The sequence below is a fragment of the Coregonus lavaretus genome (genome assembly GCF_964263955.1).
Source record: "Coregonus lavaretus genome assembly, contig: HAP1_SCAFFOLD_48, whole genome shotgun sequence".
Lineage (NCBI taxonomy): Eukaryota > Metazoa > Chordata > Actinopteri > Salmoniformes > Salmonidae > Coregonus > Coregonus lavaretus.
This window is the reverse complement of record NW_028163311.1, coordinates 3,500,594-3,572,682: the sequence shown is the minus strand read 5'-3', so window position 1 is coordinate 3,572,682 and position 72,089 is coordinate 3,500,594. Positions and strand designations below refer to the sequence as shown.

General features: G+C 42.9%; 1 protein-coding gene across 1 annotated transcript; it reads right to left on the bottom strand.

Moving 5' to 3' along the window:
• Positions 1 to 32,150: 32,150 nt before the first annotated feature.
• LOC311118285 (uncharacterized protein) lies at positions 32,151 to 46,510 on the bottom strand (the record flags this gene model as incomplete). The annotated part of the gene is made up of 5 exons (XM_084193113.1): positions 46,432 to 46,510; positions 45,162 to 45,408; positions 34,709 to 34,948; positions 33,307 to 34,275; positions 32,151 to 32,170 (listed from the first exon to the last, which is right to left on the bottom strand). Exons 2-5 carry the CDS (start codon positions 45,262 to 45,264, stop codon positions 32,151 to 32,153), a joined length of 1,332 nt encoding a protein of 443 aa, XP_084049239.1. The 5' UTR covers positions 45,265 to 45,408; positions 46,432 to 46,510.
• Positions 46,511 to 72,089: the final 25,579 nt, after the last annotated feature.

The following is a 72,089-nucleotide window of genomic DNA, read 5'->3' as shown; positions in this document are numbered from 1 at the left end:
TTGGATGTGATTTGGAAAGGCACACCTGTATATATGAGGTCCCACATTTACAGTGCATGTCAGAGCAAAAGCCAAGCCATGAGGTCGAAGGAATTGTCCGTAGAGCTCCATGAAAGGATTTTGTTGAGGCACAGAACTGCGGGAGGGTATCAAAACATTTTTGCAGCATTGCAGGTCCCCAAGAACACAGTGGCCACAGTGGCCTTCCAAGTAGGACAATCAACAATTACAGAAATACAATTGTTCTCATTATCCAATTGTATTGCAACAATCTCAGGCGGGTGTTTATGGTCTGTATCTGAGCTCTCGAGCATATCATACCCAGTCCTCTGCTGAAATATCTTCCTGCATATCTTGTATCCACTGAAGTCTCTTACTATCAGAGTTGTCTTCATGAGTAGCTACCATTTTCCCATATAATGATGTAATTTGACCTCTCCCATAACACATATTAACAGAGAGTATTTCTAAAGTGGTCAAAGTAGGTTGTAGGGCAGATTGTTTTAGACTGGAAAGTATTTGAAACAATTTTTTTGTGGTAAGTTAAATCTTCTCTTTAGTTCTACAAATGACATTAGCCCTTTTTTTATTGTATAAGTCCATTACTTTAACAATACCTTTTCTTCAAAGTTCTTTAAACCCCAAGTCATTTTTACCAGGTATGAAATTGTCATTTCCCCAAATTGGTGTAAAACTGGATAATACAGGGGATTCACCCAGATATTGCTGTACTTCCTGCCATATAGTTGGTGTTTTTAACAAAGGGATTAGTAGTCTTCTTCTTTAGTTTCTTAAAGGGAGCAGAGTACAAATATCCATCCAAAGTGAAGCCTTTTGTGGTTTCTTGGAGAACCAAAACATTGCAGCCCAGTAATACCACTGTAGGTTTGGAAGTTGCATCCCCCCTCTGTCATGGGGCAAATAAAGAAGAGAAAGTCTAAGCCTTGGTTTTCTGTTGCTCCAGATAACATTTGAGAGTATCTTTCAGATATTTGGGGAAAATAAAGGTGGTGGAGCCAGAGGAATTGATTGAAATGGATAAAGAAATTTGGGCAGAATATTCATGTTAATGATATTTATTCTACCAGTAATAGATATAGACAATGATGTCCATCTGTTGATGGATTCTGTTAGACTCGTCACCATGGGGACATCATTTGTTGAGCTCAAGGAGCTCATTTCTGGTGTGATTTTAATACCAAGATATGTGAAACCTTGTTCTGTATTCACAAATGGATGCTGTACAATTGGATTCAGTCTCTCTTGTTTGTTTAGGAAAAGGTTTTTAACTTTAATCCCAAAAAACCGACAAGTTATTAATTAAATTGGAGAGGGAAGAAAATTATTTAGATCTGTTAGGAATAAGAGGGTATCATCTGCATACAGGGCCACTCAATGTGCAAAATCTATTTTTATTCCTCTAATTGACGGGTGGGCCCTTACTGCAATGGCAAAGGGTTCTATAGCTAAAAGAAGGATGTCCGGCCAGTCCAGGAAAAGCTTAAAAGGTTGTGAAATCAAGTTGTTAGTGGCAACTTCTGCAGTGGGGTTGCTATATCATATCTTAATCCATTTACAGAAGTAGTTCCCAAACCCAAATTTCACATTTTGTTGGGTATTTATCAGGCTTCAGAATAAGATGAAAGCCTCCTTAGAGAGGAGGAGAAGCAACCTTGCTAAAAGGATTCTGCATACAGCTACAGTGGGGAGAAAAAGTATTTGATCCACTGCCGATTTTGCAGGTTTTCCTACTTACAAAGCATGTAGAGGTCTGTAATTTTTATCATAGGTACACTTCAACTGTGAGAGACGGAATTTAAAACAAAAATCCAGAAAATCACATTGTATGATTTTTAAGTAATTAATTTGCATTTTATTGCATGACATAAGTATTTGATCACCTACCAACCAGTAAGAATTCCGGCTCTCACAGACCTGTTAGTTTTTCTTTAAGAAGTCCTCCTGTTCTCCACTCGTTATCTGTTTAAAAGACACCTGTCCACACACTCAATCAAACAGACTCCAACCTCTCCACAATGGCCAAGACCAGAGAGCTGTGTAAGGACATCAGGGATAAAATTGTAGACCTGCACAAGGCTGGGATGGGCTACAGGACAATAGGCAAGCAGCTTGGTGAGAAGGCAACAACTGTTGGCGCAATTATTAGAAAATGGAAGAAGTTCAAGATGATGGTCAATCACCCTCGGTCTGCGGCTCCATGCAAGATCTCACCTCGTGGGGCATCAATGATCATGAGGAAGGTGAGGGATCAGCCCAGAACTACACGGCAGGACCTGGTCAATGACCTGAAAAGAGCTTGGACCACAGTCTCAAAGAAAACCATTAGTAACACACTACGCCGTCATGGATTAAAATCCTGCAGCGCACGCAAGGTCCCCCTGCTCAAGCCAGCGCATGTCCAGACCCGTCTGAAGTTTGCCAATGACCATCTGTATGATCCAGAGGAGGAATGGGAGAAGGTCATGTGGTCTGATGAGACAAAAATAGAGCTTTTTGGTCTAAACTCCACTCGCCGTGTTTGGAGGAAGAAGAAGGATGAGTACAACCCCAAGAACACCATCCCAACCGTGAAGCATGGAGATGGAAACATCATACTTTGGGGATGCTTTTCTGCAAAGGGGACAGGACGACTGCACCGTATTGAGGGGAGGATGGATGGGGCCATGTATCGCGAGATCTTGGCCAACAACCTCCTTCCCTCAGTAAGAGCATTGAAGATGGGTCGTGGCTGGGTCTTCCAGCATGACAACGACCCGAAACACACAGCCAGGACAACTAAGGAGTGGCTCCGTAAGAAGCATCTCAAGGTCCTGGAGTGGCCTAGTCAGTCTCCAGACCTGAACCCAATAGAAAATCTTTGGAGGGAGCTGAAAGTCCGTATTGCCCAGCGACAGCCCCGAAACCTGAAGGATCTGGAGAAGGTCTGTATGGAGGAGTGGCCCAAAATCCCTGCTGCAGTGTGTGCAAACCTGGTCAAGACCTACAGGAAACGTATGATCTCTGTAATTGCAAACAAAGGTTTCTGTACCAAATATTAAGTTCTGCTTTTCTGATGTATAAAATACTTATGTCATGCAATAAAATGCAAATTAATTACTTAAAAATCATACAATGTGATTTTTTGGATTTTTGTTTTAGATTCCGTCTCTCACAGATGAAGTGTACCTATAAAAAAATTACAGACCTCTGAATGCTTTGTAAGTAGGAAACACTGCCGATTTTGCAGGTTATCAAGTACTTGTTCTCCCCACTGTATATACAGTGCATTGGGAAATTATTCAGACCCCTTGACTTTTTCCACATTTAGGTATGTTACAGCCTTATTCTAAAATAGATTAAGTTGTTTGTTTCCCTCATTAATCTACACACAATACCCCATAATGACAAAGCAAAAACTTGTTTTTATCAATTGTTGCTAAAATGTTTAAACCAAATATAATAAAAAATACGAAAATATCACATTTACATAAGTATTCAGACCCTTTACTCAGTACTTTGTTTAAGCACCTTTGGCAGCGATTACAGCCTCAAGTCTTCTTTGGTATGACGCTACAAGCTTGGCACACCTGTATTTGGGGAGTTTCTCCCATTCTTCTCTGCAGATCCTCTCCAGCTCTGTCAGATTGGATGGAGAGCGTCGCTGCACAGCTATTTTCTGGTCTCTCCGGAGATGTTAGATCGGGTTGAAGTCCGGGCTCTGGCTGGGTCACTCAAGGATGTTCAGAGACTTGTCCCAAAGCCACTCCTGTGTTGTCTTGGCTGTGTGCTTAGGGTAGTTGTCCTGTTGAAAGGTGAACCTTCGCCCCAGTCTGAGGTCCTGAGCATTCTGGATTAGGTTTCATCAAGGATCTCTCTGTACTTTGCTCCGTTCATCTTTCCCTCGTTCTTGACTAGTGTCCTAGTCCCTGCCGCTGAAAAACATCCCCACAGCATGATGCTGACACCACCACGCTTCACCGTAGGGATGGTGCCAGGTTTCCTCCAGATGTGATGCTTGGGATTCAGGCCAAAGAGTTCAATATTGGTTTCATCAGACCAGAGCATCTTCCTTCTCATGGTCTGAGAGTCTTGAGGTGCCTTTTGGCAAACTCCAAGTGGGCTGTCATGTGCCCTTTACTATTCCAAGATGGCGTAGCAGTGCGGTCGCGTTCTTTGTTGTGTGTCTGTGTAAATAGCCAGTTTTTTTGTATTTTTTGTATTTTTCGTACATATTTTCCTATCATACTTTTCATCCTTCTACAACATATACTTTCCTGCAACCCGCCTCACTCAATGTGGAACGGATTCTATTATTGACTTACCTTTATCTGGAATCTCCAGTTGAAACTAGCTAGCCAGCTAACTAGCTACTTGCTATTAGCCATCGTTAGCGGTTTTCACCCAGAACATCGGATTCTACTTCCGGAATAACTGATTCACTGGACATTAACACCGGATCGCAACTAGCTAGCCGCAACCGATTGGATGTTGCTGTTTGGCTGTTCACCACTGCCCCAGAAGCAAGTACCAGTTAGCCGTGAGCTAGCCTCGAGCCAGGCCCATTTCCCTGCTGTCTACCTCTATCTACCGGACGGGAGTAGCCAGCTAACTAGCTACTTGCTATTAGCCACCATCAGCGGTTTTTCACCATTGTCTGTGGCCTGCACTACCAGCCAGCTCTAGCCTGGACTATTATCGGCCAGTCTGCACTGTCTGCACAGCGTGTTATCGACCCAGAACATCGGTTTTTCTGCCGGAATCACTGAATCACTGGACTTTTAACAACAAAAGCTGCAACCAAATGGGCGTTGTTGTGGGTAATCAGCCTTGAGCTATCCTAAAGCCAGGCCCATCGCCCGGCTATCTACCTCTCTGTCAACCGGACGGGACCTCCTAGTGTTGACACGGAGCCCCGCCGATCCAACACGACTGGTCTGCCGACGAAATCGTCTGATGTGGTTACAGCAGGCTTCCCGTTACGACGTCGACCACGAAGACCCATCTGCTAGCCCTGGCCCGCTAGCACACGCTAGCCATGGCCTCTTGCTCGCCAGTGCTATAGCAGCCTCCGAACTACCTCCGAACTCTCCTATTGCTGTTCACCGGACCTTATGATAACTCAGCTATACAGCTGATGCCTGCTGGACTGTTCCTTTATACGGTACCGCATCCTGTTTATGTTTAGCCTCAGCCCAAACTTTGTCGCCATTACCAGCTGTTGCCTTAGCTCTCTCGAATAACACCTGTGATTGCTTTATGCCTCTCTCCCATGTCAATATGCTTTGCTTATTGCTGTTTCGGTTATTTCTTATTGTACTATTTCACTGTAGATCCCCCAGCCCAGCTCAACCTACCTTTTAGATAGCTCCTTTGTCCCACCCCCATACACACGGAGACCGACTCAATCGGTGCCTCCAGTGATGCTATCTCTTTCATCGTTACCCAACGTTTAGATTTTAAAAAAATTAAAAAAATTAAAAACTTTTTTTTACCTCCACTGTACTCATATCCTTCCATATCCTTGTCTGTACATAATGCCCTGAATCTATTCTACAATGCACGGAAATCTGCTCCTTTTTTTCCTCTGTACTCAACGCACTAGAAGACCAGTACTTAAAGCCTTTAGCCGTATTCTTATTCTACTCTTCCTCTGGTGATGTAGAGGTTAACCCAGGCCCTGTGGCCCCCAGTATCACTCCTACTCCCCAGGCGTTATCATTTGTTGACTTCTGTAACCGAAAAAGCCTTGGCTTCTTGCATGTTAACATCCAAAGCCTCCTCCCTAAGTTTGAGTTATTCACTGCGTTAGCACACTCCGCCAACCCTGATGTTCTAGCAGTGTCTAAATCCTGGCTTAGGAAGGCCACCAGAAATGTCCATCTCCAACTACAACATTTTCCATCTCGATAGAACTGCCAAAGGGGGTGGGGTTGCAATCTACTGTAGAGAGAGCCTGCAGAGCTCTATTGTACTATCCAGGTCTGTGCCCAAACAGTTTGAGCTTCTACTTCTAAAAATCAACCTTTCCAGAAATAAGTCTCCCACTGTTGCCGCTTGCTACAGACCCCCCTCAGCCCAGAGCTGTGCTCTGGACACCATATGTGAACTGATCGCCCCCCATCTATCCTCAGAGTTCGTACTGCTTGGTGACCTAACTGGGATATGCTTAACACCCCGGCCAACTTACAATCTAAACTAGATGCCCTAAATCTCACACAAATTATCAACAAACCTACCAGGTACAACCCCAAATCTAATCTGGAAACATGGGCACCCTCATAGATATCATCCTGACAAATATACCCTCTAAATAGACCTCCGCTGTCTTCAACCAGGATCTCAGCGATTACTGCCTTATTGCCTGCGTCCGTAATGTGTCCGCGGTCAAACGACCACTCCTCATCACTGTCAAACGTTCCCTAAAACACTTCAGCGAGCAGGCCTTTCTAATTGACCTGGCCCGGGTATCCTGGATGGATATTGACCTCATTCCGTCAGTAGAGGATGCCTGGTTGTTCTTTAAAAGTGCTTTCCTCTCAATCTTAAATAAGCATGCCCCATTCAAAAAATTATCCTCAGACTTGACTGCCCTTGACTAGCACAAAAACATCCTGTGGCGTACTGCATTAGCATCGAACAGCCCCCGCGATATGCAACTCTTTAGGGAAGTCAGGAACCAATATACACAATCAGTTAGGAAAGCAAAGGCTAGCTTTTTCAAACAGAAATGTGCATCCTGTAGCACTAACTCCAAAACGTTTTGGGACACTGTAAAGTCCATGGAAAATAAGAGCATCTCCTCCCAACTGCCCACTGCACTGAGACTAGGAAACACTGTCACCACAGATACATCTACAATAATCGAGAATTTCAACAAGCATTTTGCTACGGCTGGCCATGCTTTCCACCTGGCTACCACTACCCCGGACACCAGCTCTGCACCCTCCGCTGCAACGTGCCCATGCCCCCCTCCCCCCGCTTCTCCTTTACACAAAGTCAGACAGCTGATGTTCTGAAAGAGCTGAAAAATCTGGACCCCTACAAATCAGCTGGGCTAGACAATCTGGACCCTTTCTTTCTAAAATTAGCCACCGAAATTGTCACAACCCCTATTACTAGCCTGTTCAACCTCTCTTTCGTAACGTCTGAGATCCCCAGAGATTGGACAGGTGCCGCGGTCATCCCCCTCTTCAAAGGGGGTGACACTCTAGATCCAGACTTTTAGACCTATATTTATCCTGCCCTTCAAAAGTATTTGAAAGCCAAGTTAACAAACAGATCACCGTCCATTTCGAATCCCACCGTACCTTCTCCGCTATGCAATCCGGTATAACCGCGATCGATAAAAGACAGTACTGCGCAGCCATCTTCATCGACCTGGCCAAGGCTTTCGACTCTGTCAACCACCGCATTCTTATTGGCAGACTAAATAGCCTTGGTTTCTCTAATGACTGCTTCGCCTGCTTCACCAACTACTTCTCAGATAGAGTTCAATGTGTCAAATCGGAGGGCCTGTTGTCTGGACCTCTGGCCATCTCTATGGGGGTGCCACAGGGTTCAATTCTCGGGCCGACTCTATTCTCTGTGTATATCAATGATGTCGCTCTTGCTGCTGGTGAAGCTCGGATCCACCTCTATGCGGACGACACCATTTTGTATACATCTGGCCCTTCATTGGACACTGTGTTAACAAACCTCCAAACGAGCTTCAACGCCATACAACACTCCTTCCGTAGCCTCCAACTGCTCTGAAACACTAGTAATACTAAATGCATGCTCTTCAACCGAACGCTGCTTGCACCTGCCCACCCGACTAGAATCACTACTCTCAGCGGGTCTGACCTAGAGTATGTGGACTACTACAAATACCTAGGTGTCTGGTTAGACTGTAAACTATCCTTCCAGACTCACATTAAGCATCTCCAATCAAAAGTTAGATCTAGAATCAGCTTCCTATTTCGCAACAAAGCCTCCTTCACTCATGCTGCCAAACATGCCCTCGTAAAACTGACTATCCTACCGATGCTTGACTTCGGCGATGTCATTTACAAATTAGCCTCCAACACTCTACTCAGCAAATTGGATGTAGTCTATCACAGTGTCATCCGTTTTGTCACCAAAGCCCCATATACTACCCAACATTGTGACCTGTACGCTCTTGTTGGCTTGCCCTCACTACATATTAGTCGCCAAACCCACTGGCTCCAGGTCATCTATAAATCACTGCTAGGCAAATCTCCATCTTATCTTAGCTCACTGGTCACAATAGCAACACCCACCCGTAGTCTGCGCTCCAGCAGGTATATCTCACTGGTCATCCCCAAAGCCAACAACTCCTTTGGCCGCCATTCCTTCCAGTTCTCTGCAGCCAATGACTGGAACGACCTGCAAAAATCTCTGAAGCTGGAGACTCTTATCTCCCTCACTAACTTTAAGCGTCAGTTGTCAGAACAGCTTACCGATCACTGCACCTGTACACAGCAATTCTGAAATTAGCCCACCCAACTACCTCATCCCCATATTGTTATTTATTTTGCTAATTTGCACCCCAGTATCTCTATTTGCACATCATCTTTTGCACATCTATCATTCCAGTGTTAATACGGAATTGTAACTATTTTGCACTATGGCCTATTTATTGCCTTATCTCCATAACTTACTACATTTGCACACACTGTATATATATTTTCTGTTGTATTTTTGACTTTGTTTTGTTTACCCCATATGTAACTCTGTTGTTGTTTTTATCGCACTGCTTTGCTTTATCTTGGCCAGGTCGCAGTTGTAAATGAGAACTTGTTCTCAACTGGCTTACCTGGTTAAATAAAATTACTGAGGATTGGCTTCCGTCTGGCCACTCTACCATAATGGCCTGATTGGTGGAGTGCTGCAGAGATGGTTGTCCTTTTGGAAGTTTCTCCTATCTCTACCGAGGAACTCTGGAGCTCTGTCAGAGTGACCATCGGCTTCTTGGTTACCTTCTTGACTAACGTCCTTCACCCTCGATTGCTCACTTTGGCCAGGCGGCCAGCTCTAGGAAGAGTCTTGGTGGTGTGTGTGTATATCTCAGTTGAAGTCGGAAGTTTAGTCATTAAAACTCGTTTTTCAACCACTCCACAAAGTTCTTGTTAACAAACTATAGTTTTGACAAGTAATTTTTCCAACAATTGTTTACAGACAGATTATTTCACTTATAATTCACTGTATCACAATTCCAGTGGGTCAGAAGTTTACATTCACTAAGTTGACTGTGCCTTTAAACAGCTTGGAAAATTCCAGAAAATGATGTCATGGCTTTAGAAGCTTCTGATATTCTAATTGACATCATTTGAGTCAATTGGAGGTGTACATTTGGATGTATTTCAAGGCCTACCTTCAAACCCAGTGCCTCTTTGCTTGACATCATGGGAAAATCAAAATAAATCAGCCAAGACCTCAGGGAAAAAATGGTAGACCTCCACAAGTCTGGTTCATCCTTGGGAGCAATTTTCAAATGCCTGAAGGTACCACGTTCATAATATAATATATAATATGCCATTTAGCAGACGCTTTTATCCAAAGCGACTTACAGTCATGCGTGCATAAATTTGTTTGTGTATGGGTGGTCCCGGGGATCGAACCCACTACCTTGGCATTACAAGCACCGTGCTCTACCAGCTGAGCTACAGAGGACCACATCTGTACAAACAGTGGTATGCAAGTATAAACACCATGGGACCACACAGCTGTCATACCGCTCAGGAAGGAGACGCGTTCTGTCTCCTAGAGATTAACGTACTTTGGTGCGAAAAGTGCAAATCAATCCCAGAACAACAGCAAAGAACCTTGTGAAGATGCTGGAGGAAACAGGTACAAAAGTATTTATATCCACAGTAAACCGTGTCCTATATCGACATAACCTGAAAGGCCACTCAGCAAGGAAGAAGCAACTGCTCCAAAACCGCCATAAAAAAGCCAGACTATGGTTTGCAACTGCACATGGGGACAAATATCGTACTTTTTGGAGAAATGTCCTCTGGTCTGATGAAACAAAAATAGAACTGTTTGGCCATAATGACCATCGTTATGTTTGGAGGAAAAAGGGGGATGCTTGCAAGCCGAAGAACTCAATACCAACCGCGAAGCACAGGGGTGGCAGCATCATGCTGTGGGGGTGCGTTGCTGCAGGAGAGACTTGTGCACTTCACAAAATAGATGGCATCATGAGGAAGGAAAATGATGTGGATATATTGAAGCAACATCTCAAGATATCAGTCAGGAAGATAAAGCTTGGTCGCAAATAGGTCTTCCAAATGGACAATGATCCCAAGCATACTTCGAAAGTTGTGGCAAAATGGCTTAAGGACAACAAGTCAAGGTATTGGAGTGGCCATCACAAAGCCCTGACCTCAATCCTATAGAAAATGTGTGGGCAGAACTGAAAAAGCGTGTGCGAGCAAGGAGGCCTACAAACCTGACTCAGTTACACCAGCTCTGTCAGGAGGAATGGGCCAAAATTCACCCAACTTATTGTGGGAAGCTTGTGGAAGGCTACCCGACACGTTTGACCCAAGTTAAACAATTTAAAGGCAATGCTACCAAATACTAATTGAGTGTATGTAAACATCTGACCCACTGGGAATCTGATGAAGGAAATAAAAGCTGAAATAAATCATTATCTCTATTATTCTGACATTTCACATTCTTAAAATAAAGTGGTGATCCTAACTGACGCAAGACTGGGAATTTTTACTAAGATTAAATGTCAGGAATTGTGTAATACTGAGTTTAAATGTATTTGGCTAAGGTGTATGTACACTTCCGACTTCAACTGTACATTGTGTAGTGTGTACTTTGTAATGTTAATTATTTGTTGTCAATTCTTAGCTACCTGATCTATTAAAATGAGATCAGTGTTTGACTTGGACAGAAGCTCAACAGAGCTGAATATCAGCACCTGAAATGTCTACTGCTTGAGCTCATGTTCCTCTTATAGAATATTAGCTCAAAGGTATTGTGGGGCTCCTGCACCTAAATATATACCGTACCGGCACCCAAAATTAGTACTTTTTCAGTCAAACACTGAATTAGATGATTGAAAAATACAAAATATTTTTAGAGAATAAAGAATGTGCCTAAATTGTCAAGACTAACTTTTGTTTCCGTTTCTCTTTATTACTACTTGCCAACTCAGGTATGAGGCCGGTAACATCAACAGTGAGGACAAACCCAGCCTGCCCCTCTCCTTCCACACTGAGTCCAAACCTACAGTCACTGGGTCCTGATTGTGACAGTGGAGCCCAGTTTGCACTGCAGGATCCAGAGATGGCATCAGTGAAGCTGGAAGACTGCAGTCAAACACTGGAGCTGAATGTCAACATTAAAGATGAAGAGGAGGAGAAGATTGGGAAATCTGTTTCTCATGGTAAGAGCAGGTTCTATCTAATTAAGTTTGTGTTTGTTCCAACTTCTCACTGTGCATGAAAAGTTGCAGTCGAACTGTTTCATGATGATCTGTTTGTATGAAAAGGTAGATGTTATTTTGTGCTACTGAGACTTGCATGGTTTGACACCAGTATTGCCAGCATGTGTTTTATTCACTGGGCTATCTGGAGTGATCAGAGAGTAGACTAAAGAAGTGAAGTAGTCAAACTGCCAGTGTTTTAAGTTCTATGAAATGAGTCTGTGTAGTTACTAACCCTTGTGATAGTGAGTGGAGGATGATATGGCTCATACATTTCACGACTTTTGACCCTTTTTAGCTTTTGACTCTTACCAACTTTTAGAATAGTCCCCCCCCCCCTTTGTATTGTACAGCCTACTGATATGTAAACATATGTCACCTGGTACAGCCAGAAGAGGACTGGCCACCCATTTAAGCCTGGTTCCTCTCCATGTTTCTCCCTGGGTTCCTGCTTTATACTGAGTTTTTAGTAGCCACTGTGCTTCTACATCTGCATTGCTTGATCTTTCGTGATTTTAGGAAGTGTTTCTGTAAAGCACTTTGTGACTTTGCGGATGTAAAAAGGGCTTCAAAAAATAAATGTGATTGACATGTACATTACCAGTCAAAGGTTTGGACACCCCTACTCATTCAAGGGTTTATCTTTATTTTGACTATTTCCTACATCCTACATTGTGTAATAGTAGTGAAGACATCAAAGCTATTCAACAACACATATGGAATCGTTTAGTAACCAAAAAAGTGTTAAACATATCAAAATATATTTTATACTTTAAGTTCTTCTAAGTAGCCACCCTTTGCCTTGATTACAGCTTTGCACACTCTTGGTATTCTCTCAACCATCTTCATGAGGTAGTCACCTGGAATGCCTTATCAAAAGTTCATTTGTGCAATTTCTTTCATTATTAATGCATTTGAGCCAATTAGGTGTGTTGTGACAAGGTAGGGGTGGTATACAGAAGATAGCTATTTGGTAAAAGACCAAGTCCATATTATGGCAAGAACAGCTCAAATAATCAAAGAGAAACGACAGTCCATTATTACTTTAAGACATGAAGGTCAGTCAATCCGGAAAATTTCAAGAACTTTTCAAGTTTATTCAAGGGCTGTCGCAAAAAACCATCAAGCGCTATAATGAAACAGCCTCTCACGAGGACCGCCACAGGAAAGGAAGACCAAGTTACCTCTGCTGCAGGGGATAAGTTCATTAGTTACCAGCCTCAGAAATTGCAGCCCAAATAAATTATGCAGAGTTCAAGTAACAGACACATCTCAACATCAACTTTTCAGAGGAGACTGTGTGAATCAGGCCTTCAAGGTCGAATTGCTGAAAAGAAACCACTACTGAAGGACACCAATAATAAGAAGAGACTTACTTGGGCAAAGAAACATGAGCAATGGACATTAGACCAGTGGAAATCTGTCCATTGGTCTGATGAGTCCAAATGTCCGATTTTTGGTTCCAACAGCCGTGTCTTTGTGAGAGACAGAGTAGGTGAACGGATGAACTCTGCATGTGTATTTCCCACAGTGAAGCATGGAGGAGGATGTGTGATGGTGTGGGGGTGCTTTGCTGGTGACACTGTCTGTGATATTTTTAGAATTCAAGGCGCACTTAACCAGCATGGCTACCACATCATTCTGCAGTGATACGCCATCCCATCCCATCTAGCCGGTGCCCCCGCACATTGACTCTGCAACGGTACCCCCCTGTATATATAGCCACCCTACTGTCACTTTATTTTACTTCTGCTCTTTTTTTTCTCAACACTTTTTTTTATTGTTGTTTTTACTTTTTTGTTAAAAATAAATGCACTGTTGGTTAAGGGCTGTAAGTAAGCATTTCACTGTAATGTCTGCACCTGTTGTATTCGGCGCATGTGACCAATAAAATTTGATTTGATTTGCGCTTAGTGGGACAATGACCCAAAACACCTACAGGCTATGTAATGGCTATTTGACCAAGAAGGAGAGTGATGGAGTGCTGCATCAGATGACCTGGCCTCCACAATCATCTGACCTCAACCCAATTCAGATGATTTGGGATGAGTTGGACCACAGAGTGAAGGAAAAGCAGCCAACAAGTGCTCAGCATATGTGGGAACTCCTTCAAGACTGTAGGAAAAGCATTCTAGGTGAAGTTGATTGAGAGAATGCCAAGAGTGTGGAAAGCTGTCAAGGCAAAGGGTGGCTACTTTGAATAATCTAAAATATAACATATTTTGATTTGGTTAACACTTTTTTGGTTACTACATGATTCCATGTGTGTTATTTCATTGTTTAGATGTCTTCACTATTATTCTACAAGGTAGAAAATAGTAAAAAATAAAGAAAACCCCTTGAATTAGTAGGTGTGTCAACTTATGACTGGTACTGTATATTACACCAACTGACTGGTTCTTCTGATGTTGTTCACACAGGAGACCATGTTGAGACATTCTCTACATCCAGAGAGCAACAGCAGGAAGATCACAGAGCTAAGAGGTCTCACCACTGCCCACATTGTGAGGAGATTTTCCCAATTCTATCAAAGTTAAAAATACACCTACAAATACACACAGGAGAGAATCTGTATTTCTGCACTGACTGTGGGAAGAATTTCACAACATCAACTAAGCTAAAAGTTCATCAGAGAACACACACAGGAGAGAAGCCTTACTCCTGCTCTGACTGTGGGGTGAGTTTCTCTCGACTGGGCCACTTAAAACAACATGAACGTATACATACAGGAGAGAAGCCCTACTCGTGCGCTGACTGTGGAAAATGTTTCTCTCGACTGGCGGTCTTAAAACAACATGAACGTATACACAAAGGAGAGAAGCCTTACTCCTGCTCTGACTGTGGAAAATGTTTCTCTCGACTGGCGGTCTTAAAACAACATGAACGTATACACAAAGGAGAGAAGCCTTATTTCTGCTCTGACTGTGGAAAATGTTTTAAATCATCAGCTGAACTAAAAGTTAATCAGAGAACACACACAGGAGAGAAGCCTTACTCCTGCTCTGACTGTGGAAAGAGTTTCTCTCGACTGGGTGACTTAAAACAACATGAACTTATACATACAGGAGAGAAGCCTTATTTCTGCTCTGACTGTGGGGTGAGTTTCTCTCAACTGGGCAACTTAAAACAACATGAACGTATACATACAGGAGAGAAGCCTTATTTCTGCTCTGACTGTGGAAAATGTTTTAAATCATCAGCTGAACTAAAAGTTCATCAGAGAACACACACAGGAGAGAAGCCTTACTCCTGCTCTTACTGTGGAAAGAGTTTCTCTCGACTGGGTGACTTAAAACAACATGAAAGTATACACACAGGAGAGAAGCCCTACTCGTGCTCTGACTGTGTAAAATGCTTTACAACATCAACTAAGCTAAAATGTCATCAGAGAACACACACTGGAGAGAAGCCTAACTCCTGCTCTGACTGTGGGGCGAGTTTCTCAAAACCGGGCAACTTAAAACAACATGAACGTATACACACAGGAGAGAAGCCTTAATACTGCTCTGACTGTGGAAAATGTTATAAAACATCAGTTGAGCTAAAAGGTCATCAGAGAACACACACTGGAGAAAAGCCTCATCAGTTGTCTCAGACCAGTTAAGATTAAAGTCACTTCATTCTCATCTCAGAAAGGAAGTGGTAACAGTGAATTTGATAACATTAAGAAACAGTAACACTATATTGTAATCCGATTGTTTCTCACTGTGAGATAATTGTTCAGAGGAAAGGGAACATTATAGAATGTTAGCCTGTCTTGACTTTACTGATCAGTGTTCACCTGGTCAGTTTTGGTGTGTTTTGTTAGCTTCTGCTGTAAAGATATTGAGATGACCTTGGATTTGCCCTTAGGGTTGAATACACTCAGTGAGGTCTGATAGATGACTGGGTGGTACTGCTTTCCTCTGCAGTTTTCTGTGGGAATGAGCTAGTTCGGACACTCATCGGTACAACACAAGACATGCAGCAAGAGGTTTCTTCACAGTCCCCAGGTCCAGAACAGATGCTGGGAAACACACAGTATTAAATAGAGCCATGACTACATGGAACTCTCTGCCAGGTAACTCAAACTAGCAATAAAACCAGATTCAAAAAAACATAAAATAAAATAAACCTTATGGCACATTACAAAAATAACAACAGGAACTTTTAGCTCAGCTGATGTTGTGAAGCATTTTACACATCTCATATGTATATACTGTATTCTATAATATTCTACTGTATTTGCCGCTCTGTCATTGCTTGTCCATATTCAGTTGAAGTCGGAAGTTTACATACACTTAGGTTGGAGTCATTACTTGTTTTTCAACCACTCCACAAATTTCTTTTTAACAAACTATAGTTTTGGCAAGTCGGTTAGGACATCTACTTTGTGCATGACACAAGTAATTTTTCCAACAATTGTTTACAGCCAGATTATTTCACTTATAATTCACTGTATCACAATTCCAGTGGGTCAAAAGTTTACATACACTAAGTTGACTGTGCCTTTAAACAGCTTGGAAAATTCCAGAAAATGATGGCATGGCTTTAGAAGCTTCTGATAGCTAATTTACATAATTTGAGTCAATAGGAGGTGTACCTGTGGATGTATTTCAAGGCCTACCTTCAAACTCATTGCCTTTTTGCTTGACATCATGGGAAAATGAAAAGGAATCAGCCAAGACCTCAGAATACATTTTGTAGACCTCTACAAGTCTGATTCATCCTTGGGAGCAATTTCCAAACACCTGAAGGTACCACGTTCATCTGTGCAAACAATAGTACGCAAGTATAAACACCATGGGACCACGCAGCCGTCATACCGCTCAGGAAGGAGATGCGTTCTGTCTCCTAGAGATGAACGTACTTTGGTGCAAATCAATCCCAGAACAACAGCAAAGGACCTTGTGAAGATGCTGGAGGAAACGGGTACAAAAGTGTCTATATCCACAGTAAAATGAGTCTTATATCGACATGACCCCAAGCATACTTCCAAGTTGTGGCAAAATGGCTTAAGGACAACAAAGTCAAGGTATTGGAGTCGCCATCACAAAGCCCTGACCTCAATCCTATAGAAAATGTGTGGGCAGAACTGAAAAAGCGTGTGCGAGCAAGGAGGCCTACAAACCTGACTCAGGTACACCAGCTCTGTCAGGAGGAATGGGCCAAAATTCACCCAACTTATTGTGGGAAGCTTGTGGAAGGCTACCCGAAACGTTTGACCCAAGTTAAACAATTTAAAGGCAATGCTACCAAATACTAATTGAGTGTATGTAAACTTCTGACCCACTGCGAATGTGATGAAATAAATAAAAGCTGAAATAAATCATTGTCTCTACTATTATTCTGACATTTCACATTCTTAAAATAAAGTGGTGATCCTAACTGACCTAAGACAGGGAATTTTTACTAGGATTAAATGTCAGGAATTGGCTAAGGTGTATGTAAACTTCTGACTTCGACTGTATGTGAATAAGGTATTATTGTTTTTAATAAATGTGAAAACATTTCTAAGAACCTGTGTTTACTGTTGAGGATGATATGGCTCATAATTTTCACGACTTTTGTCCCTTTTTAGCTTTCGACTCTTACCAACTTTTAGAATAGTTCCCCCCCCCCCCTTTTGTATTGTACAGCCTACTGATATGTAAACATATGTCACCTGGTCCAGCCAGAAGAGGACTGGCCACCCCTTTGAGCCTGGTTCCTCTCTATGTTTCTCCCTGGGTTCCTGCTTCATAGGGAGGTTTTAGTAGCCACTATGTTGTCTCTCCTGGCTATCAGAAGATGAATGCACTAGCTGTGGGTCTCTCTGGATGGGAGCATCTGCAACATGACTAAATTGTAAATGTAGTGCTTGATGATGTATTTGATGTATTTTTTGTGTTTCCTGTTTGTACCCCAGGAAGAGTAGCCGCTGGGGATCCTAATAAAATACTCCATTGTACTGAATGTATCAGATAGAGATGATGTGATGATCAGTTTTCACCATTAGTCTGTTTTTGGGCCATTTATGAATGTGTTATTCAATGTGTTTCAATTGGATATAGTAGTAAAGGCCAAATTCATTTTTAAATATATATTTTTATAACTAAAGGGGTCCTAAAATTCAAAAATCAAAGGGAACGTTATAGAATGTTAGCATCTCTTTACTTTACTGATCAGTGTTCACCTGGTCAGTTTTGGTGTGTTTTGTTAGCTTCTACTGTATAGATATTGAGATGACCTTGAATTTGCCTTTAAGGTTGAATATCCTATTTGAGGCGTCTCACAATGGAGTCTGATGGTTAACTGGGTGGTACATTACATTTACATTTTAGTAATTTAGCAGACGCTCTAATCCAGAGCGATTTACATGAGCAATTAGGGTTAAGTGCCTTGCTCAAGGTCACATCTGCAGTTTTCTGTGGGAGTGAACTAGTAGACACAACATACACTGAGTGTACAAAACATTAAGGACACCTGCTCTTTCCATGACATAGACTGACCAGGTGAACCCAGGTGAAAGCTATGATCCTTAATGATGTAGTTGTGGTGTATTTATTATGGATCCCCATTAGCTTTCAGCAGAAAACAAGAAACTGCAGTGGGCTAAGGAATGAAAACACTGGACACTGGAGAATTTGAAAAACATTGCCTGGTCTGATGAATCCCGGTTCCTGCTGTTTCACACTGATGGGAGGACTAAGGTATGGAGAAAACCATGAGTACATGCACCCATGCCGTGTGTCAGCATTGCAGGCTGGTGGTGGTGGTGTGGTGTGGGGTGGGATTTCATGACACACATTGGGCCCCTTGATAAAAGTGGAGCAATGTTTGAATGCCACAGGATATCTAAACATCGTTACCAATCAGGTGCATCCCTTCATGGCAGCAGTGGATCCATCTGCAAAATACACTGCTCAAAAAAATAAAGGGAACACTTAAACAACCCATCCTAGATCTGAATGAATGAAATAATCTTATTAAATACTTTTTTCTTTACATAGTTAAATGTGCTGACAACAAAATCACACAAATTATCAATGGAAATCAAATGTATCAACCCATGGAGGTCTGGATTTGGAGTCACCCTCAAAATTAAAGTAGAAAACCACACTACAGGCTGATCCAACTTTAATTTAAAGTCCTTAAAACAAGTCAAAATGAGGCTCAGTAGTGTGAGTGGCCTCCACGTGCCTGTATGACCTCCCTACAACACCTGGGCATGCTCCTGATGAGGTGGAGGATGGTCTCCTGAGGGATCTCCTCCCAGACCTGGACTAAAGCATCCGCCAACTCCTGGACAGTCTGTGGTGCAACGTGGCGTTGGTGGATGGAGCGAGACATGATGTCCCAGATGTGCTCAATTGGATTCAGGTCTGGGGAACGGGCGGGCCAGTCCATAGCATCAATGCCTTCCTCTTGCAGGAACTGCTGACACACTCCAGCCACATGAGGTCTAGCATTGTCTTGCATTAGGAGGAACCCAGGGCCAACCGCACCAGCATATGGTCTCACAAGGGGTCTGAGGATCTCATCTCTGTACCTAATGGCAGTCAGGCTACCTCTGGCGAGCACATGGAGGGCTGTGCGGCCCCCCAAAGAAATGCCACCCCACACCATGACTGACCCACCGCCAAACCGGTCATGCTGGAGGATGTTGCAGGCAGCAGCACGTTCTCCACGGCGTCTCCAGACTCTGTCACGTCTGTCACGTGCTCAGTGTGAACCTGCTTTCATCTGTGAAGAGCACAGGGCGCCAGTGGCGAATTTGCCAATCTTGTTGTTCTCTGGCAAATGCCAAACGTCCTGCACGGTGTTGGGCTGTAAGCACAACCCCCACCTGTGGACGTCGGGCCCTCATACCACCCTCATGGAGTCTGTTTCTGACCGTTTGAGCAGACACATGCACATTTGTTGTCTGCTGGAGGTCATTTTGCAGGGCTCTGGCAGTGCTCCTACTGCTCCTCCTTGCAAAAAGGCGGAGGTAGCGGTCCTGCTGCTGGGTTGTTGCCCTCCTACGGCCTCCTCCACGTCTCCTGATGTACTGGCCTGTCTCCTGGTAGCGCCTCCATGCTCTGGACACTACGCTGACAGACATAGCAAACCTTCTTGCCACAGCTCGCATTGATGTGCCATCCTGGATGAGCTGCACTACCTGAGCCACTTGTGTGGGTTGTAGACTCCGTCTCATGCTACCACTAGAGTGAAAGCACCGCCAGCATTCAAAAGTGACCAAAACATCAGCCAGGAAGCATAGGAACTGAGAAGTGGTCTGTGGTCACCACCTGCAGAACCACTTCTTTATTGGGGGTGTCTTGCTAATTGCCTATAATTTCCACCTGTTGTTTATTCCATTTGCACAACAGCATGTGAAATGTATTGTCAATCAGTGTTGCTTCCTAAGTGGACAGTTTGATTTCACAGATGTGTGATTGACTTGGAGTTACATTGTGTTGTTTAAGTGTTCCCTTTATTTTTTCGAGCAGTGTAGATTTTTTCAGCAGGATTATGCCCCATGCAACAAGCCTTGTCCAGGAATGGTTCCAAGAACATGACAGTGAATTCAGCTTACTGCAGTGGCCTGCCGAGTCACCAGATCTCAATCCAATTGTGCATCTGTGGGAGGAGATGGAACAAGCTATTCGGAGTAGAGATCCACTCCCAGCCAACCTGACACAACTGTGGGAAGCATTGCAGTCAACATGGGCCAGCATCCCTGTGGAACGCTCTCAACACCTTGGAGAGTCCATGCCCTGACGAATTGAGGCTATTCTGAGGACAAGGGGGGTGCAACTCAATATTAGGAAGGTGTTCCTAATGTTTTGTACACTCAGTGTATATCAGATAAAGATGGTGTGATGATCAGTTTTCAGCATTAGTTTGGGTGGATTATTTTATATTACTAAACAACTTTTATTAATGATAAAAAGGCTATGAATCGACTACTTGTGTTTTTTAAATTATCTTTTAAAATTAGATTCATTATTTTATTCATTGATGATGAATGTATTTGAATAACTGTATTGAAGTTAATTGATCTGGCGGCATGTAGCCTAGCGGTTAAGAGTGTTGGGCCAGTAACTAAAAGGTCGCTGGTTTTCAATCCTGAGCCAACATATTGAAAAATCTGTCGTTGTGCCCTTGATCAGGGCAATTAACCCTAATTGGTTCTGTAAGTTGCTCTGGATAAGAGCATCTGCTAAATGACTCAAATGTAATGAAAAATACTGTTTGTACATTAATTTGATCTGGGCAACATCTTTTTGTGTATAATTAAATGAAACAAACTGTTTTATATCAAATAGTTAGTGTCTATATATGAACCAAATTTGATCCCATTCACATTCTCCCAAACAAATGACCTATACTGTATATACAAAACACAACATTACCTCTTTGTTTACCCTGGCCAGAGGGACAGGGCCATAGTAGGCTAGACTATGTAGCTGCTGTTGTTAGTAGCCTGCAGTTTCCATTCAATACAGCATGTCAGATCACTAGTGTTTAGGTGTATAGGCTTCTACATTTATGCAAGAGTTTTTGCTTGTGTCTGTCGGGAGTGATGTGTTATCAGGCTTGGTAAATAACTACAGGAGGGAAGTGGAGAGCGCTCCTTGAGCTTTGTGCCCGGTCCACGCGACATGGTCAAGAGACGCAAAGAGCCAGCATTAGCACTCCGATGTGAAGGACAGCTCTTACAAAATGAACAACAACATTCCATGGTACTATGATGTGTTTTGGGTCACTACCAAGGCAGGAAAATACTATGGCACTGGTGCAAATACCATGGCATTTTCCTGCCACTGTAGTGACCCAATAAACATGATAGTACCGTGGTATATTTTTCATTGTAATACCATGTCAGGGAAATACCATGGTAGCTGCACCAGTAACATGGTATTTTCCTGACATGGTAGTGAACAAAAAACACAGATTTTTGTTTTAAAAAATGATACTAGGCCAAGAAACATGGAGAGAAGAAACTGCCAGATGTGTCATAATAGGACACACATTTGATATGGAACATTGGATACATTCAGCAGGGTGGGAAAAAACACAGTCAAACACGTTTTAAATGGATTGGCGGAAGTGCTGTGGTCACCATTCATGTAATACATTAAATATATACATCAGACGGTATTGGGGAGCTATTTCATAGGGTGTTCACAGGTACATTATTTTCCCATTTCAATCTTATACCAACCAGATTGAATTTACAATATAGGGGGGTTGGCAACTAGGTTTGGCCTCCAGTCAATGTGTTGCTGAGCTTGTAGCTAGTCTGCGGGCCAGAACATAATTAGCCTATTAACAAATAGCCTATAGCTGCCCAATTCATAGTCCTACACAGTGTAGGTACACTACACATTTAACACGTGGTTAGTGGGCTAATCAATTCAATGACCATAACATAATAATGTCCATCTGGTTACAGTGGTAAAATCACCAATGTCTATATTAATTACATTTTAGTCATTTAGCAGACGCTCTTATCCAGAGCGACTTACAGTTAGTGAATGCATACATGTTTTTTTGTTTGTTTTTTTCATACTGGCCCCCCGTGGTAAACAAACCCACATCCCTGCCGGCCAAACCCTCCCCTACCTTGGACGATGCTGGACCAATTGTGCGCCGCCCATGGGTCTCCTGGTCGCGGCCGGCTGTGGCACAGCTAGCATTGCGATGCAGTGCCTTAGACCACTGCGCCACTCGGGATATATTAATAGTCCTACCTGTTCTATTAAAATATATTCATCGTATTTCTACAATATCAAACCAGTGTGTCTTGTTTGCAACGAAACTTTCGCTGTTTGCGAAGAGTTCAATCTGAGATGTTATTATGCATCTAAGCATGGTACTTTCAGAAGTAGATTTTCCACCCCAGACATGAGGCCGAAGTCCGACGCAGAAAGGAAGGTAGGCCTAAGGAGTGAACACCCTGTGTGTTTTACAGTGGAGATTTTAATATGTACATATTTTATTAATATTATTGAACCTTTATTTAACTCGGCAGTTCCTATTGACTTACACAAATCCAGAAGGAGTCAGTAGAAACCATATTTGTTTAAGCAAGTCAGCCATATCAGCTATGTTTTTTAAGGCCGTAATTGAGGCTGAATAAACGTTTTCGCTGCCAGACTTTGCTCCGGTGGCTGATAGCCAGGTGTAGCAGTGGTAAGGATTCACTCCATGGTGTTGAAAGGAAATCTCAAACTTTATGCTGGGCCAACAATAATTATGTTACAAATGGTTTAAGCGTTCTGATATTGTCACTAATCTGGATTTAGACTGTCTGCTACTTCAGGTCTAAATAGGGGTATAATCTATACCTTGTGACAATGTAGGACTACTGAAACCATTGTAAGACAGACTTTGTGTTAGCCTTTAAGGCGTCAGCATGCTTTCCAGCCGAAACAGTTCGGAAGAGTTTGTGCATATATTATGACAACATTTTGTGAGGTTTTCGTTTTGGACTTTCGGTAAGGGTTTTTTCGGCTTTTCGGGAATACAACATTTTTTCCTTGAGGCAAGTCGGTAGCCGAAGTCTACGCCCCTGCGTTGGTGATTAGTCAACAGTAGGGATTCTTCATTAAAGTCTTTGTTGTCATTAAACTTGAGAAGACTCGTTTTCATGCAGGTTTTTTCATTGAGAAATACTGAACCAAACATGTTAGTTAGATGTAAAATTGCACGACTAAGATTTCCTCTGCAAAAACATCAACATTAAAGACGGAATTCTTGAGTTTTCTGACTATTTTGAGGAAGTGGCTATAGACCCTTTTCCAGGACATGACACACTGACGTCACAAACAGATGCGTGCGACTCTTGGCGGCAGTAGTCTAGATTTACATTTTTATTACTTCTAAACAAAATAACTTTTTTTGGGTTCTCATATGCTTACAATTATGTTTTGATTCTTGCTTGAACAGCTGCTATGATTATATTTGGTTGTGATCTTTGCAAAATAACAATTTTGGATGCAGCAGTTGTACTCCTGAGTGGCGCAGTGGTCTAAGGCACTGCATCGCAGTGCTAACTGTGCCACTAGAGATCCTGGTTCGAATCCAGGCTCTGTCGCAGCCGGCCGCGACCGGGAGACTCATGGGCGGCGCACAATTGGCCCAGGGTAGGGGAGGGAATGGCCGGCAGGGATGTAGCTCAGTTGATAGAGAAATGCATTGCAACGCCAGGGTTGTGGGTTCGATTCCCACGGGGGGCCAGTATAAAAAAAATATATATGTATTCACTAACTGTAAGTCGCTCTGGATAAGAGCGTCTGCTAAATGACTAAAATGTAAATGCTAACGATTATTGATATAGCCTATAGCAAAATATAGCCAAAGAGCCATTTTACTGGTTGAAGTTGAAGTGTTTTTTAAGTATAATGCAGTTGATTTGTGATGATGACACAAACATTATATTAAGCAGGGCATTCATATGAACCTTAAAATCCAAGTATAATCCAAAGTAGTGTGAAATGCACTCATAAGCAACATGTAAATAGAGGCTTTTTTTTTGCTGCCGTTCTATAAGAACTCCCCCTTGTTCTGCCACCAACTCGCGCCCATCCCCCTCTTGCAGCTATGTTTGTTAACACAGAAAGGGGTCTATGGCGTCTCAAAATTGACAAACCGTACTACTGCCACTTTTTTCTCGTTTTTCAAGCAAAGGTCTTTTAAGGGAGTGTGGAAGCACTCGTTCGGTTGGCCTATCCTTCTTAAGAGATGACAAAATACGTTTTCTTTATCAAATAAAATAATGTTTATTTATAGCACATGCTTAGAGCAAATGCACCTCTGACTAAATGTAACTCCAAAATAACTCTAATTAAAGGGATAGTTCAATCAAATTACAAATGTACACATCGGTTTCCTCACCCTATATACAATCCCCAAAAATGTACAGTGGGGCAAAAAAGTATTTAGTCAGCCACCAATTGTGCAAGTTCTCCCACTTAAAAAGATGAGAGAGGCCTGTAATTTTCATCATAGGTACACGTCAACTATGAAAGACAAAATGAGAAAAAACATTCCAGAAAATCACATTATAGTATTTTTAATGAATTTATTTGCAAATTATGGTGGAAAATAAGTATTTGGTCAATAACAAAAGTTTTGTCAATACTTTGTTATATACCCTTTGTTGGCAATGACACAGGTCAAACGTTTTCTGTAAGTCTTCACAAGGTTTTCACACACTGTTGCTGGTATTTTGGCCCATTCCTCCATGCAGATCTCCTCTAGAGCAGTGATGTTTTGGGGCTGTCGCTGGGCAACACGGACTTTCAACTCCCTCCAAAGATTTTCTATGGGGTTGAGATCTGGAGACTGGCTAGGCCACTCCAGGACCTTGAAATGCTTCTTACGAAGCCACTCCTTCGTTGCCCGGGCGGTGTGTTTGGGATCATTGTCATGCTGAAAGACCCAGCCACGTTTCATCTTCAATGCCCTTGCTGATGGAAGGAGGTTTTCACTCAAAATCTCACGATACATGGCCCCATTCATTCTTTCCTTTACACGGATCAGTCATCCTGGTCCCTTTGCAGAAAAACAGCCCCAAAGCATGATGTTTCCACCCCCATGCTTCACAGTAGGTATGGTGTTCTTTGGATGCAACTCAGCATTCTTTGTCCTCCAAACACGACGAGTTGAGTTTTTACCAAAAAGTTATATTTTGGTTTCATCTGACCATATGACATTCTCCCAATCCTCTTCTGGATCATCCAAATGCACTCTAGCAAACTTCAGACGGGCCTGGACATGTACTGGCTTAAGCAGGGGGACACGTCTTGCACTGCAGGATTTGAGTCCCTGGCGGCGTAGTGTGTTACTGATGGTAGGCTTTGTTACTTTGGTCCCAGCTCTCTGCAGGTCATTCACTAGGTCCCCCCGTGTGGTTCTGGGATTTTTGCTCACCGTTCTTGTGATCAATTTGACCCCACGGGGTGAGATCTTGCGTGGAGCCCCAGATCGAGGGAGATTATCAGTGGTCTTGTATGTCTTCCATTTCCTAATAATTGCTCCCACAGTTGATTTCTTCAAACCAAGCTGCTTACCTATTGCAGATTCAGTCTTCCCAGCCTGGTGCAGGTCTACAATTTTGTTTCTGGTGTCCTTTGACAGCTCTTTGGTCTTGGCCATAGTGGAGTTTGGAGTGTGACTGTTTGAGGTTGTGGACAGGTGTCTTTTATACTGATAACAAGTTCAAACAGGTGCCATTAATACAGGTAACGAGTGGAGGACAGAGGAGCCTCTTAAAGAAGAAGTTACAGGTCTGTGAGAGCCAGAAATCTTGCTTGTTTGTAGGTGACCAAATACTTATTTTCCACCATAATTTGCAAATAAATTAATAAAAAATCCTACAATGTGATTTTCTGGATTTTTTTTCCTCAATTTGTCTGTCATAGTTGACGTGTACCTATGATGAAAATTACAGGCCTCTCTCATCTTTTTAAGTGGGAGAACTTGCACAATTGGTTTCTGACTAAATACTTTTTTTCCCCACTGTACGTGTCAGCAGTGAAGTTCTCAAGATGGAGGACTTTCAGTACAGCAGTGTTCCCCAATCCTGGTCCCATAAGGCTCTGTCGTAGCCGGCCGCGACCGGGAGACCCATGGGGCGGCGAACAATTGGCCCACCGTCGTCCAGGGTAGGGGAGGGAATGGCCGGCAGGGATGTAGCTCAGTTGGTAGAGCATGGCATGCCAGGGTTGAGGGTTCGATTCCAGTATAAAAAAAATAATAATGTATGCACTCACTAACTGTAAGTTGTTCTGGATAAGAGCGTCTGCTAAATGACTCAAATGTAAAAATGTGTACTTGTTTGTTTTTGCCCTCACATACCTTATTCCCTTCAAAGGCTGGAGTTGCTTAGTTGAGTCCACTGTGTGAGTGTTAAGGCAAAAACTAAAAAGGGCACCCCTTTGTGTTCCCTGGACCAGGATTGGGAAACACTGTAGTACATTGCAAAAAGTGTGATGATGCAAATTGTATGCAATTATCATTTTCCTCATTTGCATCATCACACTTGTTTCTCTGTACTTAAATCTTGAAAACTTAATTGCTAACATGCAACATTTTTGCCGTTGTATTAACAGTGGACTAATAAACAAAATACAACATATCGTTGTTGTTTTTTTACATCCCTTTCATAGCACCTACCACTACATTAAAGGAGTTGTTCACTATTTTACAACTTGAAGTCCTATATGTAAGTTTTAATACAGGGGACGTCGGTGTGTACTCAAGATTCGAAGGTATGTACTCAGGAGAAGAATCTCTGATTTTAGCAGTGCCATTTTTTACACCTTCGCGGCATTGCACTGTGGTTCTTCAATGTTTTCCTGCCCCTGTTGAAAAGATAAAACATTTGTGGATCTTTAGAAAATGTCTCCTGTATCTGCCGTTTCCATCATGTTGCAATGATTTCTTTGCTGAATGTTTTTTTGTCAAATAAACCTAGGCCAATGGAAAACTGTCTACTGATGCCATCTCTAGATCCTGCAATGCAAACTAGGCTCCACTGTCACAATCAGGACTAGGTGACTGTAGGTTTAGAATCAGTGTGGAAGGAGAGAGGCAGGCTGGGTTTGTAATCTGTCAACTCTGAATAGGATCCCAGTCCTAAATAGAAGTCTGAGATCAACTTCCTGGTCCCCTGTGAAAGCCACACCCCCTCCCATTGTACCGTATGTATGAACACATTTTGAACAATGGCTGCCTAATATGCTGTGGTCCTTACTAACACAATAGGAAAGGTTGGGGTTTATGTGGGCCATCACATGTGAGTACTCAGGTCTTTCACTCTGAGCATTCATATCAATGAAAGGTACATCACTGCCACCATCTGGTGGTTCTGTCCTGGTGAGATCACAGGGTCAAAGAAAACTTGGTATGACTGGAGTCACTCCAGGCACTCAGCCCATAAGAACCATTCATACGGTCAGATCTAATATAGAAGAACTGAATACAACCATAAGAACCATTCATACTGTCAGATCTAATATGGAAGAACTGAATACAAAAGAGGAGGAGAGGTTGACCAGTACAAATTCATGTACAAACATTATTTTTCATTGGCAGATCAATGCAGTTTTCCAAACATATTCATCATCAGTTTTTTGGTAAGATTTTAACTGAACAAAAATATAAACACAACATTCAACAATTTTACTGGGGTACAGTGCATATAAGGAAATCAGTCAATTGAAATACATTCATTAGGCCCTAATCTATGGATTTCACATGAATGGGCAGGGGTGCAGCCATGGGTGGGCCTGGGAAGGCATAGGCCCAACCATTTGGGAGCCAGGCCCACCCATCAGCCAATAAGAATGATTTTCCCCACTAAAGGGCTTTATTACAGATAGAAATACTCCTCAGTTTCATCAGCTGTCCGGTCTCAGCTGATCCTGCAGGTGAAGAAGCCAGATGTGGAGGTCCTGGGCTTGCATGGTGACACATGGTCTGCGGCTGTGAAGCCAGTTGGACGTTCTGCCAAATTCTCGGTAGAGAAATGTACATTCAATTCTCTGGCAACAGCTCTTGTGAACATTCCTGCAGTCAGCATGCCAATTGTGCACTCCCTCAAAATGTAGACATCTGTGGCATTGTGTTGTGTGACAAAACTGCACATTTCAGAGTGACCTTCTATTGTACCCAGCACAAGGTGCACCTGTGTAATGATCATGCTGTTTAATCAGCTTCTTGATATGCCACAACTCGCAGGTGGATTGATTATCTTGGCAAAGGAGAAATGCTCACTAACAGAAATGGAAACAAATTTGTGCACCAAATTTGAGAGAAATAAGCTTTTTGTGCGTATGGAAAATATCCTGGATCTTTTATTTCAGCTCATGAAACATGGGACCAACACTTTACATGTCAAGTTTATATATTTTTTCAGTATAGTTTTAGAAGACTAACTAAATACGTAGTCATTTCATTTTGTCACATGTTTGGTAAACAACAGGTGTAGACTAACAGTGAAATGTTGACCAACAATGGAGAACACAATACAACAATTATAATAATAGGAAAAAGATTGTAGCACAAGGAATTAATACATGATGAGCAATGGTAGCTTGGCTATATACATGGGGTGCCAATACCTAGTCAATGGTAGCTTGGCAATATACATGGGGTGCCAATACCTAGTCAATGGTAGCTGGGCTATATACATGGGGTGCCAATACCTAGTCAATGGTAGCTTGGCAATATACATGGGGTGCCAATACCTAGTCAATTGTAGCTTGGCTATATACATGGGGTGCCAATACCTAGTCAATGGTAGCTTGGCTATATACAGTGCAATCTGAAAGTATTCAGACCCCTTAACTTTTTCCACATTTTATTACGTTACAGCCATATTCTAAAGTTGGTTAAATCGTTTTTTCCCCTCATCAATCTACACACAATACCCCATAATGTCAAAGCACAAGACAGGTTTTTAGACATTTTTCCTAATTTATTAATAAAAAACTGAAATATCTAATTATTCAGACCCTTCACTCAGTACTTTCTTGAAGCACCTTTGGCAGCACTTACACCATCGAGTCTTCTTGGGTATGATGCTACAAGCTTGGCACACCTGTATTTGGGGAGTTTCATTCATTCTTCTCTGCAGATCCTCTCAAACTCTGGTCAGGTTGGATGGGGAGCGTTGCTGCACAGCTATTTTCTGGTCTCTCCGGAGATGTTAAATCGGGTTCAAGTCTGGGCTCTGGCTGGGCCAGGTGAACCTTCGCCCCAGTCTGAAGTCCTGAGCGCTCTGGAGCAGGTTTTCATCAAGGATCTCTCTGTACTTTGCTCCGTTCATTATTCCCTCGATCCTGACTAGTCACCCAGTCCCTGCCTCTGAAAAACATCCGCACAGCATGATACTGCCACGACCATGCTTCACCGTAGGCATGGTGCCAGGTTTCCTCCAGAAGTGACGCTTGGTATTCAGGCCAAAGAGTTCAATCTTGGTAACAACAGACCAGAGAATCTTGTTTCTCATGGTCAGAGTCCTTTAGGTGCCTCTTGGCAAACTCCAAGCGGGCTGAACTCTGGAGCTCTGTCAAAGTGATCATCGGGTTCTTGGTTACCTCCCTGACCAAGGCCCTTCTCCTCCAATTGCGCAGTTGGCCGGGTGGACAGCTCTAGGAAGAATCTTGGTTATTACAAACTTCTTCCATTTAAGAATGGAGGAGGCCACGGTGTTCTTGGGGACCTTCAATGCTGCAGACATTTTTTGGTACCCTTCCCCAGATCTGTGCCTCAACACAATCCTGTCTCTGAGCTCTACGGACAATTCCATCGACCTCATGGCTTGGTTTTTGCTCTGACATGCAATGGTGTGTGCCTTTCCAAACCATGTCCAATCAATTGAATTTCTCTCAGGTGGACTCCAATCAAGTTGTAGAAACATCTCAAGGAAGATCAATGGAAACAGGATGCACCTGACCAAAATTTAGAGATTCATAGCAAAGGGACTGGAATACTAATGTGAATAAGGTTTTGCAAAAATGTCTAAACCTGTTTCCACTTTGTCATTATGGGGTATTGTGTGTAGATTGATGAGGTGTTTTTGTTGTTGTTGGTAAAAAAAATAAAAATACAATAAGGCTGTAACTATTTTTTTTTTTTAAAAAGTCAAGGAGTCTGAATACTTTCAGAATGCACTGTATAGACACTAACTATTTCACTTTAAACACTTTGTTATATTTATGCACAAGAGAAGAAGAGGTTGCCCAGCACAAATGAATGTACAAACATGATTTTTCATTACATATTTGTAATTTAGCAGATGCTCTTATCCAGAGCGACTTTTAGGACCAATTGGGGTTAATTGCCTTGCTCAAAGCCACAATGACAGCTTTTTGACCTAGTTGGCTCAGGATTCAAACCAGCGACCTTTCAGTTACTGGCCCAACACTCTTAACCGCTAGGCTACCTGTTAAATACATAACAATACGTGACATAAGTAGAATACAGAACACTTGAAACATTACAGGACATGTTTCATGATGGAAATTGAAATATTAAAATGTAAAAAAAAAAAAAAGCAGTGGGTAGAGTGGCGTTTCGCAGGCGGTTTGTACGGGCAGTTATACAGGACAGTTTGTGGCTGTTTCTCAGGAGCCTGGTGGTGCAGTTACCTCTTCTTGGAGGGAGCAGGTCATTCAGTGGATGGTCAAGAGTGTGCATGTCCTTCACCAGGTGCACTGCAGCCTGTTCTCACCTTCTCTGCAGTGATGGGAGCTGTGGTTGGACTGCTCCACCTCTGGAGATGATCCTCAAGGCCCTCCTCTGCACCCTGTCTAGTTGGGCCTGCTGCTTTTTACTGCATCCAACTAACAGCACTCCACCGTATTCCAGAACAGTCAAAAAGGCGTTTCGAGGCATTTCTCACTGGCTGCTCCACATGTCACCACTGAGGTTAGAGTCTAGATTAAAATCAAGATACTTGGTTGTTGTTGTTACCACTGGTACTTCCTGTCCTCCTAGGATTAGTGGTGCAGGTTGTGGATGGTCCTCTGACCAAGGGCTAAATGTGCCAGTTGCCATCACCCTCTGCCCTCTTTTGGTGGTGTAGCTGTGGAGCCAGGCTAGTAACCTTGGACACAGTTCAATGTCAGACAGATGTTGCAGGAACTATGGGTGATCTACTCCATCAAAGGCTTTGGACACATCAGCAAGTAACACCCTCACCATTGTTGGGTTTATGGAGTCTGTAGCTGTCAGCCAGGAGTATGTGGCTTTCACAAGGGCGGTAGTAGTGCTGGACTTTGGGAGGTAGTCATACTGAATCGTGCACTCAGATAACACCTCCTACTGGCAGGGGACAGTTTTAACAATGTGTTTGATGACAGGGGCTAGATCTTCTGCATGCTCTTTAGTAGCCAGGCTGGAATTCCATCAGGCCCACATGCTTTACGTGCTCTGAGTCTGTTCAGAACTTGCTTTAACTGGCCAATGCTGCACAGCTCAACCTGCTTTGTAGACATGGGCAGGGGGAAGATGGCAAGAGGTGTGGTGCTTGTCCATGCCTCAGCAAAGAAGCCATTCAAAACATCAGCCACGCCGTCGTCTTCAATTCCCTCGACCTGTATTCTCCCTCCTGATGTTTTCTTTGGTCCCAGTCCATTGTTAATGAAGTCCCACCATTCCTTAGGGTTTTTCTTCTTTAGGTCCTGGATTTCAGTTTTGTAGAAGATTGTCTTTGCTTCCTTGATAATCATTTGCACTGTGTTTCTGTATTTTCTCCATGTCATTGTTTCTCCCCATCTGTTGAAAATATTCTGCATTTTCCTGATGGCAGCCTTTATTCTTTCAGTCATCCAGGGCTGGTCCAGTGTTGTTGTTTTCTTATTTCTTATTGACATGCATACATCAAGTGCAGTTTGAATGCAGGAGTTGAACGTCTCCACCTTTGCATTGATGCTCTCCACCTCATATATGGCAGACCAGTCAGTACTGGCCATACATCGTGCAAAGGTCTCCTTTCTGTTCTGGGTTACCAGATGTCCTTTTTTCCACTGCACCTCACTTCTCCCTCCTGATGTTGTGTTTGGAGAGAACAGCAGACATTTGTGATCACTGGATCCGAGAGGAGCAAGTACAGTGGGTTGTGTTGATCAGATCTAGGATGGAGTCCTCTCTGTGGTCTTGTCTTTGACCACTTGTTTCATGTCTGGATGGGAGTTTGTCAGCATCTTGATGGGCAGGTGATTAAAGTCTCCACACAGGATGAGACCTATTTGAGGAGAGGACATCCTGATCACATGGACAGTGATTATGAGATAATCCACAGTGTTCTGCTGCAGTGTTTTGTCATGTGTCCATGGTGGATGTTAGAGCACTCCACTACCAGAGATGAAACTGAGCTGGGGTGTTGTTTAGGACGGAGCTGAAAACACTCAAACTCTTCTTTCTCTAGGTCAGTTATTCTTCTCTTTGCCTGCATACTGTGATTCACATACATAACCACGCCCCCTCCTCGCATCCCCTCTCTGGACCTGTCATTTCTGAACAGCTGATAGTCTTTGTCATCCGAACAGCCTTAATTCGTCGGGGCATGGACTCTACAAGGTGTCGAAAGCGTTCCACTGGGATGCTGGCCCATGTTGACTGCAACGCTTCCCACAGTTGTGTCAAGTTGACTGGCAGTGGATTTCTACTCCGAATAGATCGTTCTATCTCCTACAACAGATGCACAATTGGATTGAGATCTGGTGCCTCGGAAGGCCACTGCAGTAACCTGAATTCACTGTCATGTTCGTGGAACCATTCCTGGACAAGCCTTGTGGCATGGGGCATAATCCTGCTGAAAGAATCTATTTGCAGATGGATAACTTCTGCCATGAAGGGATGCACCTGATTGGCAATGACGTTTAGATATCCTGTGGCATTCAAATGATGCTCCACTTTTATCAAAGGGCCCAATGTGTGCCATGAAATCACACCCCACACCACCACCAACAGCCTGCAATGCTAACACACGGCATGGATGCATGTACTCGTGGTTTCCTCAATACCCTAGTCCTCTCAATATCTTTACAGTAGGAGCTATCTAAGGACTGCAAAACTGACAAGGTGCACACTGATCATTAAAGAGATGCTACCATTCCACAACGTTCCCGTTCCTCTGCACAGTTCTCTCACAGTGAGAAACAATATGATTACAATAGAGTGTTCTATGCTTTCTTAATTTGATCCAATCCACTACTACTTCTTATGTATACGTTGGTGTCTTTTTAAATTGCCCAACATGTAGAATCTCATGTTACAGTCAGAGCAGGAGTATGGCTTCTCTCCTGTATGTGTTCTCCGATGAAGTTTTAGCTCATTTGATGTTGAGAAGCATTTTACACAGTCAGAGCAGGAATAAGGCTTTTCTCCTGTATGTATACGTTCATGTACTTTTAAGGTGCCCAGTCGAGAGAAACTCTTCCCACAGTCAGAACAAGAGTAAGGCTTCACTCCTGTGTGTATCCGTTGGTGTGATTTTAAGTGGCCCAGTCGAGAGAAACTCTTCCCACAGTCAGAGCAGGAGTATGGCTTCTCTCCTGTGTGTGTTCTCTGATGAACTTTTAGCTCAGTTGATGTTGTGAAGCGTTTTACACAGTCAGAGCAGAAGTAAGGCTTTTGTCCTGTATGTTTAGGTTCATGTTGTTTTAAGTGGCCCTGTTGAGAGAAACTTGCCCCACAATCAGAGCAGGAGTAAGGCTTCTCTCCTGTATGTGTTCTCCGATGAAGTTTTAGCTCATTTGATGTTGAGAAGCATTTTACACAGTCAGAGCAGGAGTAAGGCTTTTCTCCTGTATGTATACGTCCATGTTGTTTTAAGGTGCCCAGATGAGAGAAACTTGCCCCACAGTCAGAGCAGGAGTAAGGCTTCTCTCCTGTGTGTATACGTTGGTGCGATTTTAATCTTTCCTGATGAAAGAAATTCTTACCACAGTCAGAGCAGGAGTAACACTTCTCTCCTGTATGTGTTCTCCGATGAACTTTTAGCTCATTTGATGTTTTGAAGCACTTTACACAGTCAGAGCAGGAGTAAGGCTTCTCTCCTGTATGTATACGTTCATGTACTTTTAAGGAGCCCATTTGAGAGAAACTTGCCCCACAGTCAGAGCAGGAGTATGGCTTCTCTCCTGTGTGTATACGTTCATGTACTTTTAAGGCGCCCAGTCGAGGGAAACTCTTCCCACAGTCAGAGCAGGAGTAAGGCTTCTCTCCTGTGTGTATTTTTAGGTGTATTTTTAGCTTTGATAGAAATGTAAAAATCTCCTCACAATGTGGGCAGTGGTGAGAACTCTTAGCTCTGTGATCTTCCTGCTGTTGCTCGCTGGATGTAGAGAATGTCTCAACATGGTCTCCTGTGTGAACAACATCAGAAGAACCAGTCAGTTGGTGTGATATACATGTTAATCAAATGTATTTTATGAGAAGTAGTCACAAAGTGCTTTATAGAAACCCAGCCTAAAACCCCAAAGAGCAAGCAATGCAGATGTAGAAGCAATATCATCCTCCACTCACTATCACAAGGGTTAGTAACTACACAGACTCATTTAATAGAACTTTAAAACATTGGCAGTTTGTCTACTTGACTTATTTAGTCTACTCTCTGATCACTCCAGATAGCCCAGTGAATAAAACAAATGCTGGCAATACTGGTGTCAAACCATGTAAGTGTCAATAGCATGAAATAATATCTACCTTCTCATTGAAACAGTTCTACTGCAACTGTTCATGCACAGTGGGAAGTTGGAATGAATAACACAAACTTAGTTAGATAGAACCTGCTCTTACCATGAGAAACAGATTTCCCAATCTTCTCCTGATCTTTAATGTTGACATTCAGCTCCAGTGTTTGACTGCAGTCTTCCAGCTTCACTGATGCCATCTCTGGATCCTGCAGTGCAAACTGGGCTCCACTGTCACAATCAGGACCCAGTGACTCTAGGTTTGGACTCAGTGTGGAAGGAGAGAGGCAGGCTGGGTTTGTCCTCACTATTGCTGTTACCGGCCTCAGATTTAATTCTAGTAGTCCTGTAGTAACAATGAGAAACAGACACAAAAAGTTATTGTCTTGACAGTTCTGGCACTTTCTTTATACTCTTAAAATATACTATTCTTGCTAAATTATCTAATTACGAGCTTGACTTGGACTGAAATAGGTGCCAGTACTCATTTTGAGTTATTGCACACGAGCGCTTCACAGAGGAGGCGTTCCCTAACAGAAATATGCAGATGTGTGCTAGAACACACCAATAGGATCTCGCTAGCTCGTGCTTGGCTCTGCCCACTATGACACATCTGTTCCCATTGGAAACGACCAGCTGTGGTCTATCTTGGCTTTGCTATAAAAAATAATTGGTGCAACCGTCCGTGCGTTCAGGGATCCTTGGGATGGCCCTACCCCATTATATGAGAAGGGCGGTGCTTAATTTGAGCTGGATCCTCCGGTACCTCTCAGTTTTGTAGTCTTTCGTTCCGGAACCCATTTGCCAGGATCAGGTAGCCTACCTCTTGTGGCAAGAAAAAATACTAATAAAAGCAATCAGAGTAATTACATTTAGATTCCTCTGTAATTGTCATGCCCACAAAAAAAAACGTAATGTGAAAACGTGCATGATATTCTAAGAATTGGTTCATGTTGGGCCGTCTTGGGTTTATGGTTTGCGCAACATTGTAGCCTAGACCAAGGCGTGGCCATTGCTGTGGTGAGAGAGAGAAGCACGCCTGTATCTCTCACAGAAATACAATGACATTCACTTTCTATGATCTCTCTCCCTCTCTGTGCTGTTATAGACATAAGCCGGCAACTCTCTTCTCTCCAGCATTGCACTTCATCATTTATCTCCTAATAGAATAATAGCTGTGGGAAGTGTGCTGGAGGTGCTGCAGCACTCTGCAGTCTGTTCAGAAAGAAATTAAATAATTTCCAATACTATACCAGGAGTAAGCCTAGAACTTCGCCACAGAGGATCCATAGCTAATTTAAAAAAATAGCCTAGCTGCGGATTGTGTGTAGCCAAATCACAAGGCACGCCTAACGTGTGGCAAATCTGTCAGTTAACAGCATGCAGCCAAAACAGGCCTTTCGCAAATATTCATAATACAATCGCTGGAAAACAGGTTGTAAAGCAAATGGATCCTGCTGAAAATAAGACTAATTTATATTTAAGTCATTTAGCAGATGCTCTTATCCAGAGCGACTTACAAATTGGTGCATTCAACTTAGGATAGCCAGTGGGACAACCACCACTGGGGGAGTGGGGGGTGTAGAAGGATTACTGTTATACTTTTCCAGGTATTCCTTAAAGAGGTAGGGGTTTCAAGTGTCTCCGGAAGGTGGTCAGTGACTCCGCTGTCCTGGCGCCGTGGGGGAGCTTGTTCCACCATTGGGGTGCCAGAGCAGTGAAAGCGGGAACTGTGCTTCCGTAGAGGTAGGGGGGCTAGCAGGCCAGAGGTGGATGAGCGTAGTACCCTCTTATGGGTGTAGGGTCTGATCAGAGCCTGAAGGTAAGGAGGTGCCGTTCCCCTCACAGCTCCGTAGGCAAGCACCATGGTCTTGTAGTAGATGTGAGCTTCAACTGGAAGCCAGTGGAGTGTGCGGAGGAGCGGGGTGACATGAGAGAACTTGGGAAGGTTGAACACCAGACGGGCTGCAGCGTTCTGGATAAGTTGTAGGGGTTTAATGGCACAGGCAGGGAGCCAAGCCAACAGCGAGTTGCAGTAATCCAGACGGGAGATGATAAGTGCCTGGATTAGGACCTGTGCCACTTCCTGTGTAAGGCAGGGTCGTACTCTGTGAATGTTGTAGAGCATGAACCTGCAGGATCAGGTCACCGCTTTGATGTCAGCAGAGAACGACAGAGTGTTGTCCAGGGTCACGCCAAGGTTCTTTGCACTCTGGGAGGAGGACACAATGGAGTTGTCAACCGTGATGGCGAGATCATGGAGCGGGCAGTCCTTCCCCGGGAGGAAAAGCAGCTCCGTCTTGCAGAGGTTCAGCTTGAGGTGGTGATCCGACATCCACACTGATATATCTGCCAGAGATGCAGAGATGCGATTCACCACCTGGTTATCAGAAAGGAGAAAATGAATTGTGTGTCGTCTGCGTAGCAATGATAGGAGAGACCATGTGAGGATATGACAGAGCCAAGTGACTTGGTGTATAGAGAGAATAGGAGAGGGCCTAGAACTGAGCCCTGGGGGACACCAGTGGTGAGAGCACGTGGTGCGGAGAGAGATTCTCGCCACACCACCTGGTAGGAGCGACCTGTCAGGTAGGACGCAATCCAAGAGTGAGCGGCACCGGAGATGCCCAACTCGGAGAGGGTGGAGAGGAGGATCTGATGGTTCACAGTATCAAAGGCGGCAGATAGGTCTAGAAGGATAAGAGCAGAGGAGAGAGAGTTCGCTTTAGCAGAGCGGAGAGCCTCCGTGACACAGAGAAGAGCAGTCTCGGTTGAATGACAAGTCTTGAAACCTGACTGGTTTGGATCAATAAGGTCATTCTGAGAGAGATAGCAGGAGAGTTGGCTAAAGACGGCACGCTCAAGAGTTTGAGAGAAAAGAAAGAAGGGATACTGGTCTGTAGTTGTTGACATCGGAGGGATCGAGTGTAGGTTTTTTGAGAAGGGGTGCAACTCTCGCTCTCTTGAAGACAGAAGGGACATAGCCAGCAGTTAAGGATGAGTTGATGAGCGAGGTGAGGTAAGGGAGAAGGTCTCCGGAAATTGTCTGGAGAAGAGAGGAGGGGATGGGGTCAAGCGGGCAGGTTGTTGGGCGGCCGGCCGTCACAAGTCGCAAGATTTCATCTGAAGAGAGAGGGGAGAAAGAAGTCAAAGTATAGGGTAGGGCAGTGTGAGCAGGAGCAGCGGTGTCATTTGACTTAACAAATGAGGATCGGATGTCGTCAACCTTCTTTTCAAAATGGTTGACGAAGTCATCCACAGAGAGGGAGGAGGGAGGAGGATTCAGCAGGGAGGAGAAGGTGGCAAAGAGCTTTCTAGGGTTAGATGCAGAGGCTTGAAATTTAGAGTGGTAGAAAGTGGCTTTAGCAGCAGAAACAGAGGAAGACAATGTAGAGAGGAGGGAGTGAAAAGATGACAGGTCGGCAGGGAGTCTAGTTTTCCTCCATTTCCGCTCGGCTGCCCGGAGCCCTGTTCTGTGAGCTCGCAATGAGTCATCAAGCCACGGAGCAGGAGTGGAGGACCGAGCCGGCCGGGAGGATAGGGGACATAGAGAGTCAAAAGATGCAGAAATGGAGGAGAGGAGGGTTGAGGAGGCAGAATAGGAGATTGGAGGGAGAAGGATTGAGCAGAGGGAAGAGGAGAGAGTAGCGGGAGAGAGCGAGCGAAGGTCGCGATGGCGCATTACCATCTGAGTAGGGGCAGAGTGAGTAGTGTTGGAGGAGAGTGAGAGAGAAAAGGATACAAAGTAGTGGTCGGAGACTTGGAGGGGAGTTGCAGTGAGATTAGTAGAAGAACAGCATCTAGTAAAGATGAGGTCAAGCGTATTGCCTGCCTTGTGAGTATGGGGTGGGACGGTGAGAGGGTGAGGTCAAAAGAGGAGAGGAGTGGAAAGAAGGAGGCAGAGAGAAATTAGTCAAAGGTAGACGTAGGGAGGTTAAAGTCACCCAGAACTGTGAGGGGTGAGCCATCCTCAGGAAAGGAACTTATCAAGGAGTCAAGCTCATTGATGAACTCGCCAAGGGAACCTGGAAGGCTTCAGAAATGATACGGACGTTAAGCTTGAATGGGCTAGTGACTGTGACAGCATGTAATTCAAATGAGGAGATAGACAGATGGGTCAGGGGAAAAAGAGAGAATGTCCACTTGGGAGAGATGAGGATTCCTGTGCCACCGCCGTGCTGACCAGATGCTCTCGGTGTATGCGAGAACACATGATCAGACGAGGAAAGAGCAGTTGGAGTAGCAGTGTTTTCTGTGGTAATCCATGTTTCCGTCAGCGCCAAGAAGTCGAGGGACTGGAGGGTAGCATAGGCTGACATGAACTCTGCCTTGTTGGCCGCAGAACGGCAGTTCTAGAGGCTGCCAGAGACCTGGAACTCCACGTGGGTCGTGCGCGCAGGTACCACCAGGTTAGTGGCAGCAGCCACGCGGTGTGAAGCGTTTGTATGGCCTGTGCAGAGAGGAGAGAACAGGGATAGACAGACACATAGTTGACAGGCTACAGAAAAGGCTACACTAATACAAAGGAGATCGGAATGATATTAACTAAACATCTGGGGAAGCGAGAGAGCGGGGCCTCCCTCACTAACCTTTCACTGAAACACTCAAATATAACTCTTCCAGCTTCCACTTTAGAAATTATAATTGTTGTAAACAATGTTTCCAGGAATAGACTAACTTAGTTTATTGAGCTAACTTGGTACAGTATTCTTCCGTGAAAACCGCCCAGGACACCGTATCATATGACGCCATAGCTAACTAGCATGCTAGCATCCAATAACACACGGTTTAGCACCAATACTTGGTTACAACAAACTACCAATGGATCATTCGTGTCCGTGTCTAATTCCTTTCATAACGCAGAAGTAATTAAACATTGGCTAGCTAGCACAAAGTCAGTCATGCTAGCTATACAAGTGGACTACACATCTCGAATGTTCAGAAAGTGAAGCTTACGTTGCAAAATTCCCAATGACTAAAATGCTACAGTACTGCTAGCTGGTACTGTTGGCTAGCTAGCAGTGGCTGCGGTGTTGACTTTGTTTGAAAATGTAGCTGGCTAGCTAACCTTGATAGCATCTCTATACTACACCTTTATCTTTGATACAAAGACAACTATGTAGCTAGCTAACATTACACTAATCAAATCGTTCTGTTGTAATGTATTTAGTTGCTACAGTACTGCTAGCTGGTAATGTTGGCTAGCTAGCAGTGGCTGCGGTGTTGACTTTTATGGAAAATGGCGTCGCTGCGAACGAATGTAGCTGGCTAGCTAACCTCAATAGTTAATCTATATTACACCTTTATCTTTGATACAAAGACAACAAAGACAACTATGTAGCTAGCTAACATTACACTAATCAAATCGTTCCGTTGTAATGTAATGTAATATTACCTGCGGAGCGAAGTACAGCACGACTACTCACTCCAACTCCTCCTGTGTGTTACCAAGTTATCAACTTCCAAATAGGCCTATTGAGCGAACAGCATTGTTTTAAAAAGTAAAGCAAGAGAGAGATAAGCTTTTGGCCGGTGAGTGAGCTGCACATCATTGGGTGAGTCAGTGAAACTGGAAAGCTTTTTCAGGACAATATCTTCCTCCTCATATTGTACAATGTGTTTCTCTGCACACTTAGGGGCCTCGGTTATTGATGGATTCAAGACAAGGTCGTTTTAATTGATCTCAGATTCTCAGTGTCAAAGTAGCCTGTCATTTTGGTCATTTGTGAGGTATTAAAAAAGATACTGTGAAAGTCTCCAGTCATCTAAAAGGATGTAGAATTGCATGAAATCAATTTATAAAAAGAAAACGTTTTTCCCAAACTCTAGGCTACAAAAAATATATTCCATGTGTGTAACTTCTGCAAGCGGCTCCACACCACTGCTCTATGCCCGTACGCGAAAGCCATGATAATGCATGCAATGCTTTGTTATAAAGATTGTTTGTTTTTATCCGTTCTGGTACCTCAGAGCCCCCCAGGTCACCCCCCTCTCGGGCTCACTTTTGGTTCCGGCACCGCCCAATTTACAAATGAAGCACTGGAGAAGTGGGTAGCTGCCGCTGCCTCCTCCGGGACACTTCTCCTTTGCATAAAGTTAATCAGGCTGTTGATTGTGGACTGTGGAATGTTGTCCCACTCCTCTTCAATGGCTGTGCAAAATTCCTGGATATTGGCGGGAACTGGAACAAGCTGTGGTACACGTCGATCCAGACCATCCCAAACATGCTCAAAGGGTGACATGTCTGGTGAGTTGGGACATTTTCAGCATGTTCGATTGTGTACAGATCCTTGCGACATGTGGTCATGCATTATCATGCTGAAACACGAGGTGATGGAGGTGGATGAATGGCAGGACAATGGGCCTCAGGATCTTGTCATGGTATCTCTGTGCATTCAAACTGCCATCGATAAAATGCAATTGTGTTAGTTATCTGTAGCTTATGGCATCCCATACCATAACCCCGATACCACCATGGGGCACTCTGTTCACAACATTGACATCAGCAAACCGCACGCCCACACAACGCCATACACGGTGGTCAGCAGTTGTGAGGCTGGATGGGCATACTGCAAGATTCTCTGGAGACAGCTAATGGTAGAGAAATTAACCTAACATTCTCTGGCAACAGCTCTGGTGGACATTCCTGCAGTCAGCATGCCAATTGCATGCTCCCTCCAAACTGGAGACATCTTTGGCATTGTTTTGTGTGGAAAAACTACACATTTTAGAGTGGCATTTTTGTATTTGTTAGGGATCCCCATTAGATGCTGCCAAGCACCTACTCAGCTACTCTTGTCCCCAGCACAAGGTGCACCTGTGTAATGATAATCATGCTATTTAATCAGCTTCTTGATATGCCACACCTGTCAGGTGGATGGATTATCTTGGCAAAGGAGAAATGCTCACTAACTGGGATGTAAACAAAAATTTTTTGTAAACAAAATTTGTGCACAACATTTTAGATATAAGTTTGTGTCTGGAACATTTCTGGGATCTTTTATTTCACCTCATGAAACATGGGACCAACACTTTACATGTTGCGTTTATATGTTTGTTCAGTGTATACAGTATTTCTAAAAAAAATCATACAAACTATCAATAACGAAATTTAATTGAACTAAATCAGCCTGCTTTTCTGTTCTAATCAGGTCCCTACACAGGCTCAGAAGGATCCTGTGAGGGCGGAACATTTTCTGGGAACAGTAGTCCTTGCAGGGCTTCTGCCGTGAAGTCTTGGAGGCCCAAAAACGTCTCAGCTGCAGATATAATGATGTCTAGCTTCTTGGACTTCTTGTGCAGTACAATTAATAACTGTGGCTATAAATACAAAAAAATAAGTGTATCCAGATCACTTGATAGACGTACAACATTTGCAACTGGTTGCAGTGCATCCACCGCCATATCTTCTTCAGAACTGTGGCCTCTTGCTACTATAACTCTCTTCACCGCCTCCACATAGGAGATTGGCTGTACAGCCCTGATCCTTGACACCTCAACCTCTTTCACTCTAACAGGGCACTCTGGGAATTCAGGAATATGACCCCCACCACAGTTACAACATTTTAAATTCACATGCTCTTCAATAACATATTCCTTCCGTCTGCAAACACTTGACATGTGGCCAAACTTTTTACATTTCTTGCATTGCATCAGGTTTTACACAAACTCTCTTATGGGGTATATTATATATCCCAGCTTTACATAGGGTGGTAGATACTCTTCATCCAACATCAATAATAAAGATAAACTTTGCTCCTTTTTCACATTCTCCATACGGGTCAAGCGACGTGCATTTGCATCCTTCTTCTTCTTTGGGATTTGGTTGGCGGAGTGCATCCAACTTTTAGGTGCATACACCGCCACCTACTGTTCTGGTGTGTGAGGCCATTCACAGCCTACACACATTAAATCCATTGATACGGTAATTAATACAAAATTGCCCTGCCAAGTATTAGCTCACTCTAAAAAATGTGAGGGAAAATGTTCTTGGTTTGAGCAGGTGACTGACCTTCTCAGACCAATTGGCAGTACGCCCAGAACATTGTTCTGGGAACCAAAAGGGATATCTCAGTTTCAAGGTCTCAGCTTGGAGAGAAGAAGCCTTGTGAGGTATTGGTCGGTCACATGCAGGAACCAAATGTTAATGATGAATTAATTATTAATAAAGCTAAAATCATGCAAATATAACTTGTCTGTGTAAGCAGTATATAGGACAACTAACGGGACTGCCCCGGCAGAGCTCCCGACCAACGTGTACTATGGTGCTTTTAAGTTTGTTGGAACTTCTCCAGCTTGCTGATAAAAAATAATTATTCATTTAAGTTTGACTTTCAGTCCCTTCGTGGCGATTTTCCACGACAAAAACCGACCACCCCATTCCACTATTTAACCCCATCTAGTCCTACGCCAGACCACTACCACTCAACACCCCCTGCAGCTGTTCTGCTGTAAATCCTCGCAATCCCAAGTAGTTCTCTGCCGCTGCCACCACTGCCTCTATTTTATGGGACTTTAGATCGATTTCTGCAGTACAATTGACAACCATTGCTATAAATGCTAAAACTCCCACCTTACTGAAGCACATATTCTTCCCATCACTCTCTCTTGGTCTCTGCCTACTCACAGGAATCCTCTCAAGATCCCTCACCCTGTACCCATCTTCCTCTACATTTACATTACATTTTAGTCATTTAGCAGACGCTCTTATCCAGAGCGACTTACAGGAGCAATTAGGGTTAAGTGCCTTGCTCAAGGGCACATTTACGTCATTTAGCAGACGCTCTTATCCAGAGCGACTCACAAATTGGTGCGTTCACCCTATAGCCAGTGGGATAACCACTTTACAAATTTTTTTTTGGGGGGGGGTAGAAGGATTACTTTATCCTATCCCAGGTATTCCTTAAAGAGGTGGGGTTTCAAATGTCTCCGGAAGGTGGTGAGTGACTCCGCTGTCCTGGCGTCGTGAGGGAGCTTGTTCCACCATTGGGGTGCCAGAGCAGCGAACAGTTTTGACTGGGCTGAGCGGGAACTATGCTTCCGCAGAGGAAGGGGAGCCAGCAGGCCAGAGGTGGATGAACGCAATGCCCTCGTTTGGGTGTAGGGACTGATCAGACCACTCTCCACTCTCTTCACTGCATCTGCATACAACACTTTCTGTAATACTGTAACCCTGGCAACCTCAATCTGCCTTTCTCTCACCTGACACCTCAGATCTCCAGCCCGTTAGCACCCCCACAACTAACACACAGAACTTTCTCCACCGATACCACTCACTACAAATCTCACTCCCACTGGGCCAGAATCATCCTTGGAACGAGGCCCGAACTCTGAGTTCCTCACCGCAGATAATTCATCCTCACTCTCGCCAGGTTCCATCTCTGAGCTATTGGAGGACGTATCCCTCTTTATACACTAGACGATAACCTCCCTCACCACACTGCTTCCCTCTACACTCAGCTCCTTCTCAGCGTTCATCACTGCACCTGCCACCACAGTTAATTCATCCTCACTCTCGTCACGTTCACTTTCCTCCTGTAGCTCTTCTAAAAGTTCTGTGTGATCTTCCATTCCATATTCACTCAAAACATATTCCACTTTTCTCCTTTGTCCATGTCCACCATCTTCTCCTTCATCAGATCTTCCAGAAGGTTTGTGCATCCCCCACTGCAATCCACCATTCCACTTTTTTTATTGATTTTATAACTGTGTAAATCTCTCTAGGACAAGGTGACTTTTATCAAAATATTTGTCTGTATTTACCCCTACAAAATTGAAATGGTAATTAGCTGCTAATGTGGCTATCATAAAGAACTACAAATGCCATTATGATCTGGACAAAATTGCTGAATCGAGTCAAAGGTAAGGATCTCTGGGTTAACTATCTAATGTTAGCTAAATTGAGTAATGAATAAATAGGCTACATTTATTTAAATGGTCAATTCTGTGAACTGTCTTGTGCAAGTTTTAAATTGACACAATACCTGTTAGCAAAGGTGTCAGCTAGAGATGACGTGCAGGAGATTGCAGTGATTAGTTGTTTTGCATAATGTCTACTTTGATGATAATTAGCGTTTTATAATCTGAGAGGAAATAGAGCCGAATTTGTTGCTAAAAGCCCTTATTTTAAGTGTTTCTAAAATGAATAAAAATGGACCTTGGAGGACTCAGAACCCGAGTAAAAGGGAGTATTCATGTTACTCGTCAACATTTAAATCATATTCTCATGTAGACTACTTTTTAGTTTCTTGCATATTGCTTCCCAATGTAGCAGGAAGTGGATATGATACTATTGTTTTGAATGGCCAGTAAAGGGTCTGAATACTAATGTAAATATGATTGTTCAGTTGTTGTTGTTTTTGCTTTGTCATTATGGGGTATTGTGTGTAGATTGATGAGTGAAAAAAACAATTTAATCAATTTGACAATAAGGCTGTAACGTAACAAAATGTCGAAAAAGTCAAGGGGTCTGAATACTTTCCGAATGCACTGTATATAGACAGGTGTGTGCCTTTCCAAATCATGTCCAACAAACTTAGTTAGATAGAACCTGCTCTTACCCTGAGAAACAGATTTCCCAATCTTCTCCTCCTCTTCTTCATCTTTAATGTTGACATTCAGCTCCAGTGTTTGACTGCAGTCTTCCAGCTTCACTGATGCCATCTCTGGATATTGCGATGCAAACTGGGCTCCACTGTCACAATCAGGACCCAGTGACTGTATGTTTGGACTGTAGGTGTGGAAGGAGAGAGGCTGGCTGGGTTTCTCCTCACTGTTGATGTTACCGGCCTCAGACTTAATCTGAATCTGCCAGTAGTAATATAGAGAGCACAGACACAAAAGTTAGTGTTGACAGTTCTGGCACTTTCTTTATTCTCTAAAAATATTTTCACTTTTTTCTTGTTCAATTATCTAATTCAGTGTTTGATTTGGACTGAAATAGGTGCCAATACTCATTTTGGGTGCCGGTACTGTTTATATTAAGGTGCAGGAGCTCCACAATACTTTTGAGCTAATACCTAACCTATAGTAGATAAATGCATAAATGACTCAAAAACCATTTAGTACAAGGTTACAGTTTGTTTTAGAGAGCACTATGTACTATTTTCCTGAATAACCTTGCCTTGCCACATTAGACACAAAGTACCCACTTTAAATTAGGCTACACAATGTAAGTGTACTTAACCTATAGTAGATTTCCCAAATTCACATAAATGACTTAAAAACCATGTAGTAAAGTTACTGTATGTTTTAGGCAGCACTATATACTATGTTCCTGAATAACCTTGTCTTCACTGTATTACTTCAATCAAAAACCAATTGTATTTCCTGTTCACACCATAGCAACATTTATTGATAAAGACAGAAACAACAGAATGTGTCTGAATATTAGTACAGACGTAGAAAACTGATAATCATTACATTCAGCTTCAAAACAGTAGTGCGACCGTGAAATTGTCTCTATCTGATGCACCCGCACTGTCCTCACTGAAGTCCGTTGACGCTGACCGAGAGGACGCCGCCATTTTACCAGCATGGGAATTTTACACAAAAACAATAATATGCTAAACGAACTCAGAAATCTCAAATAAATTGATTATTTATTAAACTAACATGATACAATTATGTACATTCACTCAGACAAACCCAAAATATCTAGCTATGTGACTTGTAAAATCGTTTTTATCACGTTCTTTCACTCACTCGGTTTGACACAAAAATAACACATCAAACCTTTACCAAACGTGATAATACCTTAACGGATGTGTTAACTAGCATGGTATGACATATTCTTTCGATATTAGAAAGTTTAAACGTGCTATTACATACCTCTAGTAATAAATAGAAACGGACACAAAGGTTATCTTCTTGACAACAGAGCTTTCTTTATTGTGAAGAAATGTGCGCGTGATGAAGTCATTACGTAATAACGTAAAATGACGTCATTACGTAGAATACACAATAACGTTAATCAAATTGACTGGCGTCTCAGCGACAAATATGATTTGACATTTGTTAGTTTAGATTTGTTTGTTTATTATCACATATTTGTATTCCTAAAAGTAATATAAACACATAACATTTTATATGATCAGATATTTTTAATTTTTAAACATAACACATTGAATTGTTGAATTATTGAACAATTACACATTACACATTATTGAACAATTACATTTTATTTATTTTCTTATTAACTAGTAAACCTACACATTCTGAACAATTATAGTTTCAAGCAGTGTATTGGTGGTTCGTTAACATGCTACCTGACTGATCAACAATTATAGGTACAAGCTAATAACAAGGTATATATGCTATCTTATTGAACAAGCAACTTAACTCAAATAATGATGTGTGCGCTAGGCATCTCTCTCCAGCTCTCTCCAGGTTGTTGTGCTGCTTGGCTGGCCTGCTGCTGCCTGTGCACGAGCTGAGCGCCTGCTGCTGACGTCACTCACGATGCACTTTTGCAGCCAGGTACGTGTGTTGTGACTGAGTGTGTGACAGATAAAATCGTTTTTGTGTCATTTAGAGAGAACATTTGTGCATTTTAGCGTTTGAGTCACTTTTCAAAAGTTGCTAAAAGTTCCAAATAAGTTTTTAAAAGTAGCTAAATTTGCTGCTAGGTGCTGTTTGAAAAAGAAGTTGCCAGGGTAGTCTGAAAGGTTGCTAAATCTAGCAACAAAATTGCTAAATTGGCATCACTGGGCCCTACCCCATTACATCAGAACTGGGTATCTGCCGCTTCCTGGTCCAGGACACTTCTACTTTGCATAGAGTTGATGGAGCTGTTGATTGTTATTATTCAACTGTACATTTCGGTGTTCGACAAATCAACTGTACATTTCGGTGTTCCTCAAGGTTCCGTTTTAGGACCACTATTGTTTTCACTATATATTTTACCTCTTGGGGATGTTATTCGAAAACATAATGTTAACTTTCACTGCTATGCGGATGACACACAGCTGTACATTTCAATGAAGCATGGTGAAGCCCCAAAATTGCCCTCGCTAGAAGCCTGTGTTTCAGACATAAGGAAGTGGATGGCTGAAAACGTTTTACTTTTAAACTCGGACAAAACAGAGATGCTTGTTCTAGGTCCCAAGAAACAAAGAGATCTTCTGTTAAATCTGACAATTCATCTTGATGGTTGTAAAGTCGTCTCAAATAAAACTGTGAAGGACCTAGGCGTTACTCTTGACCCTGATCTCTCTTTTGACGAACATATCAAGACTGTTTCAAGGACAGCTTTTTTCCATCTACGTAACATTGCAAAAATCAGAAATTTTCTGTCCAAAAATGATGCAGAAAAATTAATCCATGCATTTGTTACTTCTAGATTAGACTACTGCAATGCTCTATTTTCTGGCTACCCGGATAAAGCACTAAATAAACTTCAGTTAGTGCTAAATACGGCTGCTAGAATCCTGACTAGAACCAAGAAATTTGATCATATTACTCCAGTGCTAGCTTCCCTACACTGGCTTCCTGTTAAGGCAAGGGCTGATTTCAAGGTTTTACTGTTAACCTATAAAGCGTTACATGGGCTTGCTCCTACCTATCTTTCCGAGTTGGTCCTGCCGTACATACCAATACGTACGCTACGGTCACAAGACGCAGGCCTCCTAATTGTCCCTAGAATTTCTAAGCAAACAGCGGGAGGCAGGGCTTTCTCCTATAGATCTCCATTTTTATGGAACAGTCTGCCTACCCATGTGAGAGACGCAGACTCGGTCTCAACCTTTAAGTCTTTACTGAAGACTTATCTCTTCAGTAGGTCATATGATTGAGTGTAGTCTGGCCCAGGAGTGTGAAGGTGAACGGAAAGGCTGGAGCAACGAACAGCCCTTGCTGTCTCTGCCAGGCCGGTTCCCCTCTCCACTGGGGTTCTCTGCCTCTAACCCTGTTGCAGGGGCTGAGTCACTGGCCTGCTGGTGCTCTTTCATGCCGTCCCTGGGAGGGGTGCGTCACTTGAGTGGGTTGAGTTACTGACGTGATCTTCCTGTCTGGGTTGGCGCCCCCCCCCTTGGTTTGTGCTGTGGTGGAGACCTCTGTGGGCTATACTCGGCCTTGTCTCAGGATTGTAAGTTGGTGGTTGGGGATATCCCTCTAGTGGTGCGGGGGCTGTGCTTTGGCGGAGTGGGTGGGGTTATATCCTTCCTGTTTGGCCCTGTCCGGGGGTTTCTTCGGATGGGGCCACAGTGTCTCCGGACCGCTCCTGTCTCAGCCTCCAGTATTTATGCTGCAGTAGTTTATGTGTCGGGGGGCTGGGGTTAGTTGGTTATACCTGGAGTACTTCTCCTGTCTTATCCAGTGTCCTGTGTGAATTTAAGTATGCTCTCTCTAATTCTCTCGTTCTCTCTTTCTCTCTGAGAACCTGAGCCCTAGGACCATACGTCAGGACTACCGGGCATGATGACACCCTGCTGTCCCCAGTCCGCCTGGCCTTGCTGCTATTCCAGTTTCAACTGTTCTGCCTGCGGCTACGAAACCCCTACCTGTCCCAGACCTGCTGTTTTCAACTCTAAATGATCGGCTATGAAAAGCCAACTGAGAGACCTGAGCCCTAGGACCATACGTCGGGACTACCGGCCGTGGTGACTCCTTGCTGTCCCCAGTCCGCCTGGCCTTGCTGCTATTCCAGTTTAAACTGTTCTGCCTGCGGTTATGGAACCCCTACCTGTCCCAGACCTGCTGTTTTAAACTCTAATGATCGGCTATGAAAAGCCAACTGAGATTTATTCCTGATTATTATTTGACCATGCTTGTCACTTATGAACATTTTTGAACATCTTGGCATGGTTCTGTTATAATCTCCACCCGGCACAGCCAGAAGAGGACTGGCCACCCCTCATAGCCTGGTTCCTCTCTAGGTTTCTTCCTAGGTTTTGCCTTTCTAGGGAGTTTTTCCTAGCCACCGTGCTTCTACACCTGCATTACTAGCTGTTTGGGGTTTTAGGCTGGGTTTCTGTACAGCACTTCGAGATATTAGCTGATGTAAGAAGGGCTATATAAAATAAAATTGATTGATTGATTGATTGATTATTATTATTATTATTTTTAAACCTTTATTTAAGTAGGCAAGTCAGTTAAGAACAAATTCTTATTTACAATAGACAAGTTTTTGAGCCGTTTCCGCTCTACTTCCTGAACTCCTCCCATCGATGCAATCCAGTTCCGTTCTGCCGGGCTGGGTTTGTTTTGCTAGCTAGCTCCGTTGTGCCGACAAAGCACTGATATCGCAGTGACAAAGAGGATATAAAAATTACAATTACAACATGAAGAAAAGTGGTTCGGGAACGACGTGTGCGGTAGTTGGTTGCAAAAACTCGAGAAAGCACCTGAACGAGTGGTTAGATAGAGAGTGCTACGACCACAAACCAGCTACGAAGAGGCAATGTCCATGCGCTCCATTGTTTAAATTTTTTCGCAAGCCTGATACCGACTCGGAATCAAGGACCTGGCTGAAGGCATTGAATCTAAAGAAACCACCCCTCAACGTTTTTGTTTGTTCCTATCACTTTGTTGACCAAAAACCTACCAAGGATAATCCTTTCCCAGAGTTGTGGTTGGGATACAATCGCCCTCCCCAGCCAAAGAGGCGTCAACTCACCCAGCGGACCACTGCCTCCCCCCAGATAAAGAAACGCAGACTTGAATCTGAGGGTAAGTTCAGCAACTTTAGCTATGAAGCTGACAATACTGTTAATTATGAAGAAGTTGTCATACATTAACATTGCTACCAGTATTTTGCTAAGGCAGTTGATTGTTTTGGAGATGGGACAAACAATGCCCACGATAGCTACATCATTAATTGTGTGTGTGTGTGTGCCTGCCTGCGTGTGCCTTAGTCTACATCATAAATACAATGCAAGGTGGCAGGCTGTTGTGATGATGATTGTGTGTGTGCGTGTGAGTGCAATGTTGTAGTACACATTTTTCCATTGTGATGTTTGTAGTGAGAGGACTCTATGCCTGCATTAATTTTGCTCCATCCATGTTTTCTCTTCCCCTTTTTAGATGCTCCAGAAACCTGTCAGCCTGTCTGTGAGGCCGAGCCTGCTACACCAAAATTTCGAGATGCCCAGACCCAATGGGAGGATCCGTCACATATTGATCACATTTACTGTTCAACAACACAGTCTGTTAAAGTAGACAAGGCCACACAGTGCGAGGCAGAAATGGGTCCTACTGTGACCAGCACCACGGTCATTGATGATGCTAGGTCCCGGCTGTATACAGGAGTGCTTATGGTTCAATTCTTCACCCTGGTGACGGTGTTGTTGCCTTTCAGTAAGCCATCAATTACCCTTCCTGTTGTTGACCAAATACTTATGACGTTGATGAAACTAAAACTAAACCTAATATTAGGAGATATTGCTCACCGCTTCAATGTGTCTACATCCATGGCAAGCATTGTGATTAGTCACTGGATTGACGTGATGGGTGAACAGTTCAAAGTCCTGATCCCCTGGCTTCCAAGAGAGACCATTCGTGCCACCATGCCCTTGTCGTTTCAGAGGAACTACCCTCGAACCACCTGCATCATTGACTGTGCCGAAAGTGCCATGCAGAGAGCCACAAACCACGACACAAGGAGTGACACTTTCAGCCAGTATAAATCACGCAACACTGTGAAATATCTCGTCGCTGTGGCCCCTAATGGGCTAATCATGTTTATATCTGATGCCTATGCTGGCAGAAGCAGCGATAAGTTTATCACCATGGACAGTGGGTTCCTAGACTATCTGAGGGCTGGTGATGAGGTCATGGCGGACCGTGGGTTCACCATTCGAGACTTGCTTGATGAGAGAAGGGTCAGTTTGAACATCCCTGCTTTCACCTACAGGCGCAATCAGTTGACCAATGAGGAGACGACACGCACCAGGCGAGTAGCCAATGTCTGCATACATGTGGAAAGAGCAATCCAGAGACTGAAGGTGTTTAAGATTTTATCCCAGAATGTTCCCATCAGCATGGCACCGAAACTGGACAACATCTTAACCATCTGTGCTGGCCTAGTTAACCTGAAGAGTCCACTGATCAGTGAGGTTTAGAATCTTGCCCTGTGTCCCTGTCTACCAACACCCAGCCATGTTGTTCATTAAATACAGATAAACACAACAAATACTGCGTGCATTGTATTTTTAAATATTATATATGAATATTTTCATAGTGATGTAATTGTGTGGGCTGCTTTTGTATTTTACTTTTTAATACCTGTTAAGATTAAACACACAATCTTTCTTGTTGAAGCCATTTGTTTAGTTTCCTCAAAACAATTAATTAATCCAGTGTTATTTATGTACAGTATGAGCTTACTATGAATTATGAACTGTGTTAAAATAAATTGTAGCACTCTAAGGATTGAAATTACATCAAACTTTATTTTCACTCAAACAGTAGGCACACTGATATATTGCACAGCATAAAGAGATCATGTAATCAATGGACATCTGTTGGCTCCTGTGGGCATGACCTAAATAAGGCAGTTTATTTTGGTTTTAAAATGCTGAGATATTTACTGCAGAACTGTAACCTTCCCTCAACAAAATCATCAACAATTTTTGGGAGCATGTGGGCAAAGTAGAATGTGCGCAGCCTTATGATATGCCCCTGGACAAAGCCTTGGTCGTAGGGTACTTCGATTTCTAGGTGCTCAGTTTTGTTCCAGATCACCAACTTGGAGTGCTGAAGCCCTGTGCAGTGCATTCCAATTTGTACCTGCATGTAGTAGCCTTTTGGACCATTGCAGGCAATATGGTAATCTACCCTATCTCCGTTTGCCACAGTTGTGATTTCGCAGTTCTTTGTTGCCAAAAATTCTGCAAGTGACTTGTTTCCCATCACAGGTGATTTGATCTCCAACAGAATAGTAGAACCGTGTTCCCAAGCTAGCGTCGACATCGCTGTGTTTACACCGGCAGACGTTGTGCAAACAACTTCCGGCGGAAATGAAATGCATTTGTGTAGAGTTATGGCGCCACCCGGGATACAGCGTGTAAACTTGTGTATAGAACGCCAGCAACAAAAAAAAAGCCTCTATTTACATGTTGCTTATGAGTGCATTTCACACTACTTTGGATTATAATAGGATTTTAAGGCTCGTATGAATGCCCTGCTTAATATAATGTTTGTGGCATCATCACAAATCAACTGCATTATACTTAAAAACACTTCAACCAGTAAAATGGCTCTTTGGCTAGCTTTTGCTACAGCCTATATCAATCAGCATACGCATTCTAGCTAACAACTGCTGCATCGAAGGTATTTTGCAAAGATCACACACAACCAAATATAATCATAGCGACTGTTCAAGCAAGAATCAAAACATAATTGTAAGTGTATGAGAACCCAAAAAAGTTATTTTGTTTAGAAGTAATAAAAACGTAAATCTAGACTACTGCCGCCAAGAGTCGCACGCATCTGTTTGTGACGTCAGTGTGTCATGTACTGGAAAAGGGTCTATAGCCACTTCCTCAAAATAGTCAGAAAACTCAAGAATTCCGTCTTTAATGTTGATGTTTTTGCCGAGGAGATCTTAGTCGTGCAATTTTACATTTAACAAAGATGTTTGTCATTAAATGAGAGTCGTTTTCATGCAGATTTTTTAACTGAGAAATACTTTAACAAAGACTTTAATGAAGAATACCTACTGTTGACAAATAACCCCCTTCCCCTTCGGCTACAGACTTCGGCTTGACTCGAGGAAACATTTTTGTGTGCCAGAACAGCTGAAAAAAACCTTACCAAAAGTCCAAAACAAAAAACAAAAAGTCATAATATATGCACAAACTCTTCCGAACTGTTTCGGCTGGAAAGCATGCTGACGCCTTAAAGGCTAACAAAAAGTCTGTCTTACAATGATGGTTTCAGTAGTCCTACATTGTCACAAGGTATAGATTATACCCCTATTTAGACCTGAAGTAGCAGACAGTCTAAATCCAGATTAGTGACAATATCGGAACGCTTAAACCATTTGTAACATAATTATTGTTAGCCCAGCATAAAGTTTGAGCTTTCCTTTCAACACCACGGAGTGAATCCTTACCACTGCTACACCTGGCTATCAGCCACCGGAGCTCAGTCTGGCAGCGAAAAAGTTTATTCAGCCTCATTTACTGCCTTAAAAAAACATAGCTGATATGGCTGACTTGCTTAAACAAATATGGTTTCTACTGACTCCTTGTGTAATTCGATAAGAACCGCCTAGTTAAATAAAGGTTCAATAATAATAAAATATGTACATAATAAAATGGACACTGTAAAACACACAGGGTGTTCACTCCTTAGGCCTACCTTCCTTTCTGCGTCAGACTTCTGAATCTACTTCTGAAAGTACCATGCTTAGATTCATAATAACATCTCAGATTGAACTCTTCCCAAACAGCGACAGTTTCGTTGCAAACAAGACACACTGGTTTGATACTGGAGAAATATGATAAATATATTTGAATAGAACAGTTGGACTATTAATACAGACATTGGTGATTTTACCACTGTAATCAGATGGACATTATTATGTTATGGTCATTGAATTGATTAGCCCACTAACCATGTGTTAAATGTGTAGTGTAGCTACAATGTGTAGGACTATGAATTGGGCAGCTATAGGCTATTTGTTAATAGGCTAATTATGTTCTGGCCTGCAGACTAGCTACAAGCTCAGCAACACATTGACTGGAGGCCAATCCTAACGGCATGGATGCATGTACAGTGGGGAAAAAAGGATTTAGTCAGCAACCAATTGTGCAAGTTCTCCCACTTAAAAAGATGAGAGAGGCCTGTAATTTTCATCATAGGTAAACGTCAACTATGACAGACAAAATTAGAATTTTTTTATCCAGAAAATCACATTGTAGGATTTTTAATGAATTTATTTGCAAATTATGGTGGAAAATAAGTATTTGGTCAATAACAAAAGTTTCTCAATCCTTTGTTATATACCCTTTGTTGGCAATGACACAGGTCAAACGTTTTCTGTAAGTCTTCACAAGGTTTTCACACACTGTTGCTGGTATTTTGGCCCATTCCTCCATGCAGATCTCCTCTAGAGCAGTGATGTTTTGGGGCTGTCGCTGGGCAACACAGACTTTCAACTCCCTCCAAAGATGTTCTATGGGGTTGAGATCTGGAGACTGGCTAGGCCACTCCAGGACCTTGAAATGCTTCTTACGAAGCCACTCCTTCGTTGCCCGGGCAGTGTGTTTGGGATCATTGTCATGCTGAAAGACCCAGCCACGTTTCATCTTCAATGCCCTTGCTGATGGAAGGAGGTTTTCACTCAAAATCTCACGATACATGGCCCCATTCATTCTTTCCTTTACACGGATCAGTCGTCCTGGTCCCTTTGCAGAAAAACAGCCCCAAAGCATGATGTTTCCACCCCCTTGCTTCAGAGTAGGTATGGTGTTCTTTGGATGCAATTCAGCAGTCTTTGTCCTCCAAACACGACGAGTTGAGTTTTTACCAAAAAGTTATATTTTGGTTTCATCTGACCATATGACATTCTCCCAATCCTCTTCTGGATCATCCAAATGCACTCTAGCAAACTTCAGACGGGCCTGGACATGTACTGGCTTAAGCAGGGGGACACGTCTGGCACTGCAGGATTTGAGTCCCTGGCGGCGTAGTGTGTTACTGATGGTAGGCTTTGTTACTTTGGTCCCAGCTCTCTGCAGGTCATTCACTAGGTCCCACCCGTATGGTTCTGGGAATTTTGCTCACCGTTCTTGTGATCATTTTGACCCCACGTGGTGAGATCTTGCGTGGAGCCCCAGATCAAGGGAGATTATCAGTGGTCTTGTATGTCTTCCATTTCCTAATAATTGCTCCCACAGTTGATTTCTTCAAACCAAGCTGCTTACCTATTGCAGATTCAGTCTTCCCAGCCTGGTGCAGGTCTACAATTTTGTTTCTGGTGTCCTTTGACAGCTCTTTGGTCTTGGCCATAGTGGAGTTTGGAGTGTGACTGTTTGAGGTTTTGGACAGGTGTCTTTTATACTGATAACAAGTTCAAACAGGTGCCATTAATACAGGTAACGAGTGGAGGACAGAGGAGCCTCTTAAAGAAGAAGTTACAGGTCTGTGAGAGCCAGAAATCCTGCTTGTTTGTAGGTGACCAAATACTTATTTTCCACCATAATTCTCAATTTGTCTGTCATAGTTGACATGTACCTATGATGAAAATTACAGGCCTCTCTCATCTTTTTAAGTGGGAGAACTTGCACAATTGGTGGCTGACTAAATACTTTTTTTCCCCCACTGTACGTGGTTTTCTCCATACCCTAGTCCTCCCATCAGCGTGAAACAGCAGGAACCGGGATTCATCAGACTAGGCAATGTTTTTCAAATTTTCCAGTGTCCAGTGTTTTCATTCCTTAGCCCACTCCAACTGCAGTTTCTTGTTTTCTGCTGAAAGCTAATGGTGATCCATAATAAATACACCACAACTACATCATTAAGGATCATAGCTTTCACCTGGGTTCACCTGGTCAGTCTATGTCATGGAAAGAGCAGGTGTCCTTAATGTTTTGTACACTCAGTGTATGTTGTGTCTAATAGCTCATTCCCACAGAAAACTGCAGAGGGAAGCAGTACCACCCAGTCAACCATCAGACTCCATTGTGAGACGCCTCAAAGAGGATATTCAACCCTAAGGGCAAATCCAAGGTCATCTCTATACAGTAGAAGCTATCTAAGCACAGCAAAACTCACCAGGTGCAACACTGATCAGTAAAGTAAAGAGATGCTAACATTCTATAACGCTCCCTTTCCTCTGCACAGTTCTCTAACAGTGAGAAACAATAGGATTACAATAGTGTTCTATGCTTTCTTCATTTGATCCAATCCACTACCACTTCTTATGTATGCGTTGGTGTCTTTATAAATTGCCCAATCTGTAGAATCTCGTCTCACAGTCAGTGCAGTGATAAGTCTCTCCAGTGTGTAACCATTGGTGTGTTTTTACGTTGCCCAATCAGGAGAATCTCTTGCCGCATTAAGAGCAAAAGTAAGGCTTCTCTCCTGTGTGTATACATTCATGTTGTTTTAAGGAGCCGAGTTGAGAGAAACTTGTCCCACATTCAGAGCAGCAGTAAGGCTTCTCTCCTGTGTGTATACGTTCATGTTGTTTTAAGGTGCTGAGTTGAGAGAAACTTGTCCCACATTCAGAGCAGCAGTAAGGCTTCTCTCCTGTGTGTATACGTTCATGTGTTTTTAAGTTGCCCAGTCGAGAGAAACTCTTCCCACAATCAGAGCAGGAGTAAGGCTTCTCTCCTGTGTGTGTTCTCTGATGAATTTTTAACTCAGCTGATCTTGTGAAGCATTTTACACAGTCAGAGCAGGAGTAAGGCTTTTGTCCTGTATGTATAGGTTCATGTTGTTTTAAGGTGCCCAGTTGAGAGAAACTTGCCCCACATTCAGAGCAGGAGTAAGGCTTCTCTCCTGTGTGTATACGTTCATGTTTTTTTAAGCTGCTCAGTCGAGAGAAACTCTTCCCACAGTCAGAGCAGGAGTAAGGCTTCTCTTCTGTGTGTGTTTTCTGATGAAGTTTTAGCTCACTTGATGTTGTGAAGCATTTTACACAATCAGAGCAGGAGTAAGGCTTCTCTCCTGTGTGTGTTCTCTGATGAATTTTTAGATCAGTTGATGTTGTGAAGCACTTTACACAGTCAGAGCAGGAGTAAGGCTTCTCTCCTGTATGTATACGTTCATGTATTTTAAAGTGGCCCAGTTGAGAGAAACTTGCCCCACAGTCACAGCAGAAGTAAGGCTTCTCTCCTGTGTGTATACGTTCATGTTGTTTTAAGGTACCAGGTTGAGAGAAACTTGCCCCACAGTCAGAGCAGGAGTAAGGCTTTTCTCCTGTGTGTATACGTTCATGTTGTTTTAAGGTACCAGGTTGAGAGAAACTTGCCCCACAGTCAGAGCAGGAGTAAGGCTTTTCTCCTGTATGTATACGTTTATGTTGTTTAAAGGTGCTCTGATGAGAGAAACTTGCCCCACAGTCAGAGCAGGAGTAAGGCTTCTCTCCTGTGTGTGTTCTCTGATGAACTTTTAGCTCAGTTGATGTTTTGAAGCACTTTACACAGTCAGAGCAGGAGTAAGGCTTCTCTCCTGTATGTATACGTTTATGTTGTTTAAAGGTGCTCTGATGAGAGAAACTTGCCCCACAGTCAGAGCAGGAGTAAGGCTTCTCTCCTGTGTGTGTTCTCTGATGAACTTTTAGCTCAGTTGATGTTTTGAAGCGCTTTACACAGTCTGAGCAGGAGTAAGACTTCTCTCCTGTGTGCACTCTCTGATGAACCGTCAGAGTCTGTGATGTAGTGAAATTCTTCCCACAGTCAGTACAGGAATTCAGATTCTCTCCTGTGTGTATTTGTAGGTGTATTTTTAGCTTTGATAGAATTGGGAAAATCTCCTCACAATGTGGGCAGTGGTGAGACCTCTTAGCTCTGTGATCTTCCTGCTGTTGCTCTCTGGATGTAGAGAATGTCTCAACATGATCTCCTGTGTGAACAACATCAGAAGAACCAGTCAGTTGGTGTGATATACATGTCAATCAAATGTATTTTATGAAGCCCTTTTTACATCAGAACTTGTCACAAAGTGCTTTATAGAAACCCAGCCTAAAACCCCAAAGAGCAAGCAATGCAGATGTAGAAGCCATATCATCCTCCACTCACTATCACAAGGGTTAGTAACTACACTGACTCTTTTAATAGAACTTTAAAACATTGGCAGTTTGTCTACTTCACTTCTTTAGTCTACTCTCTGATCACTCCAGATAGCCCAGTGAATAAAACAAATGCTGGCAATACTGGTGTCAAACCATGTAAGTGTCAGTAGCATGAAATAATATCTACCTTCTCATTGAAACAGTTCATCATGAAACAGTTCTACTGCAACTTTTCATGCACAGTGAGAAGTTGGAATGAATAACACAAACTTAGATAGATAGAACCTGCTCTTACCATGAGAAACAGATTTCCCAATCTTCTCCTCCTCTTCCTCTTCTTCATCTTTAATGATGACGTTCAGCTCCAGTGTTTGACGGCAGTCTTCCAGCTTCACTGATGCCATCTCTGGATCCTGCATAGCAAACTGGGCTCCACTGTCACAATCAGGACCCAATGACTGTAGGTTTGGACTCAGTGTGGAAGGAGAGAGGCTGGCTGGGTTTGTCCTCACTATTGATGTTACCGGCATCAGATTTAATTCTAGTCGTCCTGTAGTAAAATTGAGAAACAGACACAAAAAGTTAGTGTCTTGACAGTTCTTGCACTTTCTTTATTCTCTAAAAATATATTATATTTCTTCTTGTTAAATTATCTAATTCAGTGCTTGACTTGGGCTGAAATAGGTGCCGGTAATCATTTTGGGTGCCGGTACTGTTTATATTTAGGTGCAGGAGCTCCACAATACTGTTGAGCTAACATTCTATAAGAGGAACATGAGCTCAAGCGCTAGATATTTGAGGTGCCGGAACTTAACCTATAGCAGATTTTCCCAAATTCTTTATTTTTACTATTTTCTACATTGTAGATTACAAAGATTCTATAAAGCTGTCATCAAGGCAAAGGATGGCTACTTTGAAGAATCTAAAATCTAAAATCTATTTGATTTGTTTAACACCTTTATGGTTACTACATGATTCATATGTGTTATTTCATATTTTTGATGTCTTCACTATTATTCTACAATGTAGAAAATAGTAAAAAATTAAGAAAAACCCTTGAATGAGTAGGTGTGTCCAAACTTTTGACTGGTACTGTAAATGCATAAATGACAAAAGCCATTTAGTACAAGGTCACTGTTTGTTTTAGGCAGCACTATGTACTATTGTCCTGAATAACCTTGTCTTCACTGTATTACTTCAATCAAAAACCAATTGTATTTTCCGTTCACACCATAGTAACATTTATCGATAAATACAGAAACAACTGAATGTGTCTGAATATTAGTACACATGTAGAAAACTGATAATCATTACATTCAGCTTCAAAACAGTAGTGCAACCGTGAAATAGTCTCTCTGCTGCACTGCAATCCGTTGATGCTGACTGAGTGGGTGGCGCCATTTTACCAGCTCGTTAATTTGACACAAAACCAAAAATGCTAAACAAACTCGGAAATCTAAAATAAATGGATTCTTTATGAAATCACCTTGAGGAAATGATGTACATCCATTCAGACAAACCCAAAGTATCTAGCCATGTGACTTGTAAAATAGTTACCAGGTTTACTCAGTTTGACATAAAAATAACACACCAAACGTGATAATACCTTAATGGATTTGTTACCTAGCATTGTATGACATGTTCTTTCGATATTAGAACGTTTAAACGTGCTATTACATACTGATATTACATATTTTATAAAGTATTAGTTAATGTTTGGAATATTGAGAGCTGCATAAGGATTTGGAGGATGACATACATTCCATGTCACTGTTGGGTGCCAGAAGGTATGCGGGCCAAGATAGCTGGGGGGCCACTGGTGCTAATCTTAGAAGGAGTACGTGATGGAATATCCTGACTAGGGTGCAACACGATACCATATAGGGTGATCCTATATGTGGCGAGGAGTGACACTCAATAATGGTTGGCAACTGTTGGATGGAATTAGCTCGGAAAAGCATTATATAAACTAAAAATTAGCTTTCTTTATAATGAGGAATGGTGCGTGCCTTCCCGGAACTTCCTGTTCCCCCACTACCACAGTGCAGCCACAGATAGAACAATGAGACAGATATTTCACTGGATGTATAATTGTGAAGCATCCGGTTGGCGTTTCCACTCACTACCAAATATGGTAGTGAGAGGAAGCCCACTGGCCGGCAGTGGGAGAAGATGGAAGGAGATGGATTTTGGCCGATATTCTGCAAATGTTCTAATCGATGAAACATCTGATCTTAATACAGTTCTGTTCCCAAAACTAAAATATGTTATGCACAGAGTGGACAAAGTTGTCGACTTACCTGTTGCAAATATGTTTTTAAATCACGTTATTTAGAAGGAACGCAACGGCGAATTGAGTTATTGCACACGAGCGCTTCACAGAGGAGGCGTTTTCTCTGCACACTTAGGGGCCTCGGCTATTGATGGATTCAAGACAAGGTCGTTTTTATTGATCTCAGATTCTCAGTGTCAAAGTAGCCTGTCATTTTGTCTACTATCTGATCACTCTAGACAGCCCAGTGAATACAACAAATGTTGGCAATACTGGTGTCAAACCATGTACAGTGAGGGAAAAAAGTATTTGATCCCCTGCTGATTTTGTACGTTTGCCCACTGACAAAGACATGATCAGTCTATAATTTTAATGGAAGGTTTATTTGAACAGTGAGAGACAGAATAACAACAAAGAAATCCAGAAAAACGCATGTCAAAAATGTTATAAATTGATTTGCATTTTAATTAGGGAAATAAGTATTTAATGGGCCTCAGGATCTTGTCATGGCATCTCTGTGCATTCAAACTGCCATCGATAAAATGCAATTGTATTAGTCGTCTGTAGCTTACGCCATGCCATACAGTGGGGGAAAAAAGTATTTAGTCAGCCACCAATTGTGCAAGTTCTCTCACTTAAAAAGATGAGAGAGGCCTGTAATTTTCATCATAGGTACACGTCAACTATGACAGACAAATTGAGATTTTTTTTCCAGAAAATCACATTTTAGGATTTTTTATGAATTTATTTGCAAATTATGGTGGAAAATAAGTATTTGGTCACTTACAAATAAGCAAGATTTCTGGCTCTCACAGACCTGTAACTTCTTCTTTAAGAGGCTCCTCTGTCCTCCACTCATTACCTGTATTAATGGCACCTGTTTGAACTTGTTATCAGCATAAAACACACCTGTCCACAACCTCAAACAGTCACACTCCAAACTCCACTATGGCCAAGACCAAAGAGCTGTCAAAGGACGCTAGAAACAAAATTGTAGACCTGCACCAGGCTGGGAAGACTGAATCTGCAATAGGTAAGCAGCTTGGTTTGAAGAAGTCAGCTGTGGGAGCAATTATTAGGAAATGGAAGACATACAAGACCACTGATAATCTCCCTCGATCTGGGGCTCCACGCAAGATCTCACCCCGTGGGGTCAAAATGATCACAAGAACGGTGAGCAAAAATCCCAGAACCACACGGGGGGACCTAGTGAATGACCTGCAGAGAGCTGGGACCAAAGTAACAAAGCCTACCATCAGTAACACACTACGCCACCAGGGACTCAAATCCTGCAGTGCCAGACGTGTCCCCCTGCTTAAGCCAGTACATGTTCAGGCCCGTCTGAAGAGTGCATTTGGATGATCCAGAAGAGGATTGGGAGAATGTCATATGGTCAGATGAAACCAAAATATAACTTTTTGGTAAAAACTAAACTCGTCGTGTTTGGAGGACAAAGAATGCTGAGTTGCATCCAAAGAACACCGTACCTACTGTGAAGCATGGGGGTGGAAACATCATGCTTTCGGGCAGTTTTTCTGCAAAGGGACCAGGACGACTGATCCGTGTAAAGGAAAGAATGAATGGGGCCATGTATCGTGAGATTTTGAGTGAAAACCTCCTTCCATCAGCAAGGGCATTGAAGATGAAACGTGGCTGGGTCTTTCAGCATGACAATGATCCCAAACACACTGCCCGGGCAACGAAGGAGTGGCTTCGTAAGAAGCATATCAAGGTCCTGGAGTGGCCTAGCCAGTCTCCAGATCTCAACCCCATAGAAAATCTTTGGAGGGAGTTGAAAGTCCGTGTTGCCCAGCGACAGCCCCAAAACATCACTGCTCTAGAGGAGATCTGCATGGAGGAATGGGCCAAAATACCAGCAACAGTGTGAAAACCTTGTGAAGAATTTCAGAAAATGTTTGACCTGTGTCATTGCCAACGAAGGGTATATAACAAAGTATTGAGAAACTTTTGTTATTGACCAAATACTTTCTTCCCCCACTGTACCATAACCCCGATACCACCATGGGGTACTCTGTTCACAACACTGACATCAGCAAACCGCACGCCCACACAATGCCATTACACGGTGGTCAGCAGTTGTGAGGCTGGTTGGGCAAAATTCTCTAAAACAACATTGGAGGCAGCTAATGGTACAGAAATTAACCTAACATTCTCTGGCAACAGCTCTGGTGGACATTCCTGCAGTCAGCATGCCAATTGCATGCTCCCTCAAAACTTGAGACATCTGTGGCATTGTGTTGTGTGAAAAAACTGCACATTTTAGAGTGGCATTTTTGTATTTGTTAGGGATCCCCATTAGATGCTGCCAAGAACCTATTCAGCTACTCTTGTCCCCAGCACAAGGTGCACCTGTGTAATGATGATCATGCTATTTAATCAGCTTCTTGATATGCCACACCTGTCAGGTGGATGGATTATCTTGGCAAAGGAGAAATGCTCACTAACTGGGATGTAAACAAATGTGTGCACAACATTTTAGAAATAAGTTTGTGTCTGGAACATTTCTGGGATCTTTTATTTCACCTCATGAAACATGGGACCAACACTTTACATGTTGCGTTTATATGTTTGTTCAGTGTATACAGTATTTCTAAAAAATCATACAAACTATCAATAACTATATTAAAATTGAACTAAATCAGCCTGCTTTTCTGTTCTAATCAGGTCCCTACAAAGGCTCAGAAGGATCCTGTGACGGCGGAACATTTTCTGGCTACAGTAGACCTTGCAGGGCTTCTGCCGTGAAGTCTTGGAGGCCCAAAAACTTCTCAGCTACAGATATAATGATGTCCAGCTTCTTGGACTTATTGTGCAGTAAAATTAATAACTGTGGCTATAAATACTAAAAAATCCACCTTCAAAATAAGTGTATCCAGATCACTTGATTGACGTACAACATTTGCAACTGGTTGCAGTGCATCCACCGCCATATCTTCTTCAGAACTGTGGCCTCTTGCTACTATAACTCTCTTCACCGCCTCCACATAGGAGATTTGCTGTACAGCCCTGATCATTGACACCTCAACCTCTTTCACCCTAACAGGGCACTCTGGGAATTCAGGAATATGACCCCCACCACAGTTACAACATTTTACATTCACATGCTCTTCAATAACATATTCCTTCCAACTGCAAACACTTGACATGTGGCCAAACTTTTTACATTTCTTGCATTGCATCAGGTTTTACACAAACTCTCTTATGGGGTATATTATATATCCCAGCTTTACATAGGGTGGTAGATCCTCTTCATCAAACATCAATAATAAAGATTTTAAACTTTGCTCATTTTTCACATTCTCCATCCTTCTTCTTTGGGATTTGGTTGGCGGGGCGCATTCAACTTTTAAGTGCATACACTGCCACCTACTGTACTTGTGTGTGAGGCCATTCACAGCCTATATACAGTGAGGGAAAAAAGTATTTGATCCCCTGCTGATTTTGTACGTTTGCCCACTGACAAAGACATGTCCAGTCTATAATTTTAATGGTAGGTTTATTTGAACAGTGAGAGACAGAATAACAACAACAAAATCCAGAAAAATGCATGTCCCCTAAATGCATGTCCCCTAAAAATGCATGCACCCCTAAAAACGAAAAACATTTGTCATAAGAAACTAGCTCCCTGGTATACAGAAAATACCCGAGCTTTGAAGCAAGCTTCCAGGAAATTGGAACGGAAATGGCGCCACACCAAACTGGAAGTCTTCCGACTAGCTTGGAAAGACAGTACCGTGCAGTACCGAAGAGCCCTCACTGCTGCTCGATCATCCTACTTTTCCAACTTAATCGAGGAAAATAAGAACAATCCAAAATTTCTTTTTGATACTGTTGCAAAGCTAACTAAAAAGCAGCATTCCCCAAGAGAGGATGGCTTTCACTTCAGCAGTGATAAATTCATGAACTTCTTTGAGGAAAAGATCATGACCATTAGAAAGCAAATTACGGACTCCTCTTTGAATCTGCGTATTCCTCCAGGGCTTAGCTGTCCTGGATCTGCACAGCTCTGCGAGGGCCTGGGATCGGGAGAGACACTTAAGTGTTTTAGTACTATATCTCTTGACACAATGATGAAAATAATCATGGCCTCTAAACCTTCAAGCTGCATACTGGATCCTATTCCTACTAAACTGCTGAAGGAGCTGCTTCCTGTGCTTGGCCCTCCTATGTTGAACATAATAAACAGCTCTCTATCCACCGGATGTGTACCAAACTCACTAAAAGTGGCAGTGATAAAGCCTCTCTTGAAAAAGCCAAACCTTGACCCGGAAAATATAAAAAACTATCGGCCTATATCGAATCTTCCATTCCTCTCAAAAATTTTAACCCTGTTGCAGGGGCTGAGTCACTGGCTTGCTGGTGCTCTTTCATGCCGTCCCTGGGAGGGGTGCGTCACTTGAGTGGGTTGAGTTACTGACGTGATCTTCCTGTCTGGGTTGGCGCCCCCCCCCTTTGGTTTGTGCTGTGGTGGAGACCTCTGTGGGCTATACTCGGCCTTGTCTCAGGATTGTAAGTTGGTGGTTGGGGATATCCCTCTAGTGGTGCGGGGGCTGTGCTTTGGCGGAGTGGGTGGGGTTATATCCTTCCTGTTTGGCCCTGTCCGGGGGTTTCTTCGGATGGGGCCACAGTGTCTCCGGACCGCTCCTGTCTCAGCCTCCAGTATTTATGCTGCAGTAGTTTATGTGTCGGGGGGCTGGGGTTAGTTGGTTATACCTGGAGTACTTCTCCTGTCTTATCCAGTGTCCTGTGTGAATTTAAGTATGCTCTCTCTAATTCTCTCGTTCTCTCTTTCTCTCTGAGAACCTGAGCCCTAGGACCATACGTCAGGACTACCGGGCATGATGACACCTTGCTGTCCCCAGTCCGCCTGGCCTTGCTGCTATTCCAGTTTCAACTGTTCTGCCTGCGGCTACGAAACACCTACCTGTCCCAGACCTGCTGTTTTCAACTCTTAATGATCGGCTATGAAAAGCCAACTGAGAGACCTGAGCCCTAGGACCATACGTCGGGACTACCGGCCGTGGTGACTCCTTGCTGTCCCCAGTCCGCCTGGCCTTGCTGCTATTCCAGTTTAAACTGTTCTGCCTGCGGTTATGGAACCCCTACCTGTCCCAGACCTGCTGTTTTCAACTCTTAATGATCGGCTATGAAAAGCCAACTGAGATTTATTCCTGATTATTATTTGACCATGCTTGTCACTTATGAACATTTTTGAACATCTTGGCATGGTTCTGTTATAATCTCCACCCGGCACAGCCAGAAGAGGACTGGCCACCCCTCATAGCCTGGTTCCTCTCTAGGTTTCTTCCTAGGTTTTCGCCTTTCTAGGGAGTTTTTCCTAGCCACCGTGCTTCTACACCTGCATTACTAGCTGTTTGGGGTTTTAGGCTGGGTTTCTGTACAGCACTTCGAGATATTAGCTGATGTAAGAAGGGCTATATAAAATAAAATTGATTGATTGATTGATGTCAAAAATGTTGTGAATTGATTTGCATTTTAATGAGGGAAATAAGTATTTGACCCCTCTGCAAAACATTACTTAGTACTTGGTGGCAAAACCCTTGTTGGCAATCACAGAGGTCAGACGTTTCTTGTAGTTGGCCACCAGGTTTGCACACATCTCAGGAGGGATTTTGTCCCACTCCTCTTTGAAGATCTTCTCCAAGTCATTAAGGTTTCGAGGCTGACGTTTGGCAACTCGAACCTTCAGCTCCCTCCACAGATTTTCTATGGGATTAAGGTCTGGAGACTGGCTAAGCCACTCCAGGACCATAATGTGCTTCTTCTTGAGCCACTCCTTTGTTGCCTTGGCCGTGTGCTTTGGGTCATTGTCATGCTGGAATACCCAACCATGACCCATTTTCAATGCCCTGGCTGAGGGAAGGAGGTTCTCACCCAAGATTTGACGGTACATGGCCCCGTCCATCATCCCTTTGATGCAGTGAAGTTGTCCTGTCCCCTTAGCAGAAAAACACCCCCAAAGCATAATGTTTCCACCTCCATGTTTGACGGTGGGGATGGTGTTCTTGGGGTCATAGGCAGCATTCCTCCTCCTCCAAACACGGCGAGTTGAGTTGATGGCAAAGAGCTCGATTTTGGTCTCATCTGACCACAACACTTTCACCCAGTTCTCCTCTGAATCATTCAGATGTTCATTGGCAAACTTCAGACAGCCCTGTATATGTGCTTTCTTGAGAAGGGGAACCTTGCGGGCGCTGCAGGATTTCAGTCCTTCACGGCATAGTGTATTACCAATTGTTTTCTTGGTGACTATGGTCCCAGCTGCCTTGAGATCATTGACAAGATCCTCCCGTGTAGTTATGGGCTGATTCCTCACCGTTCTCATGATCATTGCAACTCCACGAGGTGAGATCTTGCATGGAGCCCCAGGCCGAGGTAGATTGACAGTTATTTTGTGTTTCTTCCATTTGCGAATAATCGCACCAACTGTTGTCACCTTCTCACCAATCTGCTTGGCAATGGTCTTGTAGCCCATTCCATCCCTGTGTAGGTCTACAATCTTGTCCCTGACATCATTGGAGAGCTCTTTGGTCTTGGCCATGGTGGAGAGTTTGGAATCTGATTGATTGATTGCTTCTGTGGACAGGTGTCTTTTATACAGGTAACAAACTGAGATTAGGAGCACTCCCTTTAAGAGTGTGCTTCTAATCTCAGCTTGTTACCTGTATAAAAGACACCTGGGAGCCAGAAATCTTTCTGATTGAGGGGGGGTCAAATACTTATTTCCCTCATTAAAATGCAAATCAATTTATAACATTTTTGACATGCGTTTTTCTGGATTTTGTTGTTGTTATTCTGTCGCTCACTGTTCAAATAAACCTACCATTAAAATTATAGACTGATCATGTCTTTGTCAGTGGGCAAACATACAAAATCAGCAGGGGATCAATTACCTTTTTCCCTCACTGTACATAAAATTCATTGATACGGTAATTAATACAAAATTGCAGTATTAGCCTGCTCTAAAAAATTTGAGGGTAAATGTTCTTGGTTCGTGCAGATGACTGACCTCCTCAGACCAATTGGCAGTACGCCCAGAACATTGTTCTGGGATCCAAAAGGGATATCTCAGTTTCAAGGTCTCAGCTTGGAGAGAAGAAGCCTTGTGAGGTATTGGTCGGTCACATGCAGGAACCAAATGTTAACAATTAATTAATTATGAATAAAGCTTAAATCATGCAAATATAACTTGTCTGTGTAAGCAGTATATAGGACAACTAACGGGACTGCCCCGGCAGAGCTCCCGACCGACGTGTACTATGGTGCTTTTACGTTTGTTGGAACCTCTCCAACAAGGGACTCATTTGACTTTGAGTCCCTTCGTGGCGATTTTCCACGACAAAAACCCACCACCCCATTCCACTATTTAACACCATCTAGTCCTACGCCAGACCACTACCACTCAACACCCCCTGCAGCTGTTCTGCAGTAAATCCTCGCAATCCCAAGTACTTCTCTGCCGCTGCCACCACAGCCTCTATTTTCTGGGACTTTCGACCCATTTCTGCAGTACAATTGACAACCATTACTATAAATGCTAAAAATCCCACCTTACTGAAGCACATATTCTTCCCATCACTATCTCTTGGTCTCTGCCTACTCACAGGAATCCTCTCAAGATCCCTCACCCTGTACCCATCTTCCTCTACCACTCCCTTCACTGCTTCTGCTACAACACTTTCTGTACTACTGTAACCCTGGCAACCTCAATCTAATAATAATAATAATAATAATAATATGCCATTTAGCAGACGCTTTTATCCAAAGCGACTTACAGTCATGTGCGCATACATTATTACGTATGGGTGGTCCCGGGGATCGAACCCACTACCTGTTACAAGTGCTATGCTTTACCAATTGAGCTACAGTAGAGGACCACAATCTGCCTTTCTCTCACCTGAAACCTCAGATCTCCAGCCCGTTAGCACCCCCACAACTAACACACAGAACTTTCTCCACCGATACCACACATTTCTTCATCTCATGCCCTCCTGCACACTTGTCACATGTAGGCATCTCATGCCTACACACTGCTGCAACAGGCCCATAAACTTCACACCTAAAACACTGTAGTATTTACGGAACAAAATCGCTTACGGGTTAACTGACACTTCCTACCTTGATCTTATCTGGCAGAGACTATGCATCAAAATCCAGCATGACAGCTAATGTATTCTCTGTTTCCCCACGCTCTACACCGGATCTACGTCTCACCAAATGGAGGGTGTCACAGACACCTGGAATCTTCCATTTCAACTGCACATCCTCAACACTTAAACCTAACCCTGTTATCACTCCTTTCAATGCCACCCTGTTCCAGAGAGCAATTCAAGTCACAATTCCTGTCCCTAATCACGTAATCCGCAGCGCCCGCTCCCTCTGGACAGAGGAGAAACAATAAATCATCACGAGTCCACTCAGAGTTACCTTCACAAACTCAACAGTCCCCAACATCTTCTCCACCTAACCTGACACCACATATGTATCAATTCTCTCTACAAATCTCACTCCCACTGGGCCAGAATCATCCTTATCATCCTTGGAACAAGGCCCGAACTCGGAGTTCCTCACCGCAGGTAATTCATCCTCACTCTCACCAGGTTCCATCTCTGAGCTACTGGAGGACGTATCCCTCTTTATACACTAGACGATAACCTCCCTCACCACACTGCTTCCCTCTACACTCAGCTCCTTCTCAGCGTTCATCACTACACCTGCCACCATAGTTAAGTAGTTTTAAATTGACACAATACCTGTTATCAAAGGTTACAGCTAGAGATGACATGCAGGAGCTTGCAGTGTTGTTGTTTTGCATGATGTCTACTTTGATGATAATTAGAGTTTTATAATCTGAGAGGAAATAGAGCCGAATATTGCTAAAAGTCACGCCAGGGTAAGCCTACACGAAACACAGCCATTATTTGAAGTGTTTCTAAAACGAATAAAAAGGAAAAATGATTGGAACCATTTCCCTGTTTGACCGCTAGGTGTTATGACACAATTTTTGCAAACATAATAATAATAAAAACTGTATTCAGACTTTACTCAGTACTTTGGTGAATCTCCTTTGGCAGTGATTACAGCCTCAAGTCTTCTTGGGTATGACGCTACAAGTTTGGCATACCTGTATTTGGGGAGTTTCTCTGCAGATCCTCTCAAGCTTGTCAGGTTAGATGGGTAGTGTCGCCGCACAGCTATTTTCAGTTCTCTCTGTACTTTGCTCCGTTCATCTTTCCCTCGATCCTGACTAGTCTCCCAGTCCCTGCCACTGAAAAACATCCCCACAGCATGATGCTGCCACCACCATGCTTCGCCGTTGGGATGGTGCCAGGATTCCTACAGACGTGACGCTTGGCATTCAGGCCAAAGAGTTCAATTTTGGTTTCATCAGACCAGAGAATCTTGTTTCTCATGGTCTGAGAGTCCTTTAGGTGTCTTTTGGCAAACTCCCAGCGGGCCTTTTCATGAGGAGTGGCTTCCGTCTAGCCACTACCATAAAGGCCTGATTGGTGGAGTGCTGCAGAGATGGTTGTCCTTCTGGAAGGTTCTCCTATCGCCACAGAACTCTGGAGCTCTGTCAGAGTGACCACCGGCTTCTCCATTTAAGAATGATGGAGGCCTTTCGATCATGTCCTTGGACTAAAATGACTGACACTCAGGTGCAAGCCTAACATCATATGCAAAGGGCCTTTGAGTAACGTAGCACATATTCAATTATATCTATTTTTCTCACGTAGGCTGTTCATTTCTGATCTTTGATACTTTTTCTGGTTTATAAACGTATCATGGTATACTACGTTAATGCTATACGTATGGGCCATATTGTTACTTGGTAGCTACTAGCAGCAGACCCTGTGTTGTGGATCATCTACCACTATTTTGGACGGTCCATACTGTAACGTTTGTCTCAGGCTTCACTAACTAGCGTTACTGTTTTAGGTGGAGCTATTCTTTGCTACTTTTCAAACAAATACTACGTGATATTTCACATATCATCTTGCTAGAGAGGCCTTTTGTTGTGATATTTAGGCTACTATATAGGCTACTAGCAAAAGACCCTGTGTTGTTAGGATAGATTTATGTTTGTTTCTTCCAACAGATCTTTACACATTTTCCTCACTACAAAATATTCCTGCGGTCCTTGTGGTTACTAAACATATTTTAGATATGTCTTTATGCTATAGCTTATTCCATGTTTACATCTTTGGTTAAATGACTTCAAATGCAAAACTTAAATGTACTATGTGGAATGTCCATGGAGTTTGTAAACTATCCAAGCTTAAAACAGGTTATTACTAGGCTTAAACAACTTCATTAATCTATTGTCTTCCTACAAGAAACTCACCTGTTGAAGGATGAGCTACTTAAAGTATGCAGGAGATGACAAGGGCAAGTAATAGCATCCTGTTTCTCCTCTCATTCTCATGGTGATATGGTTTTAATTCACTAATCTGTTCCGTTTCAAGTGGATACTATTATAACTGATACAGCTGGTAGATACATTTTGATACAGGAAACTCTTTTGAAGGAGCATATTAATCTGGTTAATGTTTATGGTCCTAATGATGATAATCCCAAATTCTTTGAGAATTAATTTCTATTGATAGCCTCCATTCCTGGTAAAGTCCTAATGGCAGGGGACTTTAATTGCACTCTTGATCCTCATCTAGATCGCTCCTCTGGTTTAGACACTTCCCACTCGCAGAGTAGAAAGAAATTACAGCATTTCATTAAGGACTTAAATCTATGTGAACCTTGGAGGACTCAGAACCCGAGTAAAAGGGAGAATTCATGTTCACATTTAAATCATATTCTCATGTAGACTACTTTTTAGTTTCTTTCTCATTGCTTCCCAATGTAGCAGGAAATGGATATGATACTATTGTTTTGAATGACCATTCCCTTGTGTGATTATTCTATAGGGATACAAAACTAGTAAAAAGGATCCTCTTGATGGTGTTTGCATCCCAGATGGTTACAGGACCCAGACTTCTTACATTACGTTGGAGTGCATATAGATGTTTATTTGACATTGAACACTGACCAAACGTCAGTGAGAACCAGATGTGAGGCTTTCAAAGCACATATTTGGGGGCAAAGTATACGTTTTACCAGTTTAAAATCAAATAAAAATCAGAAAATGAGAGATGGACAGCAAAATCAGAGAATTGGAGAGGGAAGCTTTTTTGGATAACTCAGTAGAAGTAAACAAGGAATGATTTGGTCTTAAAGCTCAGTATGAAGAACTTCCCACCTCTAAGGCTGCAAACAGCTTAACTAGGCTGAAACAGTCCTTCTATGATCAAGGTGAAAAACCTGGTAAATTGCTGGCCTGGCACAGTAAGAAGTAAAATTCAGCCTTTAATGCAATTCATAATTTACAAGGACAATTATAAATGGATCCTGTAGAAATAAACCAAACATTTGCTTCCTACTACAACACACTTTACAACTCTGAATCTCCTGAGAACTGAATTAGTCAGGTCTTGATTT